This window comes from Cygnus atratus, chromosome Z, assembly GCF_013377495.2.
Source record: "Cygnus atratus isolate AKBS03 ecotype Queensland, Australia chromosome Z, CAtr_DNAZoo_HiC_assembly, whole genome shotgun sequence".
NCBI classification, from domain to species: Eukaryota; Metazoa; Chordata; class Aves; order Anseriformes; family Anatidae; genus Cygnus; species Cygnus atratus.
In genome coordinates this window covers 84,239,936-84,300,883 of record NC_066396.1, presented here as the reverse complement: position 1 = coordinate 84,300,883, position 60,948 = coordinate 84,239,936, and the positions used below count along the sequence as shown (strand labels likewise).

Below are 60,948 nucleotides of genomic sequence, written 5' to 3'. Positions count from 1 at the left end.
GTAAGAGCTGCTGGCTCTGATATGCACAAGACCAGACCCTACACAGAATTACACTGAAACTTCTGGAGAAACACTTGGAACTGAAACTGTGCAGAAATAAAACTTTGCTTTTTCTCTCTCTCTCTGTGCTCTCTACGCTGCATTTGTGTCAAAAAAGTAAAACTGGCCATGAGCTGAACACTACGTTGCCAGAAGAAAGCAGTCAGTGGAGCACTTGCAGTTTCAACCAGTATCCTCTTGCTCTGGCACATCCTACATCCTTTTCTCTTCATAAAGACAGGAAGAAAGACAATGGGTTTATTAGAGCTTTTTTTTTTTTTAATAGAAAAGATCAGCAGTTTAATGAAGTGAACACCAGTTCCAGCCCAACACTGTGACTTCAGTGAGATTGTGTAGTAATGCTGGACAACCAAACACAACAGAGAAAAGCATCCCCATGACTCTGTATGTGCAGGGTGACTGTTCTGAAGGGAACTTTTTCACACCTGCTCAGACCTCTCAGACATTTTAGTTCATCTTCTTGCGCTTCCTTTGGTTCCCTGATGTCTTCTGTGCAGGCAAGGGGAGAGACAGTGTGCCAAGCTTGTGGTTCTGATCATTCTCAAGTCCTGGCAGTCCTTTTGCCTTGGAGATCTTCAACCGCATGGCCTTTGCAATGTCCATCATCCTGGAAAACACCAGAGAAACACTATGTCAGTGGGGCAGACAGGTCTTCTGGGACAGACACCACAAAAAAGATGAGCAGCCATTCACCTCAGGGAGGGAAGCCAGGAGGCAGCCACAAGCAGGATGTCTGCTCTGCATCTTAACACCACCGTGGGGACAGAATCACAGAATGTTAGGGATTGGAAGGGACCTTGAAAGACCATCTAACTAGAAGCTGGAAGTATTTCAAGATTATAAGGCAGAGCCTTGCTGGGCAGGCTGGAATGCTACCAAACTGCACAACAACCTCAGAGAGCATAAGCATGAGAGAGCAGTCAATGGCCAGCTGACTCAGAAAAAATAATGCAGCTCTCCATTTTTCTGTGAAGAGATGTTACAGCTGCTGCTGCAGGCAGCCCATATTAGATTCCCAATGGACTCATCTTTCATATATGGTACATTGGAGGGAATCTAATACAGTGAGAGCATCTCCCTTTAATTGCTGAAATTCAGGTCTTGGCTGAGATCTGTAGTGTGATGGGTTTGGGCAAGAAGTCACAAGCCAGAACATACCTGGAGGTTTGTCAAAGAACAAAGTTTGTCTGAGAGGAATCTAGCAAGGAAATAAGTTATCTGACCTCAGCTGGTGCCCTGACAACACACAAGCCCCAGAATCCTCCCAGATGACTTTACGGCTTTGAAATACAAACAGATTCAGATGGGAAGAGATGTCAGGTGTTCCTCAACCAAACCTCCCACTCCAAGCAAGGATCATCCCGTGGCTAAGTGAAGTGTCACAGGGACATGTGCCTCATCTCTGTTTTTCCAACAAGTGATTGCTTCCCCCACCTTTTTGTCACTAGCATCCTATAACTTGTGCTCCCAGCTCCAGTAAAGCGTTTAAGATCAAAAACTTGGAAAACTTGTAATTAAAAAAAAAAAAACAAAAACAACCAACTAACTTATTTTAAAACAGCTTCCAAAAAAAAAAAAAAAAGAGATGGAAACCAGTATCAGCCAGCCCAGTTAACATTGCTATTAGTTATCTAAGAACAAAGAGCAGAATTGCAGAAAAAATCAGAAGTTGCTGCATCAGGTCTGACTATACAGCTTGCAAAACCCAGATGTGGCTAAGGGCTCTGATAACTTTCAGTTTTCCTAGGATCTTGAGATTATGTCCCTCAACAAGAAGGCCCAGGATACTCTACAATGTCTTTCTCTGTTGTAGTGAAGGACTTTTGACCATTTGCAGCTCCTTTACAGCAGCATCGCCTCTAAAGAATCCTGACAGAAAAGACCAGTATGGTTGAGCTAGGCAGCAAATGTCCTTAAGAGTCACCATGACTCACAGAACAGTATGGGGTGCGACAGAGATACATGCATGGCTGAACAGCTACTAATACGGCCACCTGACCCATTCCCGGACAGTATTAACAAGCTGCTTGTTGAGCTAATGTCTGCTTGTTGGGCAATTTCCCAGCAAGCTCAGCAGACTGGCTGATTAGTGCTGATCAATTCCTGATTTATTCTGCAGGGGCCAGAGAGATACTACAGTGCAAACTGTAATGAAAGCGTTCTCAGAGCCAGAGGAGCTGGAGGAGGCTCTGCTGACACCTGCTGGCATAAGCATGTCTTGCAGCTGACAGCTGAGACACCACTTGGCAGGGGAGTAATTATTTTTCTATGGAAAATTAAAGTCTAGGGAGCAACTTTCAAAAAAAATCTAACACAGCAAGCATTGTTTGCCCAGTTGCTTATTCTACAAGCTTGTTTCTATCCACTCATGCTCTCTACCCTTGACTTGGCACTGGGAGGAGTGACAGATACAGCAGAGGGACGTGCTGCAATCCAGACTGACTTCGACAAGCTGGAGAAGTGGGCTGACCAGAATCTCTTTAAGTTCAACAACGAAAGTGCAAAGTCCTGCACCTGGGGAGGAACAATCCCAGACATCAGGACATGCTGGGGATCACCCAGCTGGAAAGCAGCTTTGCAGATTTTGGAGGCCTAGGAATCCCAGTGGATACCATGCTGAGCATTAGTCAGGAACGGGCCATCACTGCAAAAGGCTAACAGTATTCTGGGCTGCATTAGGCAAAGTGTTGCCAGCACATCAAGAGATGTCCTTACCCTCTACTCAGCGCAGGTGAGGCTGCACCTGGAGTACCATGTTCAATTCTGCTACCCAGGGGAGACACAGACATACAAATGTGGTCCAAAAAAGGGCCACAAAGATGATGAAGGGACTGGATCACTTCTCCTGTGAGGAAAGGCTGAGAGAGCTGGAACTATTCAGCCTGGAGAAGAGGAAACTCAGGGGGATCTCATCAATGTCTGTAAATAGCTGAAGGGAGGTTGTAAAGAAAATGGAGCCAGGCTCTTCACAGTGGTGCTCAGTGCCAGGACAAGAGGAAATGGGCACAAACTGGAGTACAAGAAGTTCCCCTTCAACAGCAGGAAGCACTTCTTCACTGTGTGGATGACAGCACTGAAATAGGTTGCTCAGAGCGGCTGTGTAGTCTCCCCACTTGGAAAGACCTTCAAAAGCTGTCTGGACATGGTTCTGCACAACTGTCCCCAGGTAGCCCTGCTTGAGCAGGGAAATAGGGCCAGATGACCCTCAAAGGTCGCTGCCAGCCTCATTCAGTCTGTGATTCTGTGGCAAATCCTTATTTCAAATACTATGGCCAACCTCTCTCCAGTTCTCCCCCCAAGATGCTTTGCTGAAAAGTCCCCAAGTCTATCACCATTTCAGAAACAAAACAATTTCCTTGGTTCCAACCCCTGAGTGAGGAAATTTCAGGAGCATGGGATTACTCCATGTTACCACCAACTTACTATCTGATTGTGAGACAAAAACCTGTTTCAAGTTTTCCTGCTGCAGTCTGCTACAAAGCTGGGCTTGCATTCAGACTGGTAGCTAGCAGGGACCAGAACTCTGCAGAAGGAAGGTGTATCAGGGACAGGAAAGTGAAGAGTGAAGAGCCTTGTCAGGGAAGAAATGGGGCTGGGAAGCAGTTGGGTAGCTTTTCTGCTGGAATCTGCCCCAGCTGGCCATTCGGGTGCTGCCCGCCTCAGTTTCCCTGCCTGCAATGTAGATGAATATCCTCTTAATGCACCTGAGGGTGCATTGCGATAAGCACCATCACAAAGCTTGAGACGTATAACCACCCTCCTTTACAAGTAGTAGGGCTTGAAAAGAAAGCTTCAACACACTCCAATGTCCAATTACAGCAAAAGGTTCTCACAGCAGGTACCGTACTACTCAGGTGCAAGACAGGCTCCAGAGCTCTCTTCCCTGGGGCACTATTTGTATGAGGACCGCAGGCATCTCAGCAGGTATGAACAAACATGATTCACCTGCTTTCGTGGAGCTTCATGTCATTCTGCAGGACGGTGAGGTCTATTTGGAATTTGTTAATGTGCAGAGCCAAGGCGATGACGTATGATGCGATTTTAGTCTTCATTGATGCAGAGATTAAATTCTGGACACTGAACGGCAAGAGGGAGAACACATGAAATTTGGAATATTAGTGAACCCAAAACACAACCCCCATGAGGTACAGAGAGAATTGGAGCCTCTGTTAGCGATGACAGACTTTTCCTAGACATGAAAGAAAGAGCTTTAAGCAACAAATATCCCTGTTCATGGGGACCTCACGGACTTCTTTATCCTTCTCACAAGCTGCTTATGTTTCTGTTCAAAAGCAAAGGCCTCTGGAGTTGTTTATTGCTTTACGGCCTTGACAAAATCACCAACTAATGACATTTCTGTCTCTCTGGCACTCTGATCCCTTGAAAGAGGAAAGCAAAGAGAAGCTGCTCTGAGGGTATTCAGTATAACTACTAATGGCTACTTAAATAGACAGTCCACACAGAGCAAATTTGGAAGGATTTATTTTGATTGTTCACCAGTAGTTTGAGTCCTCATAGACAAATGCTCACCCATTTGGACTCAAATTCTCTGTTAATTTCAGTCTGACAGCAACAGTGCAGCTGCATGATGGCTGAGCAACAGCAGTTACGCCTCTTCCATGCAGAGGCTGTTGACTCCTTGACTGCAGGAAAGGCACTGTGGCAAGAATTAGAATATTATTCACTCTTGCCAGTATTTTGGTGCTTCCTCTCAACAGGACCACTGAAAACATTTATCCAGATAAATAACTGCTTAGTTATAAAAGGCATCCTTTGTAAGGTAGCAACCAATGGCCATCTGGTCAAAAGCAGCCTCCAGCAGCTGCCTCAGCAAGTGTCTCTGACACTGCTGGAAAGAATGAGCTTCCTAACCCCTAGTCTATTCCTGTCATGAGGTGATGACTTGTCCTGTCTGACCTCCATGGCAGAATGAGAACCCATCTTACTGCAACCAACTTTGTCACTGCTGGCTGGGTAATGCTTGGGCAAAACTTAAGGAGAACTCTTTGGCCTGTAAACATACATGTGCAATGGCATGAGTTTCTGTACATCAACCTGCACTGGTCTCAGCCCAGGGGTTAAGCAGCACAAATCTTTATGTGGTTTTGTCTGCGTAGGTCTGGAGAATTCAAATAAGTTGGGTCTACTTCATGCAAAAGCATCCCTTTTGTTTTAATTAAGCAATGTGAGTGTAAAAGAAGCACCATTATTTAGCCACTGTTCTGCCTCTGTCCCAACCCTACTCTGAGATGGTGGAAGAGCTGGCATAGCTACCTGTCAGCTGCCTTGGTTTACAGTGAAAAATGTATGTGTAGACAGCTACCCATTTTCTCCACGCAGTTGAGTAAGCTGCAACACAAGCATATGTTCTCCTATCCTGCATTCAGGGAGCGAACTCCAGAAACAGACAGGCATGCCATTTGGTCAGGCTAGCAAAATTCATAGGCACATGCTTTTGCACACATGGCTCTGCCTCTCCCAGTCACATAGTAGATTTGCACTGTCCACGGACCATCATCAGTCATAAAACAGTATTCTACACAGTCCAGGGTGCTACTCAAGAAGCTTCTGCTGTCTTCCATTTTGGTATATTTCCCGATAATGACACCATGGCCCTTCAAGTTGAATTCTGCTATATCTCAACCTCGAGAACATCGAAGCAAACAAAGTTCCTTACCTGCCGTTGTTGTAGGTCAGTGAGGTGAAGTTCTTCATGAGTTTCCTGCTAATAATGTGTGGACATTCAGGACCCATTGGATCTAGGATAGAAACGGCTTTTGCAGTGAAATAAGAGGCACGTACTCTTCCTCACAATGTAAGTCAACCATCATAACAGCATGTTCCTTACTACAGCATTCATGACCTCTACACATGAGTGCAGAGAAACTAAAAGGAACTTGCACACTTGATTTCTGGGTCTAATCAATTTTCAGATAAGAGAGAGGCTCCTAACATCTTTTGTTGTTCACTGCAAATGGGATGTCCCGCCTCAATACTAGACAGACTAAAATACCCATGTACATGTGCAACTACACAAACCTTTCTTTTAATAGATTCCTGTCTCTTAATAGATAGTCCTGTCAGATAGATGATTAAAACTGAAACCACATTAACAAATTCCTATTAGCACCAAACTAGTCATTTTCAACATCCATTTCAAGCCTCCTCAACTAACTCCTACAGGATGACTCCTTTGTCTCCAGCTATGCAGGAAGATCTCCACAGGCAGGCTTACCCTTTCCTCATATATCATTTCCCTGCCACTGAAAATGCTACCATTGGAGTTTTCAGGACCGAGAATGAGAATCGCATGCAAGAGTTCTGTGAAATATACCAAGACCTGAAAATCTCAACCAAAATATTTTGTGTGGTGTTTTTGAAAAAAACAGTTCCTGCCATTTTACTGGGATTCACACACTGAGCTGTTAAGTAAAGGAAACTGAAAACCCTGATACTCAAGAGAACAGAGACAGATATAAAGTATATATTGTGTACTGTACGCCTCTTGCATCTGGAATGTAGAGGCTAGAAGAGGGAAAGAGCTGACAATTTCCAGCTTCCCTACTCCCAGAGTAAAGCCTGAAAATATTAAACATGTCTGTAAGTACAGAAACCATAACTTATCAATAAACAAAAATGAATCTCAAATTCCAACCTAAGTGACCTTATCTCCTACAAAGAGGATCTCATGGTGCCACTCTGATGTGTGACTGTTAGAAAGGGACTGAAAAGGATTAGACATCCATCTTCCAGTAGATGCAGACTGAATACCCCACAACAACATGAAGATCCTCAACCTCACCGTGACACAGGTTGAACTATAACTGCTGCCAAGTGGCTGTTTATTGAACAGCTAACTCTGGGCAGCTTTACTGTTTTCTACTGCAGTCATTGCAAACCAGGTTCCAGCAGGTAGCTGAAAAGGCAAAGAGCTGAAAACTGTCTTACGCTTCTTCTTGATGACTTTCAGGAAGCTGAACTTAATAAGGATGTCCAGGAACCACAGGCATCGGGCTTTGTGATCCCTGCTCTTCTCATCAACAGGCAGGAACTTCAGCTCCTCTAAGACAAAGGAGCAATGGCTGAAGAAGAAAGAGAGGGAGCATGAGGATCAAAGAACCAGGGACTATCTTACTTATCAGAACAGGACACAGCAAACCCCTGACTTCAATGCACAGCTGTTTTAGGCTGGAAGATTTCCCAGAACACTGACAAACAGAAGTTCACAAGGCTGCTCTGTGAGTACATTTTCCTTGCCGACAACATTCAGCCAGGCCTTTTCAGAGTGCAGCCACTGTGCAGGCCCCTGTACTGTAGAATCTGCAGGCTCACTATGGGGCACAGACACACTTCTACTTAGGCATGGGCAGATGGGAAGCATAGGGAGTTTGTTTGCTTACTTCAGCTGCTCAGCACCAGGACTTAACACACTAAGTGTATGTCCATGTCAATTTGCCAAGCCACTGCAACTTCTAAACCAAGACAGTAACTACTCGCTGGGGACAGTGCCTGGCCACAGGCGTACCATTCTCAGCACAGCTCTATGGTCCTTTTTGTATGAACTTGCCTCCAGTTCCCACTTTGGATTTATCCCCTCTCTTCTTCTGTAATCAGTTCCCAAAAGGGCAGCCATACTGCAGTGCACACCACCTCCTCTCCAGTACAGCTCCCTCCATACTCCCCAAAGGTGTGGAGCTGCATGTTTGGATTAAACATCCTCCCTCTGGACTGGAAAGATCAGCCAATCCATACCCATACTGGGGAGCTGGTCCCATACTGGGAAGCTGGTAGCAGCTGCCATCCTGCACCTCAGAAGAACTGCAATTTCACAAGGCCATCCCTAACTATTAAAAGGCTGCTTGCAGCACTATTACCTTTTCTCTTCTGTTTTCTTGGTGATTTCTTCTGGAGTGATGTTAATAAAGGCTGCTGCTGGACCCTTCAGTGCTTCATACTCTGCTGGGGACAGGACTGGAAGGATTTTAAAGAAATTCTGAAGTAAAGAACATGAATACCTTCTCTCCTTTCTGGTAAGAGCATCCCATAATAAGATATACTCTCTTCACTCTTGCAATAGAAATATGTGGGAAAGGAAAGTGGGGAAGGAAATTATAAATAAGCAGGATGTAATTGCAAGACTTGGAAGCTGACCAATAAAAGTGTCTAAAGGCTGTGGCTCAATCACAAATCATTTCTCCTATGTTTCTGATCTCATTACTACTCTTAGCTGAAGTGCTTCCAGCAGGGAGGCATGGCGTCCTTCTATTTGTAGGACGGAGGAAAGATACAGAATTTGCAGGCCCTAAGTGCCAATGCAGTATGTCCCTGCTCTCTCAGCTTTTTGTTTGATGCCCAGAGCCTGAAGAAGGGTCACAGGTCAGCAGGAGAGCACCTGAAGAGCAGTGCAAAGGAAATGCAGCTACTGCAGCCAGTAAGTCAGCTTCATCAGGGGCCCAACTCAAATGCCTCTATGCTAGCACACGTAGCATGGGGAATAAACAAGAGTTAGAGATATACACATGCCTGCAGGGCTTTGGCACTGGCATTATGGAGACATGGTGGGATGCCTCCCATGACTGGACCGTTAGGATGGAAGGACACAGGCTCTTTACGAAGGACAGGCAGGGGAGGGGCCATCGCCCTCTATTTCAGTGAGCAGCTGGAGTGCCTGGAGCTCTGCCTGGGGATGGGTCAGCATTACAGGGATGGCAGGGACAGGGGACATTATAATGGGGGTCTGCTATGGGCCACCTGCTCAGGAAGACCAAGCAGAACGAGGCTCTCTATAGATAGACAGAAGCAGACTCACGTTCACAAGTCCTGGTCCTCATGGGGGACTTCAACCACCCTGGTAACTGTTGGAGGGACAGCACAACAGGGCATAGAGAATCCAGGAGGTTCCTGGAGTGCACTGATGACAACTCCCTTCTCCATGTGATAGAGGATAGAGGAGCCAATGTGGAGAGGTGCTATGCTGGACCTCATTCTTACCAGCAAGAAGGGCTGGTGGGAAACGTAAAGCTCAAGAGCAGCTTTGACCGCGGTGACCATGAAATGGTGTGGTTTTGCATTCGGAGGGCAGCAAGTAGGGAGCACAGCAAGCTCGCTACCCTGGACTTTGGGAGAGCAGACTTTGCCCTCTTCAGGGATCTACTTGGTAGAGTAACATGGGACAAAGCCCTGGAAAGATGTGTGATATTCAAGGATATTCACCTCCTCCAAACTCAGTAGTGATGAATCCCAACAAAGAGAAAGTCGGGCAAAAATGCCAGGAGGCCGGCATGGATGAAGAAAGAGCTCCTGGCAAAACTGAAGCAGAAAAAGGAGGCCTACAGAGGGTGGAAGCAAGGACAGGTAGCCTGGGAGGGATACAGACACACTGTGCGAGCAGCCAGGGATAAGGTGGGGAAAGCCAAAGCACTCACAAAATTAAATCTGGAAAGGGACATCAAGGGCAACAGGAAAGGCTTCCATAGGCATGTCAGTGATGAAAGGAAGACCATGGAAATTGTGGGCCCTCTCCAGGAGGAAATGAGAGACCTGGTTACCTGGGATATGGAGAAAGTTGAGGTACTCAACGACTTTTTTGCCTCACTCTTCAGTGACAGGAGCTCCAGCCACATAGTTCAAGTCTCAGAAGGCTAAGTCAGGGACTGGAAGAATGAAGAACTGCCCACTGCAGGAGAAGATCAGGTTTGAGACCAGCTAAGGAACCCGAAGGTGCACAAGTCCATGGGACCTGAGGAGATGCATCTGCAGGTCCTGAGGGAACTGGTGGATGTAGTTGCTAAGGCACTATCCATCATATCTGAGAAACTGTGGCAATCCAATGAAGTTCTCACCAACTGGAAGAGGGGAAACAGAACCCCCATTTTCAAGAAGGGAAAAAGGAAGACCCAGGGAACTACAGGCCAGTCAGACTCACCTCTGGACCAAGCAATATCATGGAGTAGATCCTCCTGGAAACTATTCTAAGGCATACAGGAAAAAGGAGGTGATTGGTGACAGCCAACACGGCTTCACTAAGGGCAGAACATGCCTGACAAATCTGGTGGCCTTCTACAACGGGATTAGAGCATTGGTGGATAGGGGAAGAGCAACTGACATAATCTACCTGGACTTGTGCGGAGCATTTGACACTGTCCTGCACAACATCCTTGTCTCTAAATTGGAGAGACAGATTGACAGATGGCCCACTCAGCAGGTAAGGAATTGGCTGGATGGTCGCACTCAAAGAGTTGCAGTCTACAGCTCAGTGTCCAGGCAGAGATCAGTAATAAGTGGTGTTCGTCAGGGGTCAGTACTGGGACCAGCACGATTTAATGTCTTTGCTGGTGACATGGACAGTGGGGCTGAATGCATCCCCACCAAGTTTGCTGATGACTACAAGCTGTGAGGTGTGGCCGACACACTGGAGGAAAGGGATTCCATTCAGAGGGACCTAGACAGGCCTGAGCGGTGGGCCTGTGCAAACCTCATGAGGTTCAACAAGGCCATGTGCAAGGTCCTGCATCTGGGCTGGGGCAATCTGAAACACAAATCCAGGCTGGGCAGAGAATGGATCGAGAAGAGCCCTGAGGAGAAGGACGTGGGGGTGCTGGTGGATGAGAAGCTCACCATGAGGCAGCAACATGTGCTTGCAGCCCAGAAAGCCAACCATATCCCGGGCTGCATCAAAAGCAGTGTGGCCAGCAGGACAAGGGAGGGGATTCTTCCACTCCTCTGCTCTCGTGAGACCCCACCTGGAGCCCTGTGTTCAGCTCTGGGGCCCCCAGCACAAGGAGGACACGGAAACATTAGAACAAGAGGAGGGCCACAAAGATGATGAAGGGCTGGAGCACCTCTTCTACAAAGACAGGCTGAGGGAGTTGGGGTTGTTCAGCCTGGAGAAGAGAAGGCTCCAGGGAGACCTTGTAACAACTTTCCAATACCTAAAGGGGGCCTACAGGAAGGCTGGGGAGGGACTCTTTCTCAGGGAGAATAATGGCTTTGAACTCAAAGAAGGTAGATTTAGATTAGATAAAAGGAAGGACTTCTCTACTCCAAGGGGGGTGATGCACTGGAAAAGGTTTCCCAGAGAAGGTTAGATGCCCCATCCCTGGAAGTGCTCAAGGCCAGGTTGGATGGGGCCTTGGCCAACCCGGTCTAGGGGAAGGTGTCCCTGCCCATGGCGGGGGGGGTGGAATTAGATGGTCTTTAAGGTCCCTTCCAACCCAAACCATTCTACAATTCTACAAAGGTTCAGCTCAGTGCTGCCACATGCCTGGCAGCACTCCCCTCCCACATGCCAGAGTACTGACATCAAGCAAACAGAAATCAGAAACCACACTCTGCTACTGAAAAAGATACTGTCTTCAAACTTGTAAACATGTTCTGGTTTGTCGGCATCTTCGTGACACGGAGGCAGAAATATGGACATGTTCTGTACATCGTCTTGGGCCACATCTTGGATCAAAGCTTAGGAGAGAAGTGGGAAACAAAACAGCATTTGGACCATGCAGACAAAAACTGAGAGAATGTGACCACACCCAAATACTTCCTTGAAATTCAAGTCAATTTGGGGGGGGGGAGGTTTGGGTCAACAGTAGTTTAGTTTAAGCAGCAAACGGAAGCTGAAATGGAGTTTTAAGCACTTATCTCACTGGGAACAGTGACAAGGAAAGGCCACAGCTCTTCCCCATTTTGTTTGGTTACTGCCATGTGTGGGTACAGAAAGCATTCTAGGAGGCTCAGAGTTTCTAATTTGCCTGTAATGTACTCAGCATGCTGCCTTTTAGCCTGGTGTCATCACTTCTGTGAAGAACTTTCTGCTACTTAAGATTCAGAAATGGTGCTCCAGACTAGACAAAACTGGCTGCTGCTGCTACACCTCTTGCCTCTAGGGTGAGCAGGAGAACATTGTTTTAACATCCTGGGTTCCATTGCACATCATCTGGCCCAGCATAACATGCAGAGCACAGTAGATATCCTATCTGGAACACAAGCGCTGAGAGCTTTCATGTCAATGAGAGCTGACCAGTTTTATAGTCTCTCCTATTCATAGCTAATGCAAGTCAGAATCCCACAAGTGCTGGTGGAAGGAAGCTCAGTTGGTCTCCAGTTCAACCTCCTGCATGGACTGTCTCCAGCACTTACCAGGGCAGCCCTGGCTTTCCCAACCAAGGCTTGGAAGTCATCCCAAGGATGGTGAGCACACAGCTCCCCGTGACCTGTCCCAGGGCTCCACCATCCTCCAAGGCAAGAAGTTCCTCCCATGGACCACTGTGACTTGTCCTGCTGACCCTTGCTGTATAGCCTGACACTGCTGAGAAGGGCTTGGCTCTGACTGCCCTTCAGACAGCTGTGGGTTGCTGGTTAGATCCCCTTGGCCTTCTCTCTGCCAGACTAACCAAGTTCAGGGATAGGGCAGAGTGGGGTGGCACAGGCTGCACAAGGCGATACAGATGCAGCCTCACCAGCACCAATAGAAGGGGGTATCAGCTCTCCTTGAAACATTACCTCAATGTGATACTGGGGAGAATTTTTCCTACAGTAGTGGCAATAACTAAGACCATGGCAGATACCTTTTCCTGCCAGCTTCTCCATAGCAGAGGACCGAGTCTATCAGACTGACTCAAAACAGCACTAGGGATAGCACATGATGGTGCTGGGACCCAGTATAAGGCATAGATCATTTTCCATACACATGCCACTGTGAAGCCAGAGTACAGCTCACCTTAATGAACATTCAGCAGCTCTTATCAAGCCAGGTGACTTTACTGCCTTTATGCCTCTAAGTGGACTTCCAGAACATTGACAAAATATGGGCAGAAAGGGACACTGACGACACATGGACCTTCCCTTACCCAGGCAACTCCCACACTAAGCCTAGTAGGATCAGAAGGAAGCAGTTCCTTTTCTACCAGAATGACCTGTGATTTCCTCAACGTGCCCATTTCAGCTGTTAAACCAACAGCTTCATCGCTTACTACAAGCAAAACCCCTTTCTTCTTCCTGCCATACTTGGCAACAAACAGACAGAAAAGCACATCTAATTGTCTTCAGTGACACATCACACAATATTCTTACCTGTTACTCCCTTTGCATCTATAACATTTGCTGCTGCTTTTGTCACAGCTGTGTTAAGAATATCATTGCCCACTGCATTCATTCGTCGGGAATTCAGAGCTCGCTTCTGCTTGCTGGTGCCAAAGGCCTCAATGCACAAATCCACCTGTGCACGAGAGAGACGGAAATGAGTGCACACTGCTGAACTCAGAACACTTTGCATCCAAGAGGAAAACCCAGCTAACCACCATTTATCCTACATTTTTCAAGAAAATTTCAAACATATCACTGGGTACAACCCAACTAAACAACAAGCACTGTGGGGGAGGAGGGCAGGGTAGGAAGTACCTGGAACTGTAATCAAGACTGAAATAATTATGAAAATACTGCTAACGCTAGGCACTAGCAATTCTCAGACCTTGAGTGCTGAGAAAGAGGGCTGAACCCGCACATTTACACTACAGTAAACTAAGCGTCTCAGTCTCAGACAAGTATCTGTCACTGTCAGCTGGATAATCATAGCAGAATGTGATATGGGGTTTCAATGTTACCTTCTCCCTGAAGGATTTATTCTGGTAATCCTTTGTGTCATCAGGTATTAAATTATCTATAAAAGAACAAGAATTAGTATGCTTGGCTTGCAGCAGCTGGGAAAACACATGTGTTGGGCACTCCTTAAGCTCTAATCCATTAATAAAAGACTAGACTAAGAATTCTACGGGACTTTGTCAATTAAAGAACACAATGAATGAGTATGTACCTGGAACAAAGAGGGAAAGGCAGCCCAATTTTTGCTACAAAGTCTATGAGCGTAATGCATAGCCGGAAGCAATATTCATGTCCTGTTGCATAGAAAATAGGTCCCTGAAGACCATATTCTTTGGGTTATCCTCCTAGCTTCGGCAATAAAGAGCAGTTCTGCTGAAGAACAGCTGTTTTCTTTTGCAGTGATTCAGTGCCTTGACCTGGCCATTTCCAGGCTTCCCTCAGCAGGGCCTACCTAGACAAGGCTGCATTTGTTCTGAGCAGTGACAACTTTGCTCCCAGCTCTGGCAGTTCTACTCTCCCACCCCTACTGCTGTCTGCTTAAGCCCCACCCTAAGTTTCAGCTATGATCTTCCTTCTCCCTCTGTTTATCATGCCATGCTGTGCCTTAGAGGGAGAATGTAATGTATCCTCCTTCCTTCATGCTGAGGGAACATGGCAGAAACAAGTAAGAAAGGGTAGCTGAGGAGAGAACAGAATGCAATGCTGTGAGTAACCAAGCAATCAATAGCTGAATGTATACCTATTTCTAGGTCGCTGTGACTATGGTGCTAGGGTTAAATACAGTATCTTCCTACCTGACAGCAAGGGCTGCATGTTGAATATTTCAGCATTGTAGACTTCCATTTGCCCAGAGTCCTTGTTTAACACACCAACAAAATACCTGGGGAGAACAGGGGCAAATTATTAGCAAGAGACAGTCCAGTGGAAGTGATGTTTTAACATGACATGGTGCAGAGCCACATGTATTACGCATCTCCTGCCAGTTCTTTTGCATTGCAAATACCAATTTTCCAAGAAAATTCAGAATTTCACTCAAAAAAAAAGTTACCTTGAAGTAATACATTTATAGACATACATGTTTTCTACACATGCACAGAGGTATATATATAAAAAAAGACTTGTTGCTCTAGGTAAATGTAAATGTCTTAAATCAACTGACTTGGCTTCAAAATGCACAGATCAATTGTAGGTGGCTGAGTGCTAGTTACTACTTTCTTCTGTCTCTTCTAGTATGGTTGGTTTAATCCTTGGTTTCACGTTGCTTCTAAAACTTGTGTTCCCTGTGTATGCTTCCCTGCTTACTACAAGTCACTCTGAGCCTAAGTCCTCAGAGCTCAGAACTGAGCAATAAGCAATGAATTATTCACAAAGACGAAATTTTGTTTCAAATATTTACTCAAAAAGTAACAATTTACAGCAGTGCTTTAACAGCTGTTCAAACCATTTAACTTTCATTAGAAACAAAACTAAGTCAAAAGCACATTCTGAATGTTTCAAATGGGCAATGAAGTCCTAAGAGCAAGCTACTGTTAGTCATTTGCAATCTGACACCTAGCTGCTAGCTATAAAGAAACCAACCCCAAACCAGCAGCTATCTTTCTGTACATAACAGACTACAAAAAGTCCTGAAATTGAACTGTACATTCCTATGCTCTCGTGTCCTTTTTGTAACAGGTAGCAAGTAGCAGCTGCAAAATGGCAGAACGTATGCCAGCCGGTATTTCCAGTTTGGAGTTTTCCTTCTTTTTGCTGAAAACAATTTTTACATTAAACCATACTTCAGTTTGACTTACAGACCACTCCTTTGGGTCTACCACTAAGAATATTTAAAACAATGGTAAAAGCCTAACAGCTATAATCCCTTCAGCAGTATGTCCTACTTTATACAATTATGCTCGGTACTTCTGCACAGCCTGCACATTGAAAACCCCACAAACATATATTTTGTCATAGTATTTCCGCTTTCACTGAAAGTTTATTAAGGTAAGCTTACAGTCTGACAGGATTACACCTGTACAGAGGCGCACAGATTCATATAATTCTGTTTACGTGCTTTTACAGACAGGAATGTGACACCAAATCCAAAGCTTTCTGTTCACCCAATTTATCAGTAGACCAACAGCCATTGCTAAAAGTGTGCTCCACTTCAGCATCAGAACTGAAGTCATACTAAATTCCACCATTTCACTTGAGGATTTTTAAAAATCTTTTCTTGACTAGCAAATCACTTTATGTGAGAGTAAAAAAAATAGAATCTATTCCTCCTTTCAAATGTTGGTTTCTTAATATATACCACACAGAAGAGACAGGCAGACAAATTGAAATGTGTTACCTTTCATAAACTTAGTTAATTCAGTTGTATATACATGTACATGCTACCTTCATATGCAAAGTTTCCCTGCTGTGCCTCTTTCTCTCTCTTAAAAAACCCTATGAGCAACAATGAGCACACTTGTCAGGACTGATGCACGGTGTTCCTACCTTTATTTATAATAAACCATAAAAAGAACACAATTTCAGCTTGTTTCATTTTCATCTGTCTTGTTTACAGTTGTTTCCATTCTGTTGGGACTGCTTTCGTTAGAAGTCTCGTCTGTTCGTTCAGAGGGTTGTTCAGCTTTCTTTGATGAAGGTGCAACATTACCTTTCTGAAGAATTTCAGTCGCTTCATGCTTTAGCATCTCTGATGGAGTCAAAGGCTCCAAATGAATACTGCCTTGTTCACTAATGTCTGAACTAAGGGATTTAGGTTCATTTCTTTTTCTCTAGAACTACTCAAAACTAACATCTTCACCCAACGTTAGTTTTAAGTCCTTTGTGTTTGTTGCTGCAAGTGTAGTTTCATCCAAGTTTTGTACTTTAGTCTGGTCAGTCAAGACACCATCATCTGAACTTTGGCAAGTTTTCAACTCACTTTCACCATGAATATATTTTTGTTCTTTGTCTACTAACTGTTACTATCTGAATCACAACATGCTCCTTTCTCATGCAAAGAATTCTTGGAGCTGTTGTCATGGAGTTCCAAACTGGGAACATTTTTTGTACCTGAGAATGATGAGTTTTCTTCGCTCTTTTCAACCGATGCAACTTTTTTACTTTGATTTCTATTGCATTCTTTTGTTTCCTCTGAAGACTTATGTTCTTGTTTGCAAAATAATCCCAAACTCGTCTAGGTTCAATTTGCTGCTCCACAATGACATATCAGTGAGCGAAAGCAGTACAGGATACCTGCTCACTTTCGACTCCCTCAGATACTTGTTCAGCAGTTGGCAAATCTACAGAAACATTCCCTATAATAACTTGACAAGTATGAGTGTGGCTTTCACTCAGATGTGTGGCCATGCTATCTAAGCCAGAACCATCAGTCAGAAAACCGCAGTTAAGACACACTACAGTCACACCTCGTAGCTCTTCTGAATGCTTCTTGTAGATCCAACATTTTTTACTTGGATGAGCACTGTGAAAACTCATCATGTGATTCACATAGGCTTTGCTACAGCTAGTATTGTACCTGCATAAGGTACAACGGACATATGTAGGAAAGTAGCTTGCAAAATCTTTTATTTCTGAGTAACACTCAAAGCATTTCTGACCTCCCAAATTATACCTTAGATTATGCAGTGCTGTATTCATAACTTTTTTTTTTTTTGCTGCTGCTGTTGGTCCATGCATTTTGCTTCTTCAGTGTAGCTGACGGTTTTGACTTTGCTTTTGACTTATTTGTATTAAATCTGTTATCATTTCTAGTGGTTGTATTTTTAGCTTTAGGTGATAGCTGAAATGTGGATATACTCATTCTAACAGAAGATCCTGACTGAAGAGATCCAACAGACGCTTGAATAGTAACCTTTGATCCAGGAGGCAATCCTTCTAACTGCTTAGGTTTTCTAAATGTTCAGTGATGCTGAGTCTTGTGATCCATTTTTTCTTTGCAAGTCAAAAATTGCAGTCTGCACTTAGTGCAACAGTATATTCCTTTTTTCTGATGCGTCATATAATGATGCATATGTGGTGCTCCAATTTTTATTACTTTGAGGCAAAATGGGCACAGCAAATGTTTTGTATTCTCATGAACTGTCCTGAAATATTTCTACATCAGAAAAAGCTGAGGATCTGTAGTTGCATACCTGGCAAACACATGGCATTTCACCTGGCTTATGATTGTCCTTCATATGTTGCAAAAGAACTTTCTGTTTCAAAGGATAATTCACAGATTTTACAAACAGTAGATGATTCATAAGACGTGCGTGTACTTTCAGTGTGGCACTGTGTGGGAAAAGAATTCGCAGGGAGCTTTGCGCTGTTTCACACGTCCCTGAGAGATAATGAGGAAAACGGCGATAGAACCAAAAACTTGAGCAAGGTCGAGATAAAATAAATTGGCTACAGTGTTAAAGATGAGCTTTGGGCAGTGGCCAATTGCTGGCTGGCTCGAGGCGCGTGCCTGAGGGTCTCTAACCAATTGTAAGACAGATTCAGGCGTGTGGACAGTGCGTGGGGCTACGGGGAAAGTATATGTAGTGGTGAAAAATGGCAATAAAGGTCTCCTGTTTAAGAGCCATCAGGAGTCCGTGTCTTGCATCCCTTCAGCACTGCAGCTGGAATGGGGTGGGAAACTGACAGTAACAGTGCTGGCAGGTGGTGTGGCTTTCCCAGATTTCACTGCTCTGCTTCTCGAGCTCTAAGTGATGCTTCATGTGGTTCGTAAACCTTATGTTATTTTTACGAACCTTCAGACAGCTGAAGCACTTAAATGTTGTATGAGTCTTCTGCTCCTGTTGTACCTGCTGGGTATTACCTCCATGTTTCCCATAATAGAAGTCATTAACTAACGTAATCAATTTTCCTTTCTCAGAGTCATTGATCTTGCTTGTTGTACTTGCACATTCTGTTTTGGCCACTCCCGGGAAGAAATTATTTACCATATCTGGACAACAATACTTCATATGATTTTTTAAAGGACCCATAAGATTGAAATCAATATTGCGCTTTGGACAAGCTCATGGAAAAGGTCCTCCATTTTTAATATTGCTTGATGTAGCATTAGTACCTGTTACATTCACTGACGGCCCAGTCTGGTACTGTGGAACTCCCGAGTTCAGTCTCACAGCAAACAGTATACCAGATGTATTACCTGGTGCAGCTGGTGGAGAATCCATAATATAATCTTGATTGAGTATTACAGGCTGTGTTGTCACAGTAGTCACTGGCCTGGATACAGGTTGAGCCACTACAGGAACAGTGATATTTCGTGATACTGGCTGTGTCATCACTGGATTGGTTACAGGTCTGCTAACAGGCTGTCTGCTAACAGAGCAGCCCCACAGAGAGGGATCTGGGGGTTGTGGTTGACAGCAAGCTGAATATGAGCCAGCAGTGTGCCCTGGCAGCCAGGAGGGCCAACCGTATCCTGGGATGCATCAAGCACGGCATTGCGAGTCAGTCGAGGGAAGTGATTGTCCCGCTCTACTCTGCGCTGGTGCGGCCTCACCTCGAGTACTGTGTGCAGTTCTGGGCACCACAGTACAAAAAGGACGTGAACCTGTTGGAGAGTGTCCAGAGGAGGGCTACGGAGATGGTGAAGGGCCTAGAGGGGAAGACGTATGAGGAGCGGCTGAGGTCACTGGGCCTGTTCAGCCTGGAGAAGAGGAGGCTGAGGGGAGACCTCATCGCAATCTACAGCTTCCTCACGAGGGGGAGTGGAGAGGCAGGCGCTGAGCTATTCTCTTTAGTCTCCAGGGATAGGACCCGCGGGAATGGTGTCAAGCTGAGGCAGGGGAGGTTTAGGCTGGACATCAGGAAGAGGTTCTTCACCGAGCGGGTTGTCGCACACTGGAACAGGCTCCCCAGTGAAGCAGTCACTGCACCAAGCCTGTCGGAGTTTAAGAAGCGTTTCGACTATGCGCTTAGTCGCATGGTCTGAATTTTTGGGTAGACCCGTGTGGTGTCAGGAGTTGGACTCGATGATCCTTATGGGTCCCTTCCAACTCGGGATATTCTATGATTCTATGAACTATAAGAGTGCCGTCTCTACAGTAGGTTAATTTCTCTCAAGTAAACTCCTTTTCATCTCCTGTTTCAGAGGCTAACCCAAATGGTTTGTGCTGCTTTTCGGCACATCTCATGACCCACCGGGAAGAGGCTGCATGTCACCTCTCATTGAAGCTGATCAGAGTATCAACTGTACCAATTTCTTAATCAGCCAGAAAAGTCAATTCCATCTGAAGCCTACCGAGTGGTGCCTGAACTTGCGCAGCTTTTTAACATGTTTTCCTAAAAATCAGGACACACTTCCTAAAGGAAAAAATTGGCCTGCTGTAGAAGCTGCCTTTTGCAGTGTGTGCAAGGCTCCACGCAACTGCTCTCAGAGGAGCTGCCCAAGTCCTGTGGGGATCACAGAATCTCAGTGGCTAGAAAGGATTGCTAAGCGGTGCCTGCTGCTCTAGGAAACAGGTGAAACAAGTGCTGCCCGAGGATCTGGCAGCCTCGTTGATTTTTGCACTCAGAGTAAACCAGACTGTTTGTTCAGCTGTGATTTATGCTGTTACACCAACATCTGCAACTGCGAATTCGGTCTTAGGCTGACAGCTGCTGAGATCTATGAGAATGGATCCACCGCAGGAAATTATCATGAATGCAGGTGAGGCAGATGTGGGAGGAAACAAACCAGGTTACATGGATAAGGTGGAAAAATTAGAAAACAAATCAAGAAACAATTTAATTAGCTGTTGCCTGCATGTCTGGCGATCCTGAGGCATATGCAAACCTAATGCCAAACAGATCTCAGCTAGCTTGCCTTGTTAGCTTCCGCAGCTCAGGATCTTCAGAGGTGCAGGCAGGTACCACTTAAACAGTTAAAACTCTCTCTGAATAATATAAAGTGATGTGAAGTGTTGAGAAATAGGAGTGCCAAAGCTGTACAGAAATACTACTACATTGGTGCACATATCAGAAACATATGGAGCATTACCTGCATTCAGTAAACTAAACTCCTTTCTCCAACCTCAAGAAGAAAAAGCTCCTTGAAGCCTTGTTTCAGGTATGCTATCTTAAGACTGCTGAAGTCGAAGGGCCAGCTCTCTAGTTTCAATTCTCAGACAGAAAAGACTAAGCTTAGCATCTTCTGAAGTACTATCTGCCAGGGATGCAAGTAGTTCATTTTAAATAAATTATTCAGAAACTAGGAGCACTGGAACGCTAACGTCTGGAAGCACTTCCTCTTCCTAATTGTTTTTGCAACTCTGCTCTTCACTGCCTCACCCTACCCATAATTTAAGGAGTCAGAGTAGTGAGACAACTGAAGCTACAAGAGCAAACAGTGCAGGACAAGTGGAGTACATTCAAAGAGCAGAGCACATCGCACCAAGAGGCTGACACACACATCAAGCGCATTTCAGAGTTCTGTAGGCTAGTAGGAGCAGTAATATGCATCAAAGGAAAAAAAAAAACATCTTTGGGTATAACAAGGCAAAATTATTTTACATTGTCGCTCTGCCCATTGAAGAGGATCTTCAATCAGAGAATAAGAAAGATCTCATACACAAAACACTTCTTGGGAGGCCAGTTGGATCTGTCTCAAGGCTACAAAGGTCACATTCCTAAGCCAGGACATGTAAAGGCTGGTGACTTCACCAATGCTTCCTATTACACCGTGTGGTACAGCCAAATCTAGTGCCGAAATCCTCTCCGTTCGCACTGTGGTCTCAATGGGAATGTCTGAGCCAGGTTTAAGGGAAGCTACAAGAAATGTGGCATCAGAGCAATTCCTCCACTTCCACCCCCACATTACTGCCACAGTATCGTCAGGAACCCATACCTGCACAGTGAGTTACATTTCATAACTCCACTGCTGAAGTTATTTCCCACATATGAAAGCCTTTCAGTTTCTGAGACCTGAAAAACAAAGAGAAATTACTTGACCATGGGGCTAAGCAACCTTTCCTGTGTTCATTTTCTTCTGTCTAGTGCCACAAATCTCTATACTGCCATGACCACCAAGCTTTAAACCAGGAGCAACAGTTTGTGAAAGAAAAGGTGGGTTTACTCAGAGTCAATAGACTGGAGAGATCAGCCCTCTGGTTCAGAGGGTACTTCCAATGCTGTAGGCTATTTAACACAGTTTCCTAAAGCTTCTGTAAGTGTACAAGACAAACCTTACAGACGTCGGCCTGGGTCAAAGGCAAAAAAATGGGTAAAGCCATCATTACAACACAGAGGAACTCAGTTTATAATGAAATTTTGAATGATATATTTAAAACTCTAGTACAGCCAGTTGGCTGCAATGAACTAACAAAAAAAAAAAAAGCTGACACAAATGGCTCAGCCAGCTAACTATATTTTTAAATATTTGTGTGTCAATTAAGATATATTTCCCTTGAAGATTTTGGCTGAAAACCTATTCCTTCAGTGAGTCATCCATACAGACAATCATAACAGTTAGCAATGCCAGCAGAAAGCACTTTTTGACTTTAAGTTCGGTTTTTTCTTGACTGAAAGAGTTAGAAAGCCTCCTTGTAGCATAACGCAGTTCCTCAAAAAAAAAAAAAAAAAAGCTTCAATAAAGATTTTAGGGTCACCGTATAAACATAACGCAACAGATTTTGTGATCATATGGACCTTGATAGTCATCAACAGCTTTTAATTTTCAAACCTTATTTTCCTGTAGGTTATTAAAATAAATCAGGACATGCACAACAGTGGTAAATCAATGCCACCTTGAGAACACGCTACTGTGTATCAACAAGAACTTTTCCAATAAGGGTGCATTCAGTTCAGAGTAAAAGACCAGCAACTTGTTTGTCATTCTCAATGTGACCAGGCACAATATGCAATATGGCACCCTTCCTTTCCACCCGAAAATTCCAAGCACAATGTTAAATCTGAGATAGCACATTCTGAAACCGAAATGATCAACGGAAGACTGCAACGCATCGAGACTGGGCAGCGCCACGACATCGGGAAAGGCTCTGTTGTAGTACAGAGACATCGTGTGGTTTTGTGCGGAGCTGCTGCAGAGCACGCGAGGAGGCTTCACAGTGCGGAAACAGCCCGCTCTTCCTTTCACACCCCCACACGAGCGTGGTTCGTCTTGCTGTCGCTTGTCAATGTCGTTGCATTACACACCTCCCTCCTCTGCCGCAGCCACCACCACAACGACGGGCACCATGAGAGCCACAACTTGCTCGAAAATCCCAGAGATTCCGTGAAATGTTTCCTGTTTTTTTTTGTTTTCCTGTCATGCAGCGGCGGAGCCTAAGCGCTTTTTTAACTTTTAACCTTTTTTTTTTTTTTTTTTTTATTACAACCCAAATCTCCGGGCAGGTTTTAAGAGCCTCGGCCGCTGCAGGGCAACGGAAGCGGCCGGATGAGGGCAGCGGGCAAGGCGCCGGGGAGGAGCAGAGGCGCCCCGGGGGGGCGGGCTGCGGGCGCTCCGTGGGAGAGCCGCGCCTCCGGCCCCCCGCGGGGAGAACCACGAGCGGCTCGCGCGGACGGGCCGGGGCCGGGGGCGGCGGCGCCTTACCAGGATCCGGCGGCGCCTCCTGCGCGGGTCGGCGGCGTCGCTGCTGCGGTAGAGGCGGAAGCGCAGGGCGGCGGGGCGCCGCAGCTGCCCGTTGGCGAAGGTCACTGCGGGCGGCGGGGAGAGGCCGTCACACCGGGGCGCCGCCCGCCCGCCCTCCCGCCCGCCGCCCTCCCGGCCCTCCCGCGCGGCCCTCACCCAGCATCGCCGGCTGCTCCGCCTCGGGGTCCCCGCGGTAGCGCCAGGTGGCGGCCGCCATGTCGCGGGGCCGTCCGCAACGCCACGCGGCGCCTCCCAACCGCCGCGCGCCTTGCTGCCGAGCGCGGGGCCGCGCCGCCGCACAGTAAGGGCACCGCCGATTGGCTCGCCGGCGCCGCTCCGCCCGGCGGCGCCGTCACGTCACTTCCGCCCGGCCGCGCGGCCGCCGCAGCGTACGGCAGGCGGGGCGGAGCCGACCCGCGGGGACGGCGCCGCGGGGCCGAGGAGCGGCCGCCACCGCAGCTGCCCGGCCCGGCCCGGCCCGGCCCTGCCGCCGCCTCCCCTCCCCTCCCCTCCCCTCCGCCGGGGCCCGCGGGCGGGGACCGCAGGTGAGCGGGCCGGGGGTGGGGGGGGCCGCGGGCGGCGGGGCGGGGCCGGGCCGTGACGTCACGTGACGTGCGCGGCGATGGTGGCCGGGAGGGGCCGCGCCCGCACCCCCCCGGCGGGCGGCGCAGGGGCGGCGGCGCGGCGCGCACCGAGACCGGCCCCGCTGCGGGGCCCCCCCCGGCTCCCGCCCCCGGCCGGCCCCGGCGGCGCCGTGCTGCCGGGCTGCCTCCCGCTCGCGCCGCCGCAGCGGCCTGGGTGGCGTTCTGCCGCGACGCAGCGCGCCTCGGGAGCAAGGTAGGTCCGCGCTGGTGCCGGTGGCAGCGGGAGCCGGAGCCCTGTCCGGGCTTGGGACTGACCAGACGTGCTCCCGCCCCCCCCCCCGGCCCTTCCGGAATTGCTCGGAGGGAACTCGGTTACTGCAGCGTGTGTACAAAGTCGCTGTCAATTGCGGCTTTAAATTGCGACTTTTTAGCAGTGATTAACAAAATACTCCCGTTTTACCTCCTCGTTGTATGTGCTAACATCTACAGAACCCCGCAGAGCGTCCATGTAGACTTCTGCCTGAGTATGGAATGGCGCAGTTTAGAGCATTCGTTCTTGGAGTGAGTTTCTGAAGAGCAGGAGCACACAGTTCAGCTGCTCCTGGATGAAATACCGCGGTCATCCATTGCACTGGTCATGTGGCGGCAGATACTTGCATAGGTTGAAGATATAACATACTAATTGTGGTGGTTTTACCCGTCTGGGCAGCCAGACTCTGCCGCAAACTCTCTCCCACCCCCCCCTTCTTCAAAAGAGGTTTGGGAGAAGAAAGTATACTGCAAAGAAAAGAAAAAAAAAAAACCTCACAAGTTGAGGTAAGGATAATTTAATTAAAAAAAAGAGAAAAAAAAAAAACAAACAAAACACGCAAAGGCCATGTGGAAGCACACAGAGAGAGAAAAGAAATTACTCTCTTAGTTCCCATCAACAAGCAATGTTTGGCCATGTTCCAGGAAGCACGGCCTGAATATCTGTAGCAGTTCTTTGTGAGGACAGACGTCCTCATAACAAGGGCCCCCCATCTCGTTCCCCTTCCCCACCTTTTATTGCTGAGTGTGACACCATATGGTATGGAATATCCCTTCAGTTGTTTTAGGTCAGCTGCCGTGGTGGTGTCCCCTCCCACCTCTTCAGCTTCAGAATCACTGAGGAAGGTATTTGGACAGGGTTTGTTTAAAATGCTTGATCCTCCAGTAAATAGTGAAGTTGAAGAGCTAGATGTAGAAATTCTTGCCATATTGAACAAGCAGACGTCATGCTGATGCTGAGCTGTCTGTGCCTCCTCTTTCCAATAGGGTGTTTCTGTGCACCTTTTCAGTTCTCCATATTATTTGTAATTTCATGTGTGAACTGGGGGAAAATCATAAACAGAGAAGCTGTCAAGTCAGTTTACTCTTCAGAGGCTGTTCTTCTGAGAGGAAGGCCACTGATAAATACTGCCTTAGTATCATGAATTCAGAAGGAATGCTTCCTGCACCGATAATGTGATAATAGAGCACGTTAACAGATCACAACAAGAATTCAGATCTATTCTTGTTGAATGCAGTTTATCTTTCCTTGCCTTTAAGTGGCTTTATTGTCAGTTTTGTGTAGCAGCCTTCCCTGCTGCTCTGTTTCTGAATGAATCAATTAGTGATATTACTGATAGAGATTTGTTCAGTTGTGTCACTGTGTCATGCCTAAAAAACTTCTGTGTTCCTGGCAACGGTTGTTTTCTCATACCGAGATGGTTTTCTAGCTTCCTAAGACCACAAATAGAGTCCATGATCTACTTGTCCTGTTCTTTATTGATTCCTGGAAAACAACCTGGTGACTGGGTGAGACGGCACATCAGAGCCCAGGAGTGCTGCGTTCTGGGCTCTTACTGTGTGTCTTGCTGTGAAGTATGATACTGTGCTGCAGGATCTAGAGACCAAGAGATGCGCCACGGGGCTGTCATGTGGGGAACAGAAACCTGAGGAAGCAGGTGAATAGCCACATGTGCTGCCATCATGGTGACGTTAGTTTCTCCAGATAACCAGGAGCGTCCAAGATATATTTATCCATTCTTTGGAAGCTTGCAGTTGGTCCTCTTAAAGATGCTCTTAGCAGCGGACAGACTATGCTGTTACTCTTTATTAATGAGTTGGTGTTGCCATAGCTTGGACTACCTACTTCCAGTACCTTTCAGGAGATGAAAGAGTACTAAGTTATATAATAACCTCTTACTCTTCCCTGGAGGGCTGGTGCAGTCAGCAGCAGGTTTTGCAGTGCAGTTTATCCTTTCTGATTCATAGACAAGCTGTAAGTCACATTCCCTGACAACGGGGAGACAAATGCTCTGAGTTGAACTATGTATAAAACCTGGCAAAGCAATCACCTCAGATGTGGTGCTCTAAGCTCAAGCATCAGTCAGAGTTGCTCATTGCTGATGTTTTCTGTGACGTTTCATGGGCGTGTGAAGAATACCTTTCATGGCTGGCATTCACCATATGGAAGTGTATGTAAAGGCAATGTAGCACTGCTATTTCATTGTTTCACTTGTATGGGGCAACCAGAAATCATTTAAACTACTGTTAACTAAAAATCCACCTTTTACTCAGTCTGAAAATGTTGTTAGTGTGCATTTTTCTAAGTCATAAAACTTGCTCAAAATGTCAAAGAACGTTAAGGCTTCCTTTCTGCCTGCCTCTACCCTACTCCCATCTAGATAGCCTATTAAAAAAAAAAAGACAGTAGAAAGGATATTATACAATGTGTATTTCAGAGTTCAGTAAAGCTTTTTAAGAAATGTATTATTTCTAATACAATGGTTAAATGCAGTATGAGTTTCTTGCAGTGTTTTGTAAAACATAGTTATGGCTAATTGGTCAAGAGTTATTAATACCGTAATGACAAACTTTCAGGTGTTGGCTGTTTTCCAGGGATTCCCGCAGTCTTGGTACCTATGATATCGCAATAAATTAAATATAGGTTTTCGGGAATGGGCTTTGAGATACAACAAATACATTGTCCTTTATTTTATGAGGAAAACCCAAGTTTCTGGGCACCTTTCAGTAGCATCTTTCAACTATATTTATCAAGGTCCTGCATCTGGGCTGGGGCAATCCCAAGCACAAATACATGCTGGGCAATGCGTAGATAGACAGCAGCCCTGAGGAGAAGGACCTGGGGGTGGTGGTTGGTGAGAAGTTCACCATGAGCCAGCAAGGTGTGCTTGCAGCCCAGAAAGCCACCCGTGCCCTGGGCTGCACCAAAAGCAGCATGGCCAGCAGGGCGAGGGAGGGGATTGTCCCCCTCTGCTCTGCTCTTGTGAGACCCCACCTGGAGCCCTGCGCTCAGCTCTGGGGCCCCAAGCACAAGAAGGACAGGGAAGCATAAGAACAAGTGCAGAGGGGGGCCACAGAGCTGATCTGGAGCACCTCTCCTATGAAGACAGGCTGAGGGAGTTTGGGATGTTCAGCCTGGACACGAGAAGGCTCTGGAGTGATCTTATTGCAGCCTTTCAGTATCTAAAGGGGGCTTATAAAACAGATAGCAACTTTTACTTGGGCAGACAAGGGGGGAATGGTTTTAAACTAAAAGTGGGGAGATTTAGATTAGAGACTAGGAGGAAGTTCTTCACTCAGAGGAGGGCAAGGCACTGGCACAGGTTGCCCAGAGAAGCTGTGGATGCCCCATCCCTGGCAGTGCTCAAGGCCAGGCTGGATGGGGCTTAGAGCAACCTGGTCTAGCAGGTGCTGTCCCTGCCCATGGCAGGGGGCTGAAACTGGATGATCTTTAAGGTCCCTTCCAACCCAAACCATTCTGTGATGCCTAATCTGAGGCCCAGTGACAGTGTGATTTAGCAAAGCATTAATCTAAGTTCCCTGGGTACCCAGAAAGTCGAGTAGAAGTGGTCTGTGAGCTTCATGAAGGCTGCCGAAACTGGCTGCTGAAACCACCCCACACAGCTGGAAGCACCTGTGTTCTTCAGCCAAGTAGGCATTTGCACAGCATTTGGTGGTGTACATGGCTCGGTCATAGAGACACGTAGAGACTTTGAGACTTTGGCTTGTTGTAAAGGAAGTGATGAGGGTATGCAGCACATGACTGTTTCAGGGGAGTCTTTTTGGCCAGCTATTCCTGAAAGTTGAGCTGTCACTGAGCCAGGAAAAGAAAGACAGACTAAGGGGGTGTGTCTAGATATAGGCCATTCGGAAATTTCTTGATATTGACTTAGATGCTTTGCATATATTTAGTGACCTGAAGTAACTGATATCTCACCTAATACCATACGTGGATTGTATGTAGTATACAACTCAAAACTAGCTTTCTGGTTTTCAAGCGAGTCACGCAGAAGATCTCAGCTACTCTGTGTTTCTTGATTTTGGTCTGAGGACTTCAGCCTTTGCGGTGTAGTACATGTGAAATACCAAGGCAAATCAGTGTTACTTGAAGCAGAACTGGTGGTTGTCTTGTCCCAGGTACACCCAGGCTTCAGGCATTCCTTGGTGACTTAAAGCAAGATCACTTTCTGAATTTTGAAATCCAGTTTTTGACCACTGATCAAAAACAGAAGGTCTTGCCTATTATCTGATGCTCAAGCACATGTTGCTGCCAGGGCAGAAAGGACCATCTTCCTTTCTGGAGTCCAGCTCTACCTCTCTACTGATGTGGAATCCTGTCCTGTGTTTGTTTTTCTAACCAATCTACACTGCATGGGTTAGAATGCCTTACTGCATAATCTGTTGAAGGACACTGCCTTACTGCATAATCTGTTGAAGGACACTGCCTCCTGGAACTGTTTTGTTTTGGGCAGTACACAAGCTCTCAGTATTTGATCTGCTTTATAGTGCCTGAAGCACTGTAAAATGACCTGAGGTAGAGTGCATTGAATGGGCAGTGGTCAACTGTCTGGGTATGGCATTGCTCCTGATGACCCTTTGCAGCTGAAGCAGCTGATGCAGGGCCTTGCACTTTGTGTGCCTCTGGAGCAAATGTGCAGATAGAACAATTCTGTTCTCAGTTGCAGATGTGGCACAGTAAAGCTCTCCTGCCTTTGTAGGTGGTGGTAGTTACGGTTCAGCACTGTTGTTTTTTTTTTAAAATACTTGTGATTAGTACCACTACTCAGCTGCAGTCTGTAGGAAAAAGAGATCCTCTCCTTGTCCTCCTTCAGTAGATGCCTGGTGTTGTCAGTGTGTCTGCCTGTAGACTGCAGCACCGTTCACAGTGCAGATCAGCCTGGGATGTGAAACTTCACAGCCTTAGAGCTGCTGCTCCTGGGTGGGGAGTGAGTCGAGAGCAAGGCTGTCCCACATAAAGGTCCCTCACAAGTGAACATACTGCAGTGATGGTAGTCCAAAGGGAGGGAAAGAAGGAGTTTCTTTGGAGCTTGTGGCAACTCCTAGGCCTCCCTGTCTGCTTTTCGTCCTCTCCCTAAATTCTCCCTAAATCTTATTTTTCCGTCCCGTGAAGCCAAGGACAGAGTGTTATGCCAGAGATAACACCTGGCTCATCTCAGAGCCGAGCAAATAGAGACAAACAAGAAATTGTTTCACAGTCCCTTTTCAGCTTTCCAGAGAAGCCTGGCTTGAGGGGAGTTTTCCTTACAGAGGAGGAAGTCCATGTGCTGTGGTTGTTGAAACAAAGGAAGGCATTTGTTTAACTAGACGTGCAAAAGCTGGAAAGGCAGGCAGCTATGCAGCAGCACTGGTCACAGAGCAGCCCTGACCTCTACCAAATTACAAATACTTCCTGCTGGGACTTGTGGCTCTTCAGTCTCCTTGTGATCCTTTTGTCCTGCTGCCTGAGGTTGCTGGGATTCAGGGTCTACTATTGTTCCATGTCATTCTGTAACCACTAGGAAGGATTTCCTCACTTTCCCTTGTGTTACACTTCTCTTAGAGGAAGTGTGCAGAAATAAAAACTGTGCAATTCCAAAGATTGTCTGTCCTTTTTTTTTTTTTGTTTACTTGAAAATGTCCTGTTTTACTCTCAAATATGTGTTCGTAGTGGAATGTAAGTAAAATCACCTATTACCTGTATTTCTGTTTCTTAACAACAAGTTTAATTTCATACTTTTCTTTTATATCTCCATCTGTAGAGATGATTGGAACTGTGACATATTACTTAATTGGATCTTATTACAGTGCATATTTCATGCATTCATGCATCATAGGTTGTGTGTTGCCAAATTAGGGGATTCTTGATGCACTAAAAACTGGACCCCCAGCATTGCTGGAAGGCATAGAGTGCAATTTCTTACTGCTTTCAAAATACACAGGAACCAATTAAAGGTTGAGGCAAATGCTTCTCGACTGCCTCTGATTCTTGTCAGCAGAAGTTTTGTTTTTTTGGTGTTTACATAAATTCTGCTTCTTTGTGAATCTGTAGGCTTTTGACAAGGAGAGGGTTCTTAGTCCAGTGTACTATATGGTGAAATGTTTCTTAAGCTAGCACCTGCAAAGTGTGCATTGTGCACCTGGGAGAAGTGGGAGGCAGCAGCACCTTGCCTTGGGAGCTGCCTCTTGCTGCTCTTCTGCAGCTTGGCAGCTGGAGCGGACAGGGGGTATGTAGTCAGATTTTGTGTCAGCCAATGGTTTTAGTCTTTGTCCTTTTATATTAGTTTGCCACCTCTTCTGCCTTGGATTTGGATCTCTTGGCCTACTCCATTACTGATTCCCTTCCTTTGATAGAGCCCAGTGTCTGCCTGCGTGCAGCAAAATCCGCATACTTGAGCAGGTCCCTTTCTTTATCCGGATTGCCTTTAAGGGATTTCATAAATCTGAATCAGAAAATGATACCTGCTGTCACATGCTAACATCTGTAGTAGCCTCGTGACAGGCTGACGATGGAGAGTATCTGCATCAAAGTTGCATCTGAGCTGCTGTTGGAAGCCCACAGGTCTTTCTTATTCTGTAGCTGCCTGGTTACACAAATGTAGACCCATCGGTTGAGACCTTTTGTGTATTGCATACCTTCTTGACCTTTGCCAACGTTTTTTTTTTTACAGCAGTACGTGTCTCAAGAGTAGTAGTCCCATATCTGCCCTGCCTTGCTTACTGCTTTCTGCATAGCAGCAAAGAAGAGCACAGAGCTTCAAGCTGCTTAGGGCCCTCATGCCTCTCCATCCTCAGACAGCCTTTGTGATCATGTGCTGCTGCTTCATGCCTAGGATCTCTGGAGATGGGCTTTGCGTTTCTGAGATACTGCTTTTTCTGGTGATCCTTCCAACTTAATGATATGCAGTACACTATATAATGTAGAATGCTGCACAACCACTAATTTGGAGGTAAATGGTTACTATATATCCAGGTGAATAAAACTGCAAAGTGATTAACATCCATGTTACCAAATGCTACCAGTTTTTCTCTGAATGAGTGTGTGTACTTCGCAGGTACTGTCTCCAGCCTCCATGTAGCTTCTAAGCAAAGCCATTGTGTAAAATGAACCACCTGTGGAGATGAGTTTCAAATACAAACATTATTTCTAGGCAGACTTTACTTTTCTTTACTGATAGGATGTGTCTATCAGAAACTCTTCATGCATGTTATTCGTATTAGTCATGACTGCTCATATGCAAATGCAGCACGTGGTTTGTTCACAATTTGTGTGATAAGTGAAGTAAACATGTAAATTTGAGGACAAAATTTCTGTACCAGTAGACTCATATTTGACCCTTTTTCAAAAGAATAATTCTGTGTGACCTTTTATTGTAGCTACTTTACAGTTGTGCCACATGATACTTTGGTATTGATATTGAAAAACAAACATTAACACAAGTATGTATGTAGATGGACATACATCCCCTCCCTCCAAGCAACCTTTCCTTTGCCCAGATTTTGCACTTTGTTGATTTCTTATGAGAAAAAGTTGAGGTGACGCTTCATGAGTCTTACGGTGAGTACAAAGATTTTATTTAGGTTTGATTGCTGGAAATTTCTGGAAAAAAAACACCCCTGAGTTTGTCTAGTTGTCTTGAGTAGTGCATCGTTTTATACAAGTTCTCTATAATTTCCTTATGGACCAAGAAGGTTCGTAAGAAATAATGAGTATAGAGACAGCTCTTAATGTCTGCTAAACTTTTCTTAGTACCATTTTATGTATTTCCTAGAAAGAAGAGAGGAGTGCATCCCAGTTTATATGCTATAGTGGATATGAAAATTGCGTTACACTTCTGATAGATAAAGGTTGCAGTCTGAGATAAGAACTGACCACTTGTTCCAGTGCAGGAGTGTCTTGCCTCTTCTGAGTGTCCGTGTGAAAAGCGGGTATGTGATTGATGGTTCAGTGCAGTAGCTGAGAAACTGCAGAAAGTCATTTGCAGAAGGCAAGAGCTGGATTGAATGAGACTGGCATTAAAGTTCAGACTTCAGTGGGAGTTTATCTAATACCATAAGCAATTTAACAAAGCTTCCAGTGGATTCTTCACAATTACTTTTTGTTGTTTCTGTTTTTACTTTTTTAATATAACCAGGATCTGATGTTTTACTATGGAGTATGTTTTAGTTTGGACGGAAATTAACAGAGGTAAAATGACCTGCATTATTCAGTTTGCAGTGGAGCTGCCTGTGACAAGTCTGATGCTTAGGTCGCTGTTGTACTAGGCCACCTCCATGACAGAATCAGTTTTTTTTTTTTTCCCTTGTGCTCTTTGCAAGATTGCTAGTTCTCATACAGTAAGAGTGTAGCAGTGGTGAGTTAAGATCTAGTTATTGTTCATCTGTATTTTAGCCATCATCCTTCCTTTTTAAAACCAGTCTCACTGTGGTCTAAGTAGAACCTCATCCATTTTTAATATTATAGTTACTTCTGCTTTGTTTTATAGGATCATGGATTTTCCAGGACACTTTGAGCAAATCTTTCAGCAGCTCAACTACCAGAGGCTTCATGGCCAACTTTGTGACTGCGTCATTGTAGTGGGAAACAGGCATTTCAAAGCCCATCGCTCCGTTTTGGCAGCGTGTAGCACGCATTTCCGAGCTCTCTTTACTGTAGCAGAAGGAGATCAAACCATGAATATGATTCAGCTGGATAGTGAAGTGGTGACAGCAGAAGCTTTTGCTGCTCTCATAGACATGATGTACACTTCCACACTAATGCTTGGAGAGAGCAATGTTATGGATGTCTTGCTGGCTGCATCTCACTTACATTTGAACTCTGTTGTTAAAGCATGCAAACACTACCTTACTACCAGGACACTGCCAATGTCTCCACCGACTGATAGAGTTCAAGAGCAAAATGCACGCATGCAGCGGTCTTTCATGCTTCAGCAGCTTGGGCTGAGTATTGTGAGCTCTGCCTTAAATTCCAGTCAGAGCTCAGAGGAGCAACCAAACACAATGAGCTCCACGATGAGAAGTAACATAGAACAGCGCACTACTTTTCCGATTCGCCGTCTCCACAAGCGTAAGCAGTCTTCAGAAGATCGGGCCAGGCAGCGAATGAGGCCTGCCATAGATGAGTCTGTTTCTGATGTGACTCCAGAGAGTGCGCAGTCAGTAGTTCATTCACGGGAGGATTTCTTTTCAGCAGATTCACTGAAGATTGTGGACAACTCAAAGGCTGATGCCATCACTGATAACCAGGAGGATAGTACTATTATGTTTGATCAGTCTTTCAGTGCTCAGGAAGATACTCAAGTGCCCAGCCAGTCTGACAACAGTGGAGGAAACATTCCACAGATGTCCATGGCATCCCAGGCAACACAAGTGGAAACCAGCTTCGACCAGGAGGCTGCATCTGAAAAGAACAACTTCCCATGTGACAATCCAGAGGTCAGTTTAAACGAAAAGGAGCACATGAGGGTGGTGGTTAAATCTGAGCCCTTGAGCTCCCCAGAGCCTCAGGATGAGGTGAGTGATGTCACATCCCAAGCAGAAGGCAGCGAGTCTGTTGAAGTGGAAGGAGTTGTTGTCAGCGCAGAGAAGATAGAGCTAAGTCCTGAGAGCAGTGATCGTAGCTTTTCTGATCCGCAGTCTAGTACTGATAGGGTGGGAGATATCCATATTATGGAGGTGTCAAATAACCTGGAACACAAGTCATCTTTCAGTATCTCAAATTTTCTGAATAAAAGCAGGGGTGGCAGCTATGGTGCTAGTCAAAATAATGATGACAACATTCCAAATACAACAAGTGACTGCAGAATGGACAGCGATGCCTCTTACCTGATGAGTCCAGAATCAGGGCCTGCTAGTGGTCATTCATCTGCCACGGTCTCTCATGTTGAGAATCCTTTCAGTGAGCCTGCAGAGTCTCATTTTGTTAGACCAATGCAGGATGTGATGGGTCTTCCCTGTGTGCAGACTTCGGGGTACCGGGCTGCAGAACAGTTTGGCATGGACTTTCCACGGTCGGGCTTGGGCCTCCATTCTCTCTCAAGAGCTATGATAGGCTCTGTAAGAGGGGGAGCCAGCAGCTTTCCTGGCTACCGCCGCATAGCCCCCAAAATGCCTGTTGTGACCTCTGTCAGGAGCTCCCAGCTGCAGGATAACTCATCCGGTTCCCAGCTGATCATGAATGGGACCACTTCTTTTGATAATGGGCATCCTTCACAACCTGGTCCACCACAGCTGACAAGGGCATCTGCAGATGTTCTTTCAAAATGTAAGAAAGCCTTATCCGAGCACAACGTCTTGGTTGTAGAAGGTGCACGCAAATATGCATGTAAGATCTGCTGCAAGACTTTTTTGACCTTAACAGACTGTAAGAAACACATCCGTGTGCACACAGGAGAAAAGCCTTACGCCTGTCTGAAGTGTGGCAAACGATTCAGCCAGTCCAGCCACCTGTACAAACATTCCAAAACAACCTGTCTGAGGTGGCAGAGCAGCAACCTACCTAGCACTTTGCTTTAACCGTTTCCACCCCCCAGCCTGAATGAGAGTGCCAGTACAAACTCTTTAACTCTCTGAAGCACTGCAGGAACTTTAACACTATTTTGCTCAAGCTAAGAAGCTGCTCTCATAGATCCGTGAACACTTGTGTGTGGTTGTGCCACACGCAAAAGTCTTGGTTCTGTAAATTGGGGATAATACCATACCTACCTCACAGGGGTGTTGTGAGGCTTAAGCAACTGTTAGTGAAGAACTTTGTGGTCCTCAGAAGTCAGCACTACACAGTCTGTAGATGTGTGAAATGTTACTGTTACGTACATGCAAGCCTGGGGCTTACAGGGATACAGCCCCTAAAACTAAGTTCCTTTGCATGGCAGAGGGGGTCAGGATTGAGTGAGAGTGATCTCATGAAGTAACACGTTTCAAGAACGAGAAACTGAAGTGCTAATTTCTTGTGTTTTTTTTTTCTCCTGAAGTATTTTGTAAAAGTGAAAACATTTAAATAAATAATCTGCAAAAATCAAGTTGTTGCATTATGTGTGAATGGTAATGCAAAGAGCTGTTTACTGCAGATTGCATATCTTTAGAAGAAAAACAACTTTGGATGCACCTGTCTGACATAAAATGCTTTAAAATATGCTAATTATAAAATAGTTTTAGGGTTCTGAATGTATGTTTGCTTGTTTTGTAGTAAAGAACACTGTGTAATGAAGGTGCTTAAATTAAATCCAAGACAAGTAACTTTTGGACTACCACTTGTATATATACTTGGAATACAGCAAGATCTGGATGTTTCACTGATTTTTTTTCTCTGTAGAAGAAACTTGTATTAAGTGATAAGTGAAGTACTGTTTCTTGTTTGTGCTATTCTTAGCAGTATCTTAACCAATTTGTATTTCCTATCTTAAAATTCCATATACACAACAGTCTGAAAAGAGCTTGTCTTTGTCTGTTTTGTTATTTTGAATGAGAGAGAGAATTTGTGATGGCATTTTTTTAGTGTTTAAGATAGTCTCTTGCTATTCCCAGACATGCCGATAGTCAGTCTGATCCACTTTACTGCATAAGCACGTTGTTCTTTTCTGGTACTCTTTTCTTCAGGCTTTAATTTTCTCCTCTGTACGCTTACTTTCCCTCACAATTATGAATTGTTTCTTACATCAGAGGAGTCAGGAATGGTCCTTGCTTGCCATATTTATTTATGTTTCTATGTAAAGTGTAGTAAACAAATCCAATCCTTTTGTTTAAAGTAGTCATAAATGTACCTTTCTACATAAAGTTAAAAAAAGAGAATAGCATAAATTTAATTAAAAAAATAGCACTGCACACTTTGTAAAGCAGAAATTCAGTGATCTTTGTTCTTTGAGAGAACAGCATACATCTTGTTTAATTTCCTCCTCTTTGATACCATTGTAACTAATAGTATTTGCAGTGTCTCGTTTTCTTTGTTGGATGCATGTGAACTACCAGCTTTCAGAATGCTGGGTTTCTACATTTGGAGTGCTTCTCCTGATAAATGCTGTTCTACCATATTGAAGCTGGGTCAGGGCTTCAGCACATCCATGCTACTCTGGAGAGACAGATGATTGATGTTTCCTGGCATTTAAGTCACAGAGCAACTGCTTTCTGTTAATACAAAAACAATTTGCAAACTTTTTTTTTTTTTGATTCTATATAGCCAAGATATCCTGTGTGATGATACTCAGCAGTTTTAAGGAGTTTGTGTTCCTAGTAGTTAATCTTAAACATCTTGGTCTTGTGTTTTGCTAAACAGAAAATAAAATCCTAATACGCACTCCCATAGGTCATTTACCAGGATGAACTGTGAACACTGTTGAAGACTACAAACCAAACATTCATTGTCAGACCAAAGGAAACATAAAAAGCTTTCTGTACCTGGCTTTATGTGAAACAGTAGTCAGCTACTGAAGAAATGTCTAGTTACACCTCTCCGTGCTGAAAAGAAAATTGCCAAATGTCTGTCAATGTGTCACTTACACCTTGAGCATCCAAGGTAAACAGGAACATGGAAACATGAGTGATTGAATTGATTCCTTTAAAAAGTTAAAAATTCTTTATTTAATGGTCATATTTGTAGCTCTTGATTTTTAAAGAAGTAAAACAATGTGACATTTTTAAAAGCTTTAGGATATGCCACTTTTTTTTTTTTATAACCATTTTGATATTGGGGGACTGAAGGCATTGAGGGATACTAAATAATCTCACTAAAACATGAATAAAATACAATATTTTGTACTTCAGTATATTCTTGTTGGTGTCTTGCCTTATTGGTAGCATTCTGGCTGGTTGTTTCATCTTTCTTGCATTTCTACCATTCTGTTAAAAACTAGTTTTTTTTTTTAATATACATTTTCTGTATGTTTCCTACAATGCATCTGAAATCCTACAGCATGTAGGAATAAAGCAGCTGTGTGAGTACGGAGATTAATTAAAAACTAATGTGATCAGGTAAACGTATTAAACTGTACTTTTTCAAAATCTGTTCTTTTATAATAAATTTTCATGTTGTTGTGAAATACCAGACCTTGTGTGGGAGGACTCCTCTCCTTTCTTAAAGAAAAAAATTAAACTTGCGGCATCCTTGTAAGTAGCAACTTTGATTTTCTGTTTTCATTGACATCTTGTGCTTTTGGAGGAGCATGCTGCAAATCCAGGAACTTGTGGCTGACTTGTTGCCTTCCTAGTCTTCCAGTATGACGCAGTACCTTAGAATGACAGCTCCACTTAGCTGTCCCTTATTGTAAAATGAGAAGTAGCTCATCTCAAAACATGTTAAAATTGCCAAAGAGCTTTATCACCCTGACTCGTGTTCAAAACTAAACTTTACGGACCCTACAGTGAGATCTTGTGTGAAGATGTCAGTGAATTAGCATTTTGAAACGTCTGAAAATATTTTTTTGTGCTGCTGTATTTTGACCTGATTTACTTTTTATTGTGGTGTATTTGCCAAAACAGAATTAATTGACTAAGCAGGTAATTTTTATGTGTTTGCTGTTTGAGTTCTTTGTCTCACTTTGCAGTGCAAAATTGAAATGTGGGCGCACAGACATGTTTGTCAGATGAGGCAAAGTGCATAGTACTGCTTTTGGCAGGCCTCCATTATGCTGGGGTTTTACCACTTCTGAGAGGACATTCAGTATCTGATCAACAAGAAGCAGGGCAGTATTTGAGCCAATATAGTCTTGAAGGATTTTGTCCTATTTTGGGGTCAGATGGGATCCACCCAGGGGTATGGAGGGCGCTGGCAGAAGTGCTCACCAAGCCACTTTCTGTCATTTATGAGCAGTTCTGGCTATCAGGTGAGGTCCCAGTTGACTGGAGTCTAGCAAACGTGACACCCATCTACAAGAAAGGCTGGAAGGAGGACCCGGGGAACTACAGGCCTGCTGTACAGGCCTGATGGTGGTGCCAAGGGAAGCTGATGGAGCAGATCATCGTGAGTGCCATCACGCAGCACAGACGGGACAACCGGGTGATCAGGCCCAATCAGCATGGCCTTACGAAAGGCAGGTCCCGCCTGATGAACCCGATTTCCTTGTGTGACAAGGTGACCCCCTTAATGGATGAGGGAAAGGCTGTGGATGTTGTCTGCCTACACTTGAGTAAAGCTTTGGACACTCCTCCCCAGCATTCTTCTGGACAAACTGGCTGCTCATGGCTTGGACAGGCGAAAGCTTTGCTGGGTAAAAAAACAGGCTGCGTGGCTGGGCCCAAAGAGTTGTGGCGAATGGAATTAAATCTGGCTGGAGGCCGGTCACGAGTGGTGTCCCCCAGGGCTCAGTCCTGGGGCCAGTTCTGTTTAATGTCTTTTCCAATGATCTGGACAAGGGGGTCGAGTGCATCCTCAGTAAGTCTGCAGACGACATGAAGTTGGGTGGGAATATAGATCTGCATGAGGGTAGGAAGGCTCTGCAGAGGGGTCTGGATAGGCTGGGTCGATGGGCCCTGGCCAACTGTATGAGGTTCAACAAGGCTAAATGCCGGGTCCTGCACTTGAGTCATTATCATCCCCATGCAATGGTACAGGCTGGGGGAAGAGTGGCTGGAGAGCTGCCTGGCAGAAAGGGACCTGCTGCGGTATTGGTTGATAGACATCTGAACAAGGAGCCAGTGGTGTGCTCAGGTGGCCAACAAGGTCTACAGCATCCTGGCTTGTATCGGAAACAGCATGGCCAGCAGGGCTAGGGAAGTGTTTGTCGCCCTGTACTCAGCTCTGGTGAGGCTGCACCTTGAATGCTGTGTTCAGTTTGGGCCCCCCCGGCCCACAAGAGGGGCATCGAGGTGCTGAAGGGTGTCCAGAGAAGGGCAACGAGGCTGGTGAAGGCTCTAGAGAACAAGACTTGTGAGGAGCAGCTGAGGGAGCTGCAGTTGTTCACCTTGGAGAAAAGGAGGCACAGGGGAGACCTTATCACTCTCTATAACTACCTCAGAGGAGGTTGTTGCAGGGTGGGGGCTAGTCTGCCAAGCAGCAAGTGATAGAACAAGAGGAAATGGCCACAAGCTGTGCCAGGAGAGCTTTAGGTTGGATATTAGGAGAAATTTCTTTACTGAAAGGGTTATGCGGCATTGGAACAGGCTGCCCAAGTAAGTGGTTGGGTCACCATCCCTGAAAGTAGTCAGAAGACATGTAGATGTGGTGCTAGGTTAACAGTTGTACGTGATGGTCTTAGCAGTCTTTTCCAACCTGAATAATTTTATGAATCTATGATCAACACTTTAGGAACTATTCTGAACTGACAGAGTGTGACTGCACTTCACCGTAGATGCTTTGATCACACTGGGTGTGGTTGAGCATGGAGCCACTGTAGCTATATGGTGTGTTGCCTTCTGGCTACCTCTGTGCTCCAGAGGTAAACTTAAGGATGTCCCTTCCAAATCATTTTCAATGCCCTACTGCTGCCTGAACCACTTTCAGGGATTCATGCTTCTGCCACAGCATTGATGGGAAATGGTCCATTGCCTGGATCTCCCTCCCAAAAGGGAGGCTGGCCAAAGGATGTCTGGAAAGCCTTTGGATTCTGGAAGTATTCCTGCTTTTGTTCAGAGATTAATCACATTTTTCAGCTGGATGAGCTCCCTCTTGGAATCCCCTCTTGGCAAGGGACCATGAGTAAGTGTCTGGGTAGTGACAGGATTATTTTTTTATAAAAACATGTGAATGCCCAACACTGACCTTCCTGCTTTTACAGCAGAAGACAGCTAAGGTATCTGAATATAAGGGAATGAAGGCTGGTTTGGTAGCTTGCTTCAAAAAATGTATTAATGCTGAGGAGATCAAACTATGTATAATAGCACAATTCATGTCTTGAATAGGCAGTGGTGTAAACATTTAAATAAAGCATAAAAGCAGTCTTTACTATATTGTTCTCTTAATTTTTCTTCATAATACATGCAAATAAGTTCAGTCTGGAGCTTACTATGATATTATGCTTGCCTCTGTCAGTGGCCACTGCAGGACACACATTCAATTGGCTGGGTCTTACCTAGAAGACTTCCACAGAGTTCCTCGATCTCAGTGAATTTGTCTGCCAGTATCTCCTGCTCATACTTCAACCCTGTAAAACATTGTCATGCCAAAGAATGAATTCCTCTATTCAAGCAGGCAAAGACAAGGGGCTGTCCCTGGCAGTGGTCATTTAAACATCAGTATGTACTTCAGAGGTTCTCTAGTACAGCAGTTACTGTCACTTATGTGCTCAGTTTTACTACCTTCACTGCTTTTGTGTTATGTGGTTGCACCTGACCCTTGCAGACTGCTGAAAATAACAAACGTGACACACAGCTTCACAGCCACCAGTTGCTTGTCCAGGGGTGACTGCTTTTCTCTGCCTGTTCCTTGCTGTGCTCCAGTGGTCCAGGCTCTGTTCCTCTAGACTCATGTGGTTGATGAATGTGGAAATCACTGTGCTGGTGTGAAATGCCGTTTCCTCTTCAGCAGAGCTAGTGGGAGTCTCCTTGTTTTACATCAGTACCATCAGCCAAATAACCACCAAAACAGGCCACTTATAAGGCATCTCGAGTGATTGCCTACTCTTTATGCCAGTCTTGAACAAGAAATACTTACTCTTAGCAAAAAATAATTGTACAAGCCTGTACAATTACTTTTTTAATTGTTTCTGGTAGAATATATTGTTCATTAGAGCTTGTAATTAAGGTTGTTATTGAAACAACAGTAATATCATCAAAGACAGAAAGAGATGCTGCCAGCACACCTGCAGTAGCATTTCCTGGAAGGTGCTACTTCCCTTCAGAAAAATTCAAGTACATCTTACTTGTTTGTTTGCTTTTTTTTAAAGCAGTGTTATAACCTTTGAGGGTTTTTTGTTTGTTTTTAACACAGTTGGAGTGATTGGTGAAAACACTTTCAATCTTGGCTTTGAACAAGATGTTTGCTAAACCAGTTACTCTTGCATAAAATGAATTTCTCCCAAGGAACAGTGTTTTCTTTCTGATATCACAGGGAGTCAGGAAGAATGAGGTATGTATGTAAGAAAAACTGACAATTTCAATGGCTGGCACAACAAAGTGATCCACAACTGCAGAAGGTGCTGCTCTTGAAGAAATTCCGGAAATGTGCTTCTATCACTCAGGTAGTCTTATTTGCAAGTTCATGTGTATTTCTTAATACATTTGGGGAATCTAATAGAAGTGCTTCAATAGCAGTTCACTTACACTTAAGTATTTCTCGTATCATTAGAGGGGTCACAATAACTTTTTGAATACTTAGTCAGCATCCTTCAGTGTTACAAGAACTGCACCAATATCAGCATATTTATAAAGGTCTCAGAAATTGTACAGAACAACAAACTAATCTGACTTTTGACTGTTTAATAAATCAAAGGTTTTCAGCAGCAAAGTAAATCCTGTTGATTTCTGCTATGTCATTTGGAAACTTTCCAGCCGATTAAAACGCTTAGAAGCCCATTTCCTTTCTATTTATCCCCACAGCTACAAACCTTTCCTTGGTCAGCAGAGGTCTTGTTAGAAGCTTCCCAAATACTTTCCGGTATGGTATTTCCAGTATTGGTGGGCAGGTATGTAGTAATATGTAAGGCTTGTGAATCAAACTGTATTGATGAATATGTCAGATACCCTCTGAGGCATGAAGTACAGGTCTTTCTTTAACTCTAGCCAGCACTGATAACTAATTAATGAACACCTTCATATAGCTTTTATTGCTGTCAGAGTATGGTTCATTAAGCATCAAGAGAAAATTAAGTACAGAATTCAGCATGGAGAATACTTTCCATAGGACAGAACAAGCAGTACAGGACACACGAGGTGAACTTAAAAGAATTCCCAAGCACAGGCTTTTCTCTTTCTCATGTGTGCTTTTTTTTACAGGCAGGCCTAGCACACTGCCAGCTGCCTTTCTCCCCTCCTTTCTCATTCTCAAGAAATGTTTTGAACTATTCTGCAGCACCCTGCTCTGCTTTTATACAGGATGAAAGTTGGAGAAAACAGCACACTGCTGCTTTCAGAGATACAGACTTGAGAACTTTTATTCACCCTTGCCAGAATCCTTCCAGAGCTGAACAATAACAAAGAGTAAATTGAGCAGTTGGGGCACATTATGGTTTGCTCCCATCCTGGACTTTTCCTCCAAGCGTCATTATACACCCAGACAGAGCACCACTGGACAGAGCACCACCGTTCCAGCATGGCTCCAGGCTCTTGCTGGTGCCTGCAGCATGTCCTCGCTGCATGCCTTGTGTTTTACCCTCCTTTCTTGCCTTGGTGAAAAGCCCGTGCAGTGGAGCCGGCAGCTCATCACAGTGTGCAAGGGGCTCTGGCAGGGCTGTGATGGCAACCACCTGCCGGGGGTGCATGCAGCTCTTCCCCCTCCTGACCTGCAGGCACTGGGAGCACCAAACTGTATCTCAACTGTTGGCAGCACTACCTGGGAGCCTTGCAAACACGCACTTGAGCTGCAAGCACGGAGCATTCCTCTTCCACATTGCCACCCCCTCTCCCTCTCCCTGGCATGTGATTTCAGAAAAGCACTTGTAACACCTCCTTCCAGTAGTCAAGGCTTTCTGTCACATGCGCAGTCTTTTTCAGCATGTTTCTTGCAGACAGGAGTTGCTCTTGCCTGGTCCTGCAGCATGCCTTTGGGCAGTAGGAGGAAGGCTGTTTCCTCCTCTGGGGTGAGGCACTTGCTGGCAGCTCTGTGCAGCCATGCAAGGCCACAGCAGGAGAGGTGGTGGGCAGCGTAGGAGCAGGGTTTCTTACTGGCACAGCTGAGGTGTGGGCAGGGATGGAGCTAGCCAGAGGATGCCCATGAGGCACACGGGACAAATGCTGATCCAGCTGGAGGATGACACAGGGCCAGGGACCAGCAGCAGAGTTGGCACAGAAGGGTTTTCACACTGCTGTGTTGCTGAAAAATTGCGTTTGGTGGGACTACATAAAATACAACTCCCTGAAGTAGAAGAGCGCCTTTCTATCACTGAGCCCAAGGTCATTTACCAGGCTACAGTGCTGTGTGAGTGGTAAGCATGGGGGCACAAGCCAGGGCCCACACTAAGCCCGTGCTCAGGCATGCACAGGCCGTGCCACCTCCTGCTGCCAGTGCTGGGGCCCACCAACAAACCCCTGCAAAGACAAAGGCTCGAAGGTGATGGGCAAAGGCAATGTGCTGATGGACCATGGTGGTCTGCAGAGATAGTGAGCTAATCTCCACACCAGGGGACAGGGGAGCCCTTGTAGAAACACAGAGTACTCAGTTGAGCAGATTAACTGCTTGTGTCACTGTTCACCCTGGACCTCATTAAAGGAGCTCAGACCTCCTCCTGAGCAAGCCTGGCCAGCATGGGGGGACACACACCTGGCTCAGCCTGTTGCAGTGTGTGAACACCAAACAATGAGAAAACAGAGCTTTGATGACAGCAACAGGCTTGAGCTGGTTCCAACCTTCTTGATGACTGGGGAGGCCCAATATGGTGATGGTAAGCATCCAGAGACTCGTGATGGGTGTTGCATGTGTGTTGTGACCCCACCCAAAACACAAAAGACCTATAAATAAATAGATAAATAAATAAATAAATAAAATCCACTTTATACAAAGAGGGTTCACTGTTTAGATCATCAAAAAGAACCTGGTCAGAGTATTGGACTCCAACAGGAAATGGCCAGGAGATAGCATGGGAGCCTGCATGGCTGGAAACAGGGTGTGGGTGTGCACACATCCCCATGCACTGCTCAGGCACCTGTGTGCTTCACCTTGGGATGAGGACAGTTTCTCAACCTTGTCTCAAGCTGCAAGCCACCAGTTCTTACCATGCTTACTCTGGGCTGAAGATGGATAATCCAGTGCCACAAGCTCCTGGGTTACATTTACTGGTAGTGCCATGGAGCAAGTGGGGGTTTCCTGTGCCAGCCAGGCCAACACAGCTTCTCCGATCTCAGCTTTTGAGGAAATGCAGAATGGAGATAACTGCAGAGCAGCCTAGGTGCTGGTGCTGAGGAAATCACTGCTGGCAGAGCTGTCACCTGCATCTGGTGGTTGCAGGTGCCAGGAGAGCAGGAGGGGATGGGACCACCACAGGGCCAACCCGTGCCCCTCAAACAGCCATGCTGCTGCCAGGCAGTGCAAGGCAAACCTGATTGCTCCCCTCAGCCCCAGCACAGGCTGTGCTTGCAGAGGCTTCACCACCCCCTGACATTTACATGCATACATGTATATATATATGTGTGTGTGTGTGTGTGTGTGTGTAAAGGTATTACCAGAAAAGAATTTAAATGGAACTGCCTTCATCAACAGGTGTTCATAGATGGGGAAGACAAATTTGTAGTTCACAGATGTGACCAGTGCTGTCACTGCAAGACTAGGGACAGGGCAAATCCTTGGTAGGGCCCCAGCAGAAACCTGAAGACCTTGTACTTTGTAACTGATGTTGCTGTGCTCATTTAACACTCTTTGCTGGAGGCTTCAAAATGCAGCATTCCTATACATTCAATCCTGACCATTTATTCTAAAAATGCTAGAAGCGTTTTTGTCCTTTGCTGTGCAGTGACCTTTTCAGAAATACTCCGTAAGTGCTGGCTGCACAGGAGGGTGGGGAAACTCCACTGGTCTAAAGTGCTCACAAAAGGTTGGATGTTGACAGTCACGTGCCGTGTGACAAGCTGTGACGATGGCTCCCAGATGGTCTGGCAGGTCACGGGCCAGTGCACTTCCATGCTGCGGGAGCCCACAGTGCTGCATCCTCGTTGAGGTGCAAGCCCCTCGGTGCTCTCTTCCCAAAATAGGCAGTGGGAACTTGACGCAGCCTAATGCTGTTCAGGCTCTCCCTTATCCCAATGACCTAAAAATTAAGATGTACATAATTCAGTACCAAAAAAATCCCCATGGGACAAAGGCCTCTTTATTCAAAGCTGCACGATAGGTCAGGAAGCCAGAACACATGCTCTTTCACAGCAGCTCCTTTACATTATTTTACTACTACCTAGTTCTTTGTCAGAATTTCAGTCTGTCACACTGGCATTTTAAGTAACATTTACTCTACTCAAATTTCCCTAGAATTAGGGACTTCAAAAAATGCTAAGAATAACTTGGCTTTATTTACATTTTGCTGTGCAACTGCAAACATCCCTGAGGACAACTCAGGCTGCATAGCAAGCACATTCATTAACAAACTGAACTCCTTTAATGATTTCATGGAACTGTGCTCACACCAATGGTCTGCAGGTCTGCTCAGCCACTCATTTTGGACAGGCCAGCAGCAGTTTTCCTACACTGCTCACATAGGCACACCTGCCATGTGCCTCCTTTGAGGCTCTGCAGAGCAGCTCAGCATCCATCCACTAGCAAGCATGCACTGCACTAAGTAGCCTAATAGTACGTGCACCATGCTGCATCCCGTTCCTGCCCCAAATCGTGGGCACTGTACCACGGTGGCAGCTGGCAATGAAGGAACAAACACCCCAGTGAACACCCAATATGCACACGCGTTCAAAGTGGCATTTTTGAGAAATGTTTAAATACAAGTTAAACTCCTCCTTCCACAGTCACACAATGACATAGCCACCTTTCTTTTTTCTTATGGGAACAGTGTCATCTTGATATGCTTTCCTCAGAGAGGGCATGATAAGTAGCACGTCTCACTGATTGTTTCATCAGCTTGAGCAGAAAGTTACCAGGACAAAGAGCAGGAGAGGTGCATTCCACTCCCCGTTTGTGAGTGGGACAGACTACAGGAGAGAGAGCAAACCCCCTCCAAATCCCTGAAATGTGCTCATCAAAGCCTTTCCTGAGACTTGTGACTTCTTTCCTTTGCATTAACATGCATCACTGCATTTCTGAAAAAAATAAAATAGAAAAAACAGGGAGGACAATTGAGGTTGGTTCACAACCCACTTCAAAGATCAGCAACTGCAGCTATGCCCAGAATTAACTATGGATACAAATGGCAAAGCTGGAGATGCCAGTGGAGCCATGTAAGACTTTCGTTGTTCATCTTTACACACCTGAAAAACAGAAAAGTCATGCACTGGCACTCATTTAGCTAGGTCTTTTAATGCATGCTTGGCAATGAGCTGGAAGCAGCTCCCTTGATGGCAGCAGTGGGCCTCTGCCTATTGCCTAATAACCTCTCTTTCCTGTTTCTGGATGAGAGCTTGGAGCTCAAGCACAGAACTGCCTGGCCCTCTCAAACTGACCCAAAGAGCCAGAATTTTATATTCCCCACTTTACAAACGTGACAACAACATGTGTGGAGGAATCCCCTTCCTGTGTGAAAAAAGACACACCACAGTCACTGCTTCTCTTTAATAGCCACGGTTTAATAGCTACAATTCTCTCACTGTGGTTATCATTGACGCATTAGCTGCAGAGAAGAGGCACCAGACCCATCTTTCAAGCTTCTCCAGGCTGGAGGGCGATGCTGCGTCCTGCACAGTGACCCCACAGAGGTGGCTGGCTCTGGGCCGTCACAGCAGCAGCTCATGCGGCATGCGCTCCCCCCGCAGACCGGCCAGCAGGTTGTCAGCAGCCAGCACCGACATGGTGGTCCGGGTGGCATAGGTGGCACTCCCAACATGTGGCAGAATCACTGCACAGACAGGAAGGGTTACTGTGTGATTTCTTATGCTCACTGACCTCGTACCACTTTCCTTTGCCCCAGCCCTCCCAGGGGTCTTCCCATGGGGTGGGCAAAGACATGGTCCTCCCTTAGCTGCCTCTCTGCAAGGAGCTGACACAAAACACACTGCTGCCAAGCACATCTGATAACTAACTAACTAAGCTATTTGTGAAGACAGGCAGTCTAGAGTGGGTCCTCCTTTCTACATTCAGGCTTGGTACTTCCTGCATGGACAGAGTCAGTGGTAGATGTGAAACAAACATTCCTTTGACAGAGAAACATGCAGTGAAATTCTCACACTGTGGTCTCATTACCACACAGCTGTAGGAAGTTCCGCTCACCTACAGGAAAGAACCAATCCATACTGGAGCAAAAGCCAAAAAAATTGTTCAGAAAAAAATTTGTTTTACAGACTCCTCGGTGCAGGCAAACAGCCCCTACAGAATCTGCAGAGTTACAGTGCCGTAAAGGCAGGGATTTTTATCTACCTGTCTGACAAAGTTCACAGAATCCCAGATTAGCTGAGGTTGGCAGGGACCCCTGGGTCCATCTGGCCCAATCCCTGCTCTATCAGGGCCACACAGAGCAGGGTGCCCAGCACCATGTCCAGGCGGCTTTTGGAGATCTCCAAGGAGGAGACCTCACGGCCTCTCTGGGCAGCCTGTGCCTCCGCTTTGTCACCCACAAAGTGCAACCCACTCCTTTTATGCAATGTAAAGAAATAAGCCAATGCTGCTTTAACAGTATACAGTTACATTAGTAATGAATGAGTACTTGCCCAAGGTACGGTGAAACGCCTGCACTGCAGTCTCTGTTGACTTTATAATACACAACACCTATGGGAAGTGCAGAAGCCCAAATACTTGACATGGAGCTGACTTCGGGAGGAGGGGTGGGGGGGAAGGTTGTAATGCAAACTGTGGGGACATGTAGGTCCTTTTGTTCACAATCAAGAACCATACGTGAGTTCTCTGCTGTGGAAGCAATGTCAACACTTCCTCCTCTACTTATCCCGTGTTTTTCCAACTGCTAAAATTATTTGGCAGTTTTGGGTGAAATCTGTCAATAGTTTCAGAATCAAAGCCTCATTTCCACTTAAAAAACAAAACAAAATGTATTTATTTTTGTCTTGGTTGGTGTTATTCCAAAGCTCTAAGGTCTCTGAAGTACCAAAAATATTTCCAGAAATATTTCTCTGCTTTTATCATTTCTCACATTACCTACTATGGGATCTAAACAAAACACAGCAAAATAGTGTTTAATAAAATGACAATCAAAGCAACAGCTATGAACTTCTGTTTCAGAAATGGACACCCAGTCATGGACAAGTCCACATTTTCACCCTGACCTTCCAACATTTTGTTTATTTTTATTTTTTCCACAGAACAGATTTTTCCTTACCCAAAAAAACATCCTTCCATGGCAGAGAACACTCTGCCACCTGCTACACCATCACACTGGATTTTGCCCCTTCAGATGAAGGCAGGGCACCAGGTTTCATCCTTGGGTTGCAGCTTCATCAACCAAAGCGCTCAGGTATGCAAGAGGACCTTGGCTCCAGAGTTGCCCGCTGGCTCCAGAGCAGGGCAAATTGCCCAGGTGAAGCAGAGGCAGCCAGGTAGGAATAACCCTGACAAGTTAACAGCAATGAAGCTGTGGACAACCATAGTTACTTTTTGCCCAGAAACCAGCATTTCCTCTGTGTTCCATCTCTGCCTCTTCGTTTACAAGCAAGTCTACCTTGCTTGTACCTGAGAGCAGTCCCTCTCAGTAACCAATCTGATCCATGTGCTTCCCTGTCTGAAGAAGCAGAGGAAAGCTACCAAAGGAAAGCACAGGGGAAGGGCTCAGCAATCACTGAAGGCCACACAAGGGAAGCCAGTGAACACGCCAAAGGCTGTCCCTAACTTCTCTCAGGCTACTCGCTAGCCTGTGGTGCCTACAAGGACAGAGCAGCATGGAAGGGCTTAAAGGACACAGGAAACAGCCCCCAGCATAGCCAGCTCCTTCTCTGACAAGGATATCCTAGGAAAATGCTGAGGGCCACTAACATCCTGTAGCCCAGGGGCTGCTGCACTAAAACATCACCCTGCCCAGCATGGCAGCTCTCAGGAAAGCACTGGTGAAGTTAATAGTGATAAGCGATTGTCCCTGTTTTCAGGTGTTCCTGCAAAGAAACCTCTGCTCATCCCCACAGCACAAGCTCTTACTGGCTTCTTCAGCTGGGGGCTCTCTGGTTTGCTGACATACATCAGACAACTCAGCACTTAATTAACTGTGCTCCTGTGCACGCTGCTGAGCCTACACCTTGCAACCCAAACTCATAGTGGATGGGCTAGACAGTCAGCCCTGCTGGAGCATTCCCAAGGCTCAGACTCCTCTAGGCAGACTCAGCACCAAGCTTTTTAGCTGCACGGGAAATTTATCTTACAGAAATCTATGCCCAGGAACTTACAGAATACCAGAACTTGGCACAGCCAGAGGTTTCACATTCCAGCACATGCCAATATCAAACCCCTTCCTGAATTTCACCTCATGTCTCAGTTCTTTGAATGCAGATCTATCAGGAAGACATTATAAGACAAGCCAATCTCAACTGCTTTCTGTAGTATTAAAATATCACTTATACTTGTTTTATATCACATTAATAAGGTCTTTCCCTTTAACAGCTCCCCACACTACAAAATGGTTACCTACAATTTGCTCAAACACATGATTTTCCTGCCTGTGAAAGACATTTCAGTTCTTGTTCACCATTTTCAAGCTCGCACGGACAGAAAATCCTTCTGAAATCAACTAGCAGGTCCCTTGCCTTAAGCAGAGGTGGCACTCCACGCAGCAGGTGGCCAGGAGAGCGACAGGGGAAGCCCCAGCTGCAGACACAGCAACTTACCGCAGTTCTTGAGGGAAAGCAGAGGGTGGTCAGTGGGCAGCGGCTCTGGCGTTGTGACATCCAGGCCTGCACCTGCAATCTGGCCACTGACTAACGCATCATACAGGTCCTCCTGGTTCACCACAGCCCCCCTGGGAAAAGCAGAGAGATGGGCTCACACCGCTCCGAAGTGGTCAAACAAGACCCTGGGGTCTTCCACCCCCCCCAGGGCCAGACACAGGGCCCTGGGCAGGAGACAGAAGCTGTAGCCCCCTAAGCAACTTATCCTGACTCTGGATGGATCCCAAGAAACCTTGAGATGGAGGGAGCAGGCCACAGCGTGGACAAACTGTTCCTGTGGCTGCAGTCATGATGATTTCACATCCTGCATAGACTCCCAGGCAAAGCACATCTCACCGCTGATGGGATCCCTCTGCAGCCACAGCTGTCAGCAGGGTGCCAGGGTCACGCTGCCCATGCGGGAGACTGGGATACTGTTACCTGCTTGTGTTGATGAACACAGAGGTCTTCTTCATTCTGCTGAAGAAATCCTTGTTGCACATTCCCTGGGTGTCAGGAGTCAGAGCACACGTCACAACAACAACGTCTGACTCTTCAGCCAGCCTCGTGAGTGGGACTGAGTGGAGAAACAAAGGTCACAGCTCTTGTCAGAGGCTTCACCAGGATCTCTCAGCCACCCTCCTAATTCACAAGAATCACCAAGCAAGCAAGTTTTGCCTTGGAAAAACGTTGTCAACCTTTCTCCACAGAAGGAGAGACACAAGGATAGGCAAACATCAAACAAACTACACAGAGACACATACCTACAGATACTATTGTAGTGTTTTGTTTCACTTTTAAATTATAATCAATCCAAAGGGAAATCTAGCAATGTTTTGGTCATCTGGCCAAAAGGAGGCTCTAGAATGTATTTCATGTTTAGATAGCAAAATACTGCAGTGACAGGTCATACCAACATTAAATCTCTCCCTACATTACCTACAGATGTAGCTCTTGCCATTTCCACTCCTGGACCTGAGTAGAGGAAAACGCAAGGGACTAGCAATGACTGTGCAAAAAAAACACAAACTGGAAATGTACTGGCTTTGGACTGAAAAATTAGCACTGGATGCAAGACTCAGAACTCCAACAGGCCTGCAGAGAAGTACTGTTTACTAACTAAAAAATATTGCTAGGCTTTGTTGGATTATGACATTCATTTTAAAGCAGAAGGTTAAAGCCCGTGTTTGTTTCCAGCACCCAACATCTACTATCAGCAATAATCTCCAGTCAGTCCCATCCCCTCCCCTCCTCCCTGCTTCTGCCCCATTGTGGGACTTTAAGGTATCTCACTGGGTTAACAAGACCCTTCCCACTGTTTACCCTCACAGGAGCAGCTGCCACTGTCCCCTCCCATAGCACAGCTACCTTTCACTTTATTTTAAGAGTGAAACCAACTGGAAATTATAAGCAGACAGATATAGGGTTAGGACAAAACAATGAAAAAACCCATAGCCCACTATTATCTTGGTTTGTCAGTTAAAGCCTAAATGTGTCAAGCAAACCTGCTATCTGAAACCATCTGGGTCAAAGGAGTCTGTTTTCCCTCTCTTCCATCCAATGCTACTATGCAAGAAACATTCGGCATTCACCAACAGCTCCTTTTGGTGCCTTTGTACCTGTTCAGCCCAGCTGTACTGAATACCCTACTCAACACCTCTGCTCCCTCATGACTCACCCACTCCAGGTGGCCTCTCCTAAGGCCAGCACAGCTTTGCTGCTTTCTACCCCACAAGTGAAGACTCACTGTTTCTCTCATTTCATTTGTATTTCTTACCAAACGTGGCTTGAAACTCTGCAGCACTCTCTGGTTTTGGGTGACTTCCAGTGTACAAAAAGTTCTTGACCCCAAATGGCTTTAGACGGCGGGCAACTGCCTGTCCTAGAAATGAAAGAGAAGACCTTCTACCTGCTGTGCTGATGCCTGCGGAGGGGCACACAGCACAGTGACTAGCACCTGGCCACAGGGGTCACACAAGCCTCGCTGCTGCTCCATCCTATGCATCTGTTGGCAAGCGTGCATGTGGTTTAGCTGGAAGGAAAGAATATACATCTTGCTAAAGGGCTGCTGTGGCATTCCTGGTTGGGATTGCTCCTGTGAGGCTCATTTCCCAGTGGGGTGAGTGGTATATGTCTTCTGCTGCTCCTCAAGGGAGCAGGAACGAACTCTCAGCCACGGGATAATAAACCTGAAGCTACCCTAGAGAGCAAACCAAAAAGCGAGGAAAGAAATAGCCATCAGCTGACAAAGTCAACAACTGATCAGATGAAAAGCACATTGTCCTGGACTTTGTCAAGGGTATTTGTTTAAGTGAAAACCAAGAGGACAATGTCCAGTTTGCTGTGGCATTCAGGTACAGTGGATGCACGTGAATAATTAAAACTTTAAGGTCTAAGCCTGATGGGTCAAGATCACCGCTCAGAGAAGCTCTACTGGGCCCTTCTGGTTGTTCTAACAGATTTTAAATAAGTGAGCACGGGACAAAACCAAAAGCACCCTGCCACCAGCAGCCGCACACAAATCTTGCACGTGACATGCACTTACCTATTCTTCCCAGACCTATGATGCCCACCGTACTATTAGACAGACCATAGCCACACATCCACAAAGGCTTCCATGTTGTCCAGCCACCACTAGCAGAAAGAGTCAGGTGGAAACGTTAAGAAAACAGCAGCATAGAGCCTACACAGCCTAGCCCAGCACTCTGGCAAGTACACCACAAACCATAAGCACTGCAGCAGGCTAGCCCCTCCGGATGATCTTATAGCCAGAGGTTCCTGCTTCAAGCTAACTCTGTGGTCTCCTGCATGACTCTGCTCAAACCTTGGGTATGCAACAGCTGCCTCAGAACTGGTCAAACTTAGTATGCTACTAAGCATAGCCTTGGACCAGTGAACTCTGGCCAGATCTCAAGGGGTCCAGAGCTGATTCAGTAGTTCTCACCCCTGATCCTCTATCTACAGCACGCACAGGGGTGTTCAGAAGAGACTTCTGTCCCTTTTGCAGCCCTTGAATAACATGCCTCCAAAAAATCACAGGACTGCAGTGGAGTCCACAGTAACCAGCAAGATTTTCCACTAGCTTGGTGACACTCTAGCTTCAGCCCCATTTCATCTGTCCAGCGCTGGTATTTTTTTTTCACTTTGTCCAGCTCCTGCAATGTTTGACTCTGGGGCTGGTGGACTCAGAAGCCAGCCCTTGCTCTAGCACACAGCTGCAAATACTCACTTCTTCACCTGCTCTATTGCCTCCGGCAGCCGGCGGCACGTAGCCAGAAGCAAAGCCACGGAGAGCTCTGCAGTGGCATCGGTCAGGACATCGGGGGTGTATCCAACACGGATCCCTCTGAAAGGAAAACACAGCGCTCAGGTCTCCGGGACCAGCAGTGCTGACTTTTGCGTGCTACCTGTAAATTGCTGGGATAGCTGCTGATGTAACTCCTTCCTAGGTGTTTACGGTACCATGCAAGGAAGGACATCCCTTTTGACTCCTCCTCACCCCTTCATTCTAAGACCCCTCTGACTGGGACCCTTCCCCAGTACAAGGGCAGTGTGCTTCACAGACCCCTTCCAGCACCGACCTCTGTGAAAATCCACCCCCGAGGTCCACACTGAAGCAACCTGTGGACCGCCGTGATGGGTGGAGGACGAGCTCTGAGGTTCATCGTCTGTCTCTGCCTCCTTCCTTCCAGCCGGATCCCTGCTTCCACCCCACCCTTCATAGTCACGCATTTACCGACAGCGATGAGAGGCCTCCCCCCCCGCGTTTAGGAGCGCGCAGGCCGGGAGCAAAGGTTACCGCTTTTTAATTTCATCCAAGGCGAGGTGGTCGAAGCCCACGGACATGGTGCTGATGACTTTCAGGCTGGGCCCTGCAAGACACCATGTCAGAGCCGCCCCCCCGCCGCCCCCGGCGCGCCTCGCCCCCCGGCCCGGCCCCGCGCCGGGCCGCCCGCACCCACCCGCGGCGTCCAGCACCTCGCGGTCGATGCGGTCGGAGAGCAGGCAGAGCAGCCCCTGCTTCCCCGCCACCCCCGCCAGCAGCTGCGGCCGCGGGACGGGCTCCTCCGAGTCCCACTGCTGGACGCGGCACCTGCGGAGGACACGGCCGTCAGGTGCCGAGCTCACGGGGCTGCCGCCGCCCGGCACGGCACGGCACGGCACGGCACGGCACGGCCCGCCGCGCTCACCCGCCGGCCTCCGCCAGGACCCGCAGCCCCTCGGCCGGGATCCGCCGCGTCACGAACACCGCCATGGCCCGGCGCATCGCCCGCCCGCCGCCGCAGCGCCGCCGGGCGGCCCGGCCCGGCCCGGCCCCAGCTCGCGGCTCGGACCCGGCCCTCGGCCTGCCCCGGGCCCGGCCCCCGCCGCGGTGTGAGCAGCCGGGCCCCGGACAGCCGCGCGGCCAGAGGCGGGCGAGAAGAGCCGGAAGGCCGGCGGCAGTCGGCTTGGGGTGGTGGGTTATGGAAGGAGTACTCGGCCGGCCCGTGACGGGCCTTGGGGCGCTCCTGCTGCGCCGGGCAGCTTTGTCAGTGCTCTGGACACAGAGAGGGGCCTCGAGTACCTGTTTAACCCGGTGTTGGAAGGTCCGGTGTTAAGAAGACCGTGGCCTGAATTTTCTAAGGAAAAACAAACCCTGAAAGAATTGCTGGGGTGATAAAAATGTCAGAGGTGCTATTTCGGTAATGTGCTCATTGTACAAATGCAAATAGATGAGAGATCTCTGCTTCTGATTGCGTAGCCCGTGAAGAAGAATAGAGATAATTTTAATGAGCCCTCTGCCCCCCTCACCAGAGCAAGAACACCTTAAAAAAGGTCACTTCTGGAAGGATGGCTGGCTGCATGCATGCTGTTCCTGGATGGCAGGCAGGGAGCTGGAGCTGTCTTCTCATGCTCTTGTGGGTACGCGGATCCAATGCAGTGCACACGTGGAGCACCAGTGAGAGGCTACTACCAGCTATTGCAAGCTATGACATCAAACTCTGTCCACCATTTAGTGATGATGATGACAATTTCATATCTTCATAAAAGTAGGACTGCTGCTAATGTTATATAATGTGTGTTGCTGTATAATATTGTCATCAATCAGCCAAGGGCCTGCTAATCTAAGGAAGTAAGTTGGGGTGGAAACTACATCAACCAGCATGGCTTTGAGGCATAGCTTTATGCCAATGCCATTCATTTTAGGTTGATGATGACCTATACTGCTTTTGATGAGAGATGGTGGTGGATTTCTGTTCTTGCTTACAGTGAGCTGTGGTCACCCAGCAAGCTCTCTGATCAAAACTGTTTTCCAAGCTATACTCTTTCACGTGTAGCTTGTCAGATATCACTTCTTTCTCTGCTGGCCACGGAGGCACGTAGGAGCCATGGTGATATAGCCAGCTGGCTCCCAGCCTGTACGTCTAAGCAGAGTGCATCTAACCCAAAACAGGGCTGAGAACTTGCTAGCTGAGAGGAACAAACAACACTGCTTGCAGCTCTAGGAACAGCATATATCCCCTGTAAGTCTTTCTGCTCACTTTCTTGAAGCAACGCGACAGAGCACCCCAGTTCTGACACATCACCCACACAGCAACGGTACAGGCTGAGATGGCTGCCCAAGTTTCATTGATGGAAAAGTATTGCCACAACTAGCAGAGACTTGGTGCTAGATATATTGGGTAGTGTTTTAGGATGGGATTTTCCACCTCAGAGTCTCCAGTGACTACTATGGGAGGTCTCCAATGTCTAGAAATTGGTACTAAATCCTCTCCCAGTGCTAAAGACAGACTTTGCTCTTTAAACTGCAGTAGCCAGACCCTTATCTTGTGGGATTTAAATGTGCTGGAGATCTGATCTGAATCTGCTTTATGACAATGAAATGAACACAGGTATGTAAACAGTGGGTGTGTGCAGGGCAGGGGGTAGGGGACAGAAAATAAGACATGTTCTTGTGTAAAAAGGTCAGGTAAAACAGGGAGTTCATTCCCTTTGGGAATGAACATGGTGTCACAACAGTGAAGATAATGCATCAATGGACAGAGGGCAAGTGGGATTAACATCCCAGAATGTGTAACTGGGTTGCCTTCTGCCGCTACACAGTAGGTGCTCCACAGGTGTGTACCAGCAAATGTGAATGATTTGCAGCATGCACTCACCACAGTTTTTAAGTTTAATGGGATGACATTCTGCATGCAGAGGTTGAGGCATTGGGACATCCCGACTGACAGCTGTGGTGTGACTACTGGGCAAAGCCTGGACTTGGTCACTGTGCTTCACTGCATCTCCCATGATGGGAGTCAGCCTCTGGGCTTCTCCCCTACATCACTGGCCTAGGAGATATGAGCTGTCATTATCTGATGAAAGCTTTAATAAGAGGCCTAAAGAAAGCCAGAGTGTGTAACCACCTGATCTTAATGGGAGTTTTATAGTAAACTCAGAGGCCAGGGACTTACAGTACTTTTCTCTGGCACAAATCATCTGTTGTGCTATATGAGGTATTAACTTATCTAATAAGACTGTACTCTACCTGTGGGATTTTTCTTTATCATGATGCACGTCTTCTCCCACCATCAGGATGCTGTCAGATTATGCCAGCAGAGGCCATTTTATTTTTTCATAATTGCTTGAAATTTTATTTTTTTATATTGAGCTGGGTTATCATTAGTGCTGACATCTTATCTCCCTTTCTCATCGTTGAAGGATTTGTGTCAGGAGTATATGCTCTCCAGCATGACATCTCTGCTCTAATCGTGCGGTGCGGTGGTGGCAAGGTTTTTTTCCCTTTATCATCCGTTCCACCCTCTCCTGCTCATGCAGCTGGATGCAGTGGTGTGGTTCCTTTGGAAGGTGCTGGTACCAAGTCTTCCCAGAGTCACTTCTCAGTGCACAGTGGAGACATCTGAATGCCTGGACAGTGCCTCCAGTGGCACCCTCATGAGCAAGACACTCCCTGAGAGAGGACTTATTAAAAAAAATAATAGTAATAATGCTGGAAAAAGTGTGTTCCTTGTTACACTAAAATCCACAGAGTGTCTATAAACTGTTTGCTTGCCTGTGTGGCTTGGAATTGCTCTAAGCTGGCAAAAACACTTTTCTGAAGTGCCATGGCTTGACACCACCATCCTGGGCCACCAGTTCCACCACAGGTACAGAGTGACTTTTGGGACTTGGCCATCAAGTGCTCCCAGGACATGGTATAGGATGTCTCAAAAACTCACTGCTTGATGGCAGAAGCTTGTGGTAACAAGCTCCAGGCAGGAACAAGGCAGCATGTGCTTCCCTGCATGCAGGTGATGGGCAGCTTCAGCAGGATGTATTTCACTTGCAGACTGATCTGTGCTCCTTTGGATAAAGTCATTGCACAATTTGGTGACAAAATCCTTTGTGTCATGAGGGCTGGGCACTGTCTAGCTCTATATGCCTGTTAGCTTCCCGAATCACAGCCCACAGTGGTGAGATGCCCGTTGCCTTTTGGAAATGTGTTCACTCCTCAATCCCTTTGGGATGGAAGGAACCACAAAGTGGAATCACTGCACTTTTTTTTTATTATTATTATTTTATTATTATTTTTATTAGAACTGCTTTAAAAGATGGCTATATATCTGAAACAAAACCTTTTCCAGCTATTTTATTTATTTTATTTTATTTTATTTTATTTATTTATTTTTTCCTGGAGGAACTCAGGATAACACTGAAATCTGAAAATAAGAACATTTTGGCCAGATCTTTTTTAACAGGAAATGGCATGAATACATATATCTATGAACAAATACATAGAGATTGAAAAAAATACATATATATATCTACAAAAATATAAAGGTTTCAGAGTTGAAGAGTTTTGAAAACAACATTTTGCCTGTCTTAATTCCAAAAATCATAGATTTTAGACCAGCCTTGGTTCTACTGAAATATCTATGTTCTCTTGATATGGCTGATCCAGGTCTCACAGTGCAGAAATTTTGGGCAGTTCTGTTCACAGACCCGTAGAACTAACTCTTCATGGGCTGTTGCAGCCCCACCGTGAGTCCCAAAGCCACTAACTTACCAGTGCTGCCCTTCAGGGCATACCACGCAGCCCAGCAGTCCTTGTGATCATTTTGTTGCTTGGCTTGAGGATGAGCCACAGCCATAGGCAGAGGCTCCTCTCCTCGGTTTTACATGGGATGCCATTCAACCTAAGGTTTTTTTCTTCTTCTTCTTGTTCCATGAGACAAACTGGACAGAAATTCCCCGTTTCTGTTTTTCTTAGACATATCACATGCATGTGTGTGTATAAACATACACCTGCCTGACCTGGCATCTTTTCTGTCACCTTAGCACATGATCTGTAAATTCCGTTTTTACCATCTGCTCTGTGTCAGCCAGACCTGCAGAAGATTGTACCTCAGGGAAGCTCTGAAGAGTTCTGCAAAACTTTTCTGAGAATTGAAATGAGAGAGAGGAGAGCCACATCTTCCTCTGCTTTGCTGGCGGATGGCAGGGCTGCTGCTGGGGCAGTGGGGGCGCCAGTGCCTCCCAGCCAGCTCCGGGGCCGGCTTTCCTTTCCTCCTGTGCAAGCACACAGGGATTTGCCTCAGCAGCTAGCACATCTATCCTACCTCATCAGTAGAAGCCCTGCCACTGCAGTACCTTCTCAGAGCACTGTTTGTACGTTTCTGCCTCTGCCTCTGAGGTATGTTGGTCCACCTAAAGAGGTGGAAATGTCATCCACCTGAGTACGCCAGGAGATTGATGGGGTCTTAGGAGTGCATGTCAGTGCAGGGCAAAAACAATCACAGGCTTTCAGGATGGAAAGGTGATGTCCTTTGAAATACAGATCACCCGTGACAGAGCTTACATCTCTCCAGAGAATACAGGCATGTGGAGATCTGACAGCTCCTTGCAAGATGTCAGCAGAATGTCTGGGTCACTGTCCTGGCCCAGCGACAAGCTCGGGGCTTGGGGGAGAAGCTGTGGCTCTCCAGGAGGTGCTGGGAGTGAGAAATGATTTCTTGGGGTTTTACATGAACCCAAACTAGAAAAGCACCTCCCAGAGGGCTGCTGCTGGGACCAAACAAGACATCAGTCAGTTCTAAAAGAAGACACTATTTGTTTGGGCCTGGTGGGCTAATTAACAACTGAGCTGTGGGGAATGGCTGCATTGCTGTTTCAGGACATGCTGTATGTTACCAGGGATGAAAAATGGAAAACAAAAAACAAACAAACAACAACAACGAAAAACAACAGCAGCAACAACAACAAAAAAAAACCTGTCCCCAGGAGCAATGGGGCCTGGGCACGTGGAGGCATGGAGGTCAGCTCCACAGGAGAGGGGCTGGGGGCGAGCTGTGCATGTTGTCTGGAGCTGCTGGGGTGCACACTGCTGAGACCAGCTTACTGAGCCTGTGGTGCTGGGAAGGGCTGGCTTGGTGGAGAGGGTGCCCATTCAAGGTGGCCTTTGGGCCTGTGGCCATGGCTCTGTGCTTTCCTCAACTCTTCTGTGGCTGTGTGAGGGAAGCATAGCCATGTTCTACTGAGATGCTGCTGAGTGCTGACCACTCTCAGACTGGGTCCTGCCATTGCAAGTCAGACGGTGGTGGAGTAGGTGGTTTGCACCCATAGCTTGGGTTTAATCTTGATATAAACCAGGAATATGCTGCAGAAGGTGGCCATCCTGAACCCTTTAGCAGATTAGGACCTACCTCAGCCTTGTCATTGGGACCTATATTCACTGGCTGCCTCAGTGCAAGGTACTTTCCTTGCTAAAAACATTCTAGTGGTGCTAAGAGCTCTTCCACTGCTGCAGGGTCATGGAATGGGATAGGACAGGACAGGACAGGACACGACACGATAGGATAGGATACGATAGGATAGGATAGGATAGGATAGGATAGAACAGAACAGAACAGAACAGCAAACATGTCTGATTTGGCACAGCAGGACTTGTGGTCTTGCACAGCTCTGCATCACCTGCAGACCAGAGCTGTTGCTTCCAGGGCTGCACTGCCTGTCTTCTCCAGAAGTAAAATACGGCACAGGCCTGTGATCCCTGCAGCTTGCTTTAGTAGCCATGGGTAGGACTAGGGTCACCAGAATCCCACATCTTGATGTGGTAGCTGTGGCAGCTGTGGTACGACTGTGAAAGGGATCAGATAATCAAAGCCTCTGGATTAATCTGCTGAGCATTTGCTTCTGCCATCTTCTGGCCACTTTGTCCTGTGAATGCTAGATTCAGGTAGGCTCAGGGATTTGCAAAGCACCCTAAAGATATTACAGGCATTGGAGGGACAGTGGGGATGAAGCATGGAGGCGAGGACCCACAGAGGCATGCTGAGAGAAGGGGCTGTTTGTGCCATCAGTCATCCTTCTTGTCATTGTCCGTACCTCTTACAACAGAAGAATTTTGGTCCACGGTAGGGCCTTAAAGTGTGTTCCTGTGGCCCCTCATAAGGCTACAGCAGCCATCCCTCCTGCCTTTCACTCTGCAGCTCCAAGCAGTGCTCCGTGCTGCCCCTCAGCTCCTACATACACAAGGATTGCCCTGTCCCATGGAGAGTCAGAGCCCTTACTAGGGTTGCTCTACCAGGGACCTGTACTTCCCCACTCTCCTGGCTCCCTGCGGATGTCCAGGACCCCTCCTAGGCTAGGGGAGGCAGGAACTGCACATGGAGCACACCATCTGCCCACTAGGTCTTTAGCCAGCAGGAGCCAAGACAAGCAGTTGCAGAATCAGCAAAAGCAACAACAAAAAAATCTTGGTCCCCTCCAGTCATGAGGGAAGAAGAAAAAAAAAAGGAAAATGGAGAAATTAAAGGTTGGTCAAATAAAATTGTACATATATGGTATAGTAACAAGCATTGAGTAGTTTGTGAACCTGTAGTACTCAGTCAATGACGACATGGGAGCAATCAGGTTATGATACACTTTTGTCAGATTATAATACACTTCTGCTGCGTGCTCCTGCTTGCAGGACACCTGTCATTGCAATCATGAATAAAAATATAAAAACACTACTTCACTGACATCCTTAGCTGAGCCTGTGTTATTGGCTGCAGACTGTTTCTCACACTTCCCTTTTTATTTATTTATTTATTTATTTCAGTTGATTATCTTTTGTCTCAAAGTCTTACCGGATGAGTTTTCATCCTGGACAATGTTGCTAGATTTATATTGCTGACTGTTTTTCAGAGATTTGATGACGGCTGTTGGAAACTCAGCTGGGAGACACTCAGCATCTGTTTATCGTTTTGATTATATACTGATCTCAAAAATCAGTCTTTGACTGCATTAAATTGATACAACACATGTAGACATCAGCAACCTGTCCTATTTTATCCCACAGCCACAGGC

General features: G+C 46.4%; 4 protein-coding genes across 7 annotated transcripts; 1 reads left to right on the top strand and 3 right to left on the bottom strand.

Annotated features, from left to right (window-relative positions):
• Positions 1-296: 296 nt before the first annotated feature.
• POLR1E (RNA polymerase I subunit E) lies at positions 297-23,532 on the bottom strand. Its single transcript, XM_035567615.2, has 12 exons — positions 23,372-23,532; positions 23,177-23,280; positions 21,473-21,549; positions 14,451-14,536; positions 13,659-13,714; positions 13,129-13,273; positions 11,410-11,517; positions 7,935-8,031; positions 7,009-7,142; positions 5,738-5,819; positions 4,006-4,137; positions 297-667 (listed from the first exon to the last, which is right to left on the bottom strand). Exons 1-12 carry the CDS (start codon positions 23,430-23,432, stop codon positions 508-510), a joined length of 1,242 nt encoding a protein of 413 aa, XP_035423508.1. The 5' UTR covers positions 23,433-23,532; the 3' UTR covers positions 297-507.
• Positions 16,124-21,457, bottom strand: LOC118258678 (zinc finger protein 280D-like). Its single transcript, XM_035567616.2, is given in 1 exon segment — positions 16,124-21,457. A coding segment is annotated over 1 exon segment (684 nt). The 5' UTR covers positions 18,927-21,457; the 3' UTR covers positions 16,124-18,242.
• A 182-nt stretch (positions 23,533-23,714) lies between the features above and the next one.
• Positions 23,715-37,167, top strand: ZBTB5 (zinc finger and BTB domain containing 5). Of its 4 annotated transcripts, none has more exons than XM_035567633.2 (2): positions 23,715-23,760; positions 32,592-37,167. In XM_035567633.2, exon 2 carries the CDS (start codon positions 32,596-32,598, stop codon positions 34,618-34,620), a length of 2,025 nt encoding a protein of 674 aa, XP_035423526.1. In that variant the 5' UTR covers positions 23,715-23,760; positions 32,592-32,595; the 3' UTR covers positions 34,621-37,167. The 4 variants fall into 4 exon arrangements, with proteins under 4 accessions (XP_035423526.1, XP_035423525.1, XP_050572528.1 ...); XM_035567632.2 differs by lacking the exon at positions 23,715-23,760 and adding an exon at positions 23,951-24,052; XM_050716571.1 differs by lacking the exon at positions 23,715-23,760 and adding an exon at positions 24,614-25,766.
• Positions 37,168-46,383: 9,216 nt separating this feature from the next.
• Positions 46,384-53,931, bottom strand: GRHPR (glyoxylate and hydroxypyruvate reductase). Its single transcript, XM_035567641.2, has 9 exons — positions 53,826-53,931; positions 53,598-53,728; positions 53,435-53,507; positions 52,865-52,981; positions 52,181-52,269; positions 51,413-51,517; positions 50,077-50,212; positions 49,597-49,727; positions 46,384-46,673 (listed from the first exon to the last, which is right to left on the bottom strand). The coding sequence occupies exons 1-9, from the start codon at positions 53,900-53,902 to the stop codon at positions 46,552-46,554; spliced, it is 981 nt and encodes a 326-aa protein (XP_035423534.1). The 5' UTR covers positions 53,903-53,931; the 3' UTR covers positions 46,384-46,551.
• Positions 53,932-60,948: the final 7,017 nt, after the last annotated feature.

Coding starts and splice junctions, on each gene's coding strand:
- POLR1E (XM_035567615.2), bottom strand. CDS start 23,432: ATGGCGGCCGCCACCTGGCGCTACCGCGGGGACCCCGAGGCGGAGCAG. Junction 13,715..14,450: donor CATGCAGCCCTTGCTGTCAG/GTAGGAAGATAC, acceptor GTTCTTTTATAG/ATAATTTAATACCTGATGAC. Junction 7,143..7,934: donor AAGAAAACAGAAGAGAAAAG/GTAATAGTGCTG, acceptor TTTCTTCTTCAG/CCATTGCTCCTTTGTCTTAG.
- ZBTB5 (XM_035567633.2), top strand. CDS start 32,596: ATGGATTTTCCAGGACACTTTGAGCAAATCTTTCAGCAGCTCAACTAC.
- GRHPR (XM_035567641.2), bottom strand. CDS start 53,902: ATGCGCCGGGCCATGGCGGTGTTCGTGACGCGGCGGATCCCGGCCGAG. Junction 52,270..52,864: donor GCAATAGAGCAGGTGAAGAA/GTGAGTATTTGC, acceptor TCTTTCTGCTAG/TGGTGGCTGGACAACATGGA. Junction 46,674..49,596: donor GCTTTCCCTCAAGAACTGCG/GTAAGTTGCTGT, acceptor CTGTCTGTGCAG/TGATTCTGCCACATGTTGGG.